Source organism: Gossypium hirsutum, chromosome D03 (assembly GCF_007990345.1).
Source record: "Gossypium hirsutum isolate 1008001.06 chromosome D03, Gossypium_hirsutum_v2.1, whole genome shotgun sequence".
Lineage (NCBI taxonomy): Eukaryota > Viridiplantae > Streptophyta > Magnoliopsida > Malvales > Malvaceae > Gossypium > Gossypium hirsutum.
The window spans coordinates 48319812-48386091 of NC_053439.1; the positions used below are offsets into that span (position 1 = coordinate 48319812).

At 34.5% G+C, this 66280-nt stretch overlaps 1 protein-coding gene and 1 long non-coding RNA gene across 2 annotated transcripts; one reads left to right on the plus strand and one right to left on the minus strand.

The window, feature by feature from the left end:
* Window positions 1–52103: 52103 nt before the first annotated feature.
* Window positions 52104–53829, plus strand: LOC121215554 (uncharacterized). The gene is made up of 3 exons (XR_005911478.1): window positions 52104–52370; window positions 52732–52769; window positions 52881–53829. It is a non-coding gene; the product is annotated as an uncharacterized lncRNA (long non-coding RNA).
* A 4164-nt stretch (window positions 53830–57993) lies between these two features.
* LOC107949968 (uncharacterized protein K02A2.6-like) lies at window positions 57994–59465 on the minus strand. The gene is made up of 2 exons (XM_016884723.1): window positions 58940–59465; window positions 57994–58220 (listed from the first exon to the last, which is right to left on the minus strand). Exons 1-2 carry the CDS (start codon window positions 59463–59465, stop codon window positions 57994–57996), a joined length of 753 nt encoding a protein of 250 aa, XP_016740212.1.
* Window positions 59466–66280: the final 6815 nt, after the last annotated feature.

A 66280-nucleotide genomic window follows, 5' to 3' on the forward strand; every position in this document is an offset into this window, starting at 1 on the left:
TAATAAAGCCTTATAAAACACATTACTAATTTAAAAATATTTTAAAAACCACATTTGGCTCGTAGATATTAAATAGTAAACATTTACAAGCTTATTTTTCGGATTTGGTGGTCTCGGTCCACTATTTTCGACATAATTAAAAATCGGGCTGTTACAACTCTCCCCTCTTAAAGAATTTTCATCATCGAAAATCTTACCAGTAAAGAGGTTTGGATATTGCTTGCTCATTGTTTCCTCTGGTTCCCAGGTAGCTACTTCTATTCCGTGTCGTTGCCAGAGGAATTTTACTACAGCTACATTTTTATTTCTTAGTTCTTTTGTCTCACATGCCAGAATTTTGATTAGTTCCTCATTATAAGTCATATCAGGCTGAATCTCCACATCTATTGGAGAGATAAGATGTTAAGGGTCTGACTGATACCGTCGTAACATAGACACGTGGAAAACATTATGAATTCTCTCGAGTTCTGGTAGTAGTGTCAATCGGTATGCAATAGGACCGATTCTTTCAATGATCTCATACGGCCCAATAAACCGTGGACTCAATTTGCCTTTACGACCGAACCAAAGAACTTTCTTCCAAGGTGAAACTTTTAAGAGTACCTTGTCGCCAACTTGAAATTCTTTTTTTTTTCTTTTAAGATTTGGATAGGATTTTTGTCGATCAGAAGCTGCTTTTAAGCTATCTCGGATCACTTTCACCTTTTCTTCAGTTTCTCGAATCAAATCAACTCCATGTATCTTTTCTCACTAAGCTCAGTCCAATACAATGGAGTTCTACATTTGCGTCCATACAAAGCTTCATACGGTGCCATCTTTATAATTGACTGATAACTATTATTATATGCGAATTCCACTAGTGGCAAATACTTTTCCCAATTGCCTTCGAATTTCAATATACAACACCAAAGTATATCTTCGAGAATCTGAATCACACGTTTTGACTGACCATCTGTCTGATGATGAAATGCAGTACTAAACTGTAGCCGCGTACCCAGAGCTTTTTGCAACTTGTTCCAGAATTGGGACGTAAACCGTATATCACTGTCTGAAATAATAGAGACTAACACTCCATGCAGCTTGACAATCTAAGAAATATACAATTCCGCTAATCTATCTAGGGAGAAGTCCATACGTACCGAAATAAAATGAGCAGACATTTTCAAACGATCAACGATTACCCAAATGACATCTTTCTTTTTCGGTGATAGGGGCAATCCCGACATAAAGTCGGCTAAACCACAGGTTATATAATGGCATGTATAGCTAGACCTTTATATTCTACATTAGTCCAAAATTCGGCTAAACCGCAACTTTGATACCAATAAAGTAACACCCTTAACCCATATTCGTCATCAGAACACGATTATGGAGTATTACTAGAATAAATAGATTAAAAACAGACATTTCATATTATTATTTAACATTCATGTCGGATATTATTCATAAAGTCCCTTATGAGAGCCCTCGAGGCTCAAATTTCACTTTAGAATCAAATCGGGACTAAATCAGAAACTCGGAGATTTTTTTACGAAATTTCAAAATTTTCCAAGGTGTAGGAGACACACGCCCCTGTGGCCCATGTCTTAGGCCGTGTGGTATTTGAAGTAAGGCACACGGCCGTGTCCCCAGCCCGTGTAACTCTTTGACTTATAATACATTTAAGTGTAGGGGTCACATGGCCAAGCCACACGCCCATGTGCCAGGTCGTGTGATCAATTCTGAGCATTCTGTTTTAAAATTTTAAGATGCAGGGGACACACGGCCAGAACACACGCTTATGTGCTAGGCCGTGTGTCACACACGATGGAGATACATTCCCATGTCTCTACCCGTGTGGACAAAATAAGGCCATTTCCAAGCCTTATTCTTCACCCAATTTCACCTTCCACCTATATAAACATTTAAACACATTCAAGAGCCAATTCAAGACATTTAAACATAGCCAAATTCAAGTCTTATGCATGACATATTAATACCTATGATCAAATGTCTAACTTACCAAGATAGCCTAATACTTATAAACGTGTTTTACCAAATACATTATCATAAACTAATATCCAATATACTTAGATGATTTTCCTTATTCACCCCTTTAAACATACTCATCAAGCATATTAAGACTATTTACATATCAAAACATATCCTTTAATAGCCATTCCATTGACTAATTTCAACCAACATTAAATTTCCATCAATGGTAACATTTAACCTATACATGTCATTATTACCAAAATTAGCTTACTATTTAAATATATACCGAAAAGTCCGGGGGATAGTGTGATGTAGCTCCGACCAGCTTCCAACCTTTACGAGCCTCTGAGTACTATAAGATAGAGGAAATAAGATAAAGTAAGCACTTAATGCTTAGTAAGTTCGTATAACGAGAAATTAACTTACCATTCATTTACTTATATAATAAACATGCATAATACATCCAAAGCAATTTGGAAATTAGCCTAACACATATAACCTCAACAAACACGTTAGTCATGTATTTCGTATGAATAACAAGAACAATGATGAGGTCATTAGGAATCGAGTTTCCAAGTATTTCATGCTTATACAGATAATAGTTTCATTTTGATTTTACATGTTCTAATGTCAGAATTTCACCCGTTGAATCATTTGAAATCTCGATGGATACTTGGGTAGTACACCCGAAGTGTACAATACTATAAATTCGTCAATTCATATCCGGGTCTGCTTTTATGAGCAATTAAACAGAAAGCTCTGTCTCAAGCACTATAATGGTAAGCTCATTGAGCCTTGTAACTGGAAGCTCATTGAGCCTTATAACGGGAAGCTTATCCTGGCAATATAACGGGAAGCTCATTGAGCCTTGTAACGGGAAGCTTATCCGGACAATATAACGGGAAGCTCACAAAGAGCCTATAACGGGTAGCTCCAAAAACTTTCAATAAAATAAAAAAACTAATGAAATGGTTAGTTGGACCTATTTGTAAAAGCCCCAAAACATAAAAATTTTAAGGAAAGAGTAGGAATTAATCTTACATGAAGTAAATATTCAAAAACCAGCTTAAACCCTCTTCAATGGCTATTTTAGAACTGAAAAATGATGATCAAAATGTCTAGAATTTCAATTTCCCTTTTATTTCACTTAAATTTGGTGAAATTTGTAATTTTGCCCTTATTTCACATCAATTCCTTAATTTTTCTATGCTTATGCCGCCTTAGCCATCCCATGTGGGTCCAACTGCACTTTTAGTCCTCCTTTATTCACTATTTAGGCTATTTAATTACTATTTCTTTAATTAACAAGTTTTACACCTTTTTCAATTTAGTCCTTTTTAATTAATTAACTACTAAAACGTTAAAATTTTGTAAAAAACTTTAATAGTACATTAATGACACCGAGTAAATATTTATAAAAATATTTACAGCTCGGTTTATAGGGCTGAGATCTCAATACCTCTTTTCTAAATCTCTTAACCTAATAAAGCCTTATAAAACACAAATTACTAATTCAAAAATATTTTAAAAACTACATTTGGCCCGGAAATGTTAAAGAATAAAAATTTATGAGCTTATTTGCCGAATTTGGTGGTATCGAATCACGTTTTTTGACATCACTGAAAATCAAACTGTTACACATACAATACAATAAAATACGTACATTTAAGATATGTGATATTCAAAGAACAAGAAATTTGATAGAGATGAAAGGAAGAAAAAAGTAGAGAGTTGAGAGAAAGAAGAGAAAATTCACAATCATTCCATAATCGTCCCTTTACACCTTTCCCACTAGAAGTAAGAATTTCATAACGGCTGAGAGGTTGGTTACCATGAGCTATTATTGACAACTGTAGCCCTTCCTTCAAACTGCACCATTTCACTAATCTAACTATGCTGCCCAAAATATAGCGTTTCTAGCTACTCCATAATATAAGAAAACCATATTGTTTTTGTAACACCCTTAACCCATATCCATCACCAAAATAGGGTTTCGAAGCATTACCAAAGTTTATCGATGAAACAGATAGAATTCACAAACATTTCATATCATCAAAGCATCATTTTAATCCAAATTATAAACATACCAAATCCAAATCAATTTGCCTAGTTCATGAGCACTTAAACATAGAATTAAATTAACATGCACCTATCTAGATTTAGTTCAATTTACCATGCCATAATATGACTTCAAAAACAAACACATAATTTAGACACCCTAGGTACATGCAGATACAAAATAGTAATCATCACCACGTTTGAGTTTGGGAGCGTTGTTGGATGCTGAATTGTCGATCAAAATTGAAGTACCTAATTTGCGCTTGGAAAACAAAATCGTACTCTGAGTAAAACTCAGTGGTATTTCTATAATCCGAATATTTAAAGACAAGATAATATAATATGCATGTCTTAATTATAAGCACATTTGAATGTTTAATACCGAATTTATTCATACAATGGCATTAGTCATTCAATATTCTATTCATAAATACATCATTTCATACCATTCTTAAATCTCATCACTTGCTATATAATAGCTTTTCATAATTTAATATATATATCATTTAAACAATAATATTATTCAATCCATATCCAATTCATGAATAAGTAATTCATGTGTCTCATTTTCATGTTTCAATTGACTATCCTATTTTCATTCACAAAAAATATCATCCAATATCAATCATTGTACTATTTTATTTAATTATCCCTATTAACACGACTTGGACTCAGACGGACAGAAAAATCCAACCAACACACCATTTTGGCACCCAGTGCCTCATCGGATAAATCCGAAGTAATAACTGTGCTCAGCATTATACAAATTTGACACCTAGCATCTTATCAGTTAAACCAAAATACATTGGCACCCAGTGCCTCATTGACTCGAAGTCAAACAAATTCATGAACTCTTCCAATCCTATATCAAGTCATCTATATTTGACTTAGCCGATACAGTTAATAGGGTTCCAATTCACTTTCCAAATACAACCAATATCCAATTATCATATTTGCACATATATATATTCATAATATATATCAATTCAATCCAATTCAATCAACTTAATTCAATTCAATATAAAAGTACCAAATATATTTTTCATATAATCCCATATACATTAAATCAAAATACAACAATTAACAACTAGGTTCAAATTATAAAAATATAAACTAGGAATTCCAAGCTATTCCACGTCAACTTTATCTTTCCCCTTTTTAGTTGAGGATTCCGGTACGACGTTAACTATAGAATTAAAACAATTAAAATTCATCAAAACAACATAGCTCAATTTCATATTAAATTTTTCAAATTTTATTCAATATTTACCTAAATTCCAATTTAGTCCCTAAACCAAGACTAATTTTTATTCTTCACAATTAATTCTATATTTTCATTAAATTTCCACATTAAACTAAATTTAACTTCCTATTTTCACTTAAATCCCTAAATTTCAAATTTTTCACAATTTAGTCCCAATTACTCAAAAATTACAATTATTTCATTTCTAACTTAAAAATATATCAATTTAATCCTTAATACTAAAATTATTTAAGCTTAAAAACTCAGTAATTGCTAAAATTTGGACTTGGGTCGGGTAATACTTAATACCGGGATTCCAAAAATATAAAGATTACAAGATAAATGGACTAAATTGACTAACCAATTGAACTTGGAACTTTGAAACCCCTAAGCCGTGGGTTCTTCTTTCTTTCTGTTTCATTTTGCTTTTGTCTTTCTTTATTTCTTTTATTACTATAATAAATATTTACTTAAATATTAAGTAAAACATGTTATAATATATATTTTAACTTTAATTTATTAATAATATATATAATAATTTTACACCTTATGCTGTCTCATTAAAGAACAATGACATAATTGCTTCTTTAGTCCCTTTAATTATTCTTTAATCTATAATTCAACTTTCACCCTAAATGCAATTTAGTTCTTATACCTAATTACTATAAATTCATGCAAATTCACTTAGCCAAAACCTAATTAACTACACAACTAACTTCGTAAATATTTTTAATAAATATTTACGAGTCCGATTATGAAAACGAAGTATCAAAAATGTACTTTCTGACACCCCTGACTATCAGATCGTTGCAATTCTCCCCCTAATTAAATTTCGTCCCCAAAATTTACCTAAAAAGAGGTGGGGGTATTGAGATCTCATAGTCTCTTCCGGTTCCCAAGTCACTTCTTCAACACTATGACTACGTCACAACACTTTCGCTAATGGAACTCGCTTATTACACAATTCTTTCACCTTTCGTGCCAAAATCTCACCCGGTTCTTCTTCGTATGACAAATAAGGTTGAATTTCAATATTTTTTTTCGAAATAACATGAGATAGATCCGATCGATAATTTCTAAGCATTGAAACGTGAAAAACATCATGAATTTTTTGTAGTTCCGCAGGGAAAGCTAAACGATACGTAACTAGTCCCACTCTTTCTATGGTCTTATACGGTCCAATAAAACGAGGACTCAGTTTTCTTTTTCGACAAAATTTCAAAATTTTCTTCCAAGGTGAAACTTTAAGAAATACTTTATCGCCAACAGAATGTTCAGTATCTCGACGTTTCAAATCTGCATATGATTTCTGTCTATCAAACGTTCTCTTCAATCTATCTCAAATTTTCTTAACAATGTCTTCTGTTTCTTGAATTAGTTTCAGCCTAGTCATTCTTCTTTCACTCAGTTCCATCCAAGAAACAGGTGATCGACACCTATGACCATATAAGGCTGCATATGGAGCTATTTGAATACTCGATTGAAAACTATTATTGTATACAAATTCAGCCAAAGGTAAGTAACGCTCCCAAGCTGATTCAAAATCAATAGCCCAAGTACGAAGCATGTCTTCCAAAATCTAAATAACATGCTCAGGTTGTTCGTCTGTCTGTGGGTGAAAAGCTGTGCTAAAATTAAGTCGCGTACCAAGAGATTTGTGGAACTGTTTCCATAATCTCAAAGTGAACCGTGGATCTAGATAAAAAATTATCGACATAGGGACACCGTGCAATCTTTCTATTTATTGAATATAAACTTCAGCAAGCATTTTTCTTTCTTGAGTACAATGAAATGAGCTAATTTCGTAAGTCGATCAACAATCACCCATACAACATTTTTCTTACTTGCCAATAAAGGTAACCCCGTTATAAAATCCGTTGTGATACAATCTCATTTCCATTCAGGAATAGAAATAGGCTGAAGTAATCCAGTGGGAACCTGATGTTCTGCCTTAACTCGCTGGCAAGTTAAGCATTTAGCCATATACTCGACCACATCTCTTTTCTTTCCTGGCCGCCAATAAGATTCTCGCAGATCGCAATACATTTTCGTTCCTCCAGGATGCAAAGAAAAATGAATATCATGAGCTTCGCGAAGTATCAACTCTTTTAATTTAGAAACATCCGGAATGCAAATTCGATGATAAAATCTCAAGTAACCACAATCATCAATGCTGAAATTTTCTAATATACCATTATGAACCATTTCTCTTTTCTTAGCCCACTTGTCATCTTCTAACTGCAATGACTTGATCCGATCAAACATCACCGGTTTGATTTTTAGTTCAGCCAATAGGCTTTCATCGTCATTGATATTGACCTGAGCAAACATTGCCTGCAATTCAATTGCTACTTTCCTACTCAACGCATCAACTACAACATTAGCTTTACCAATGTGGTAATCAATAACAGAATTAAAATTTTTGAGAAGCTCTATCTAACGACACTGTCTCAAATTCAACTCCTTGTGAAATAGAAGGTATCTGAGACTCTTATGGTCGGTATAAATATAATATTTTTCGCTGTACAGATAGTGTCTCCAGATCTGTAGAGCAAAAACCACAACAACTAGCTCTAAATCATGCGTCGGATAATTGTGTTCATGCATTTTTAACTGACGAGATGCATATGCAATCACTTTCCTATCTTACATTAAAATACAACCAAGAACACTCAAGGAAGCGTTACTATAAACGACAAAATCCTTTCCCAATTCTAGTAAGGTCAAAACTGGCGCTTCAGTTAACATCTGCTTCAATTTCTCAAAACTTTCTTGACACTGATCGTCCCAAAGGAACTGAACATTCTTATGCAACAACTTTGTCATCAGCAAGGCTATCTTCGAAAATCCATTTACAAATCTTCGGTAATAACCAACTAATCTAAGAAAACTATGAACCTTTTACACATTACTCGGTGCTTTCCACTGAACAATTACCTCTATCTTTTCAAATAAACTCTAAGTCCATCTGCTAAGATAACATTACCCAAAAATACAACCACTGATAACCAAAATTAACACTTACTAAGCTTCCCATGTAGATGTTTCTCTCGTAACACTTGCAAAAGAATGCTGAAGTGTTGCAGATGTTTGGATTCTAATTTCAAACAGAACAAAAGATCATCAATAAAAACGACCATAAAATGATCTAAATATGGTTCATGAGATCCATAAATGCTGCCGGAGCATTCGCCAATCCAAAAGGCATCACTAAAAATTTATAATGACCATTTTGTGTACGAAATGTCGTATTTGGGACATCACTTTCCTTCACTTTCAACTGATAGTAACCTGATCTCAAATTGATCTTTGAAAAAACAGAAGCTCCTTTCAGTTGATCAAATAAGTCATCAATACGGGGTAGAGGATATCGATTCTTAATCGTTAACTTATTCAATTGTTGATAGTCAATACAAAGCTGCATCGAACCATCTTTCTTTTTAATAAAAAGTACTGGAGCTCTCCAAGGCGATATATTAGGGTGTATAAGACCACAATCCATTAAGTCTTGCAATTGTACTTTTAATTCTTTTAACTCCGTTGGTGACATACGATAGGGGCCATTGACACTGGAGCCGTACCAGGAAACACTTCAATTGCAAACTCAACCTCTTGATCTGGTAGTAATCTCAGTAATTCATTGGGAAACACATCAGGGAATTGACAAACAGTTTGAATTTTATTGCACTGGCTATCAACAGAATTCGAATTGATAACATAGGCTAGAAAAGCTTCACAACCTTGATTAAGAAGTTTATTAGCTCGAATTGCTGAAATGATACAAGTTGAACCACTTGTCTGAATACCATTAACCTCAATCATAACACTGCTTTCACTCTTAACAATAAACTTCTTTTTATAGCAAGCCTAGAATCACCCCGTGCTCCTTAGGCCAATCCATACCCAAAATCATATCAAAATCCCCAAACGACATTATCAATAAATCAACAAAGAAGGTTATATTCTGTATCACTAACGGACATCTCCTACACACCTGATCCACTAGCACAGATTGTCCCAATGGACTAGACACTACTATCGATACTCTAGACATCTCAGATTTTAAACTTCCCGACTCAACCAATTTAGTATTAACATATGAATGTGAAGATCCAGGATCTATCAAAGCATAAATAGGTTCTAAATGTAATAAAAATATACCTGTTACAACATCATTAGCATCACCATCCTTACGAGTTCGTACAACATAAGCTCGAGCCGGCGTTTTGGCCTTCGACCGTTAAGTAACAACATCATTTTCCTTTCTAGCACCAGCTCTCGAAAATGAACCACTTCGACTTGACCCGCAACCCCTAGAAGCAGGCATAGATCTCTAAGAAGTAATAGGTGTAGCATTTTGATTCTTTGGACACTCTCTAACAAAATGTTTTATTGATTCACAGTAAAAACAACCTCGAGCTAACTTCCAACATTCACCATGCTACTTTTTCCCATAATGCTCACAATTCGGAATATCAGTAGCCTTGGATAGACCTCGTACACTACCCATAGACATAGTCGGTTGTCTATCACGATTTCTATCAGTTCTATCTGACTTAAAATTTGATCTCCAGCTACCATGAAATTCTTTTGATCTCTTCGTTGTGGATTTGAACTTACAGCTCCAGAATGCTTTCCAAGAGTAGGAGTATTCTCAGTCTTTTTGTCGAAACCCAGTACTTGCTCTACCATTCTTGCCTGTTCAACTACATCTGCAAACTCAGTAATTTTGTGCGATACAAACTGTACTCACAACTCATCGTGTAAACTACATAGAAATCACTTGCAATTGTCAATTTCAGTTGGCACAAATTCAATAGTATACCTACTAATTCTCTAAAAATCTCATTCATAATCAACCACAGACATTTCACATTGTTTGAGCATAAAAAACTCTTGTTTTATGTCTTCAATATACAATTCACCCACATAGTTCTTTTGAAATTCTTTTTGGAAGAATTATCAATTTACTTGATCTGCGGATACATGATGCGTCACTGATTGCCACCAGGTATATGCTTCTCCTTGCAGTAGAGAAACAACACATATTACACTTTCACGCGGGTTGCATTAAAGTTGTTGCAAGATGCGTTTAGTGGATTCAATCCAAAATTTAGCTGTGGAAGAATCAACTCCTTTCAATCTTAAAAATTCAGTTGCACCGTATTTATGCAATTCTTTAGTTAGACCTCGACGAACAGTAGGTGCAGATGTCGTATCGAATGTGGTTCCCGCCACTCACTGAAGAGCATCAACGATAGCTCTGAGTAACTGTGAATCATCTCTTTCCTTAATATTACCACATTCAATGTTAGGTTGTTTAGTACTAACTGGATTAACACTTGGTGTTACCGATTCGGTTCCATTTAACTCATTGGAGACATTATCTCTGATATACATCTCTTGATCAACATCAACATTATAATCATCCGACATTTTCAACTATATAACAAAAAAATATATCAGCATCCAAATCCTGACTCAATTCGACAAAATTATGGCATGTACCTTTAGACTCAATTTCGAGCTCGATTTAGTCCAAGAATTGGCTAAACCTGCAAAGCTTTGATACCACTAAATGTAACACCCCTAACCCATATCCGTCGCTAGATTAGGGTTTCAAAGCATTACAAAAGTTTATCGACCAAACATGTAGAATTCTCAAACATTTCATATCTTTAAAACAAGTCAGCAAAGCATAATTTTAATCCAAATTATAAACATACTGTAGAGGCCCAATTTAGTCAGGGCCTAAATAAGATAACAACCAAAATAAATAATAGTCCAATTTACAAAACATTCCCAAAGAATAAGCCCAAATACAAAGAGGCCCAGTGGCCAAACCTAAACTGTTTTCAAAAAAGTTAGAAACCCTAGGGTTCCTGCACGCCATCGCCTCCACTTCGCCAGTGGTTTCGTCGTCCGTGGTTTGACGCCTCATCTACCTTTTTCACCAAAATGGAAACCCCCGTTGTCGCTGTCAGCCAAGGACACTTACAAAAAGAAAGAACAATGACAGAAGCAAAAACACGTAAACAACATTAGAAAAAAATAAAAAACAATGTAATACATTCGACTATAAAAGCTAGAAAGAAAAACCATGTAATTTACAGAAAGAAGCAATCAAACACAAAAAAGAACAAAAAGCGTTAAAAGAAAAAGTAAAGGTGATTTCTCTTATTTTTGTTTTTCTATTTTAGAAAAAAATAATAAATAAAACAGAAAAATCAGTTTTTTACCTGAGTCGCTTCATCTCTCCCTATTGTCAGAGGCCTTTTCCAGCTTCGAATCCCGAAACCCATTAGGGTTTAGCCTAGGCTTCAACGGAGTAGGGCCTAAGTGGTATGAAATGATCTGAAGGTTCTTTTTTTATTTATTTTTTCACAGCTAGAAGGCCTTGCCTTCAGATCTGGGTTCAAAAGGGGTTAAAAGTTAAAAAAAAAAGGAAAAAGGAACGAGAAAGGTACTTTTCCAACCATCAGAGGTGACGGCCACCGTTGTCGATGACCGGTGGCCATGGTGGACCACGGCAGGGAGACGACAGCCCTATTGTCGGACCCTGGGAAGTGTTTTAGAGAAAACAATAGGGAAGGGGAGTTTTTTTTTTATTTTTTAAACACAGTTGAAATGATTTTTTTCTGAAATTTTTTACTTTTATAGGCCCCTAAAACGGTGCTGTTTTGGGATTGGCCTCAGACTCCCAAAACGGTGTCGTTTTGAAGCCGACCTGATTACCTAACAGGATCCACGTGTTTTCATTGAATGGTCCAATTACCGTCCTGGGCCTTCCACTTTTAAAATGTTTTTCAATCCAGTCCTGTTTCTTTTTTAAATTTATACCCTATGATTCTGGATTTTTTTTTTGTTTTGGTCCCTCTTGGAACGGTGTGTTTAAGGGTCTTGGAATAATTTCTCATTTGATCCCTGCTCTTTTTCGCACGTTCGGCTTTGGTCACTTATTCTATTTTTTTTATTTTTAATTTAGGCCCTTCATTTCTTTTAAATTTCGATTTAGTCTTTTATTTTTCAACCTTTTATAAACTATTTTCTTTTATATTTATTTATTATTATTTTTACTTTTTCTTACATATTTAAAAATTACATTTTACATTTCCTTTTATTTATGCATTTTATCCCTTTTACTATTATTGTCATTTTTATGTTGTTTTTTTTTATATTTATATTTATTATTTTATTTTTTCTTTTATCGCTTTCGTCACTTTCATGTTATTTATATATATTTTTAAATTACGCATCTTTCATTTTTATTTTTTATTTCGAGTTACCTTATTTATTTTATTATCTAACTTGGTATTATTATTATCCCTATCATTATTGATCAATGTTATTATCATTATTATTATGGTTATATTATGCATGGTGTATTATTATTGCTATCACTGCTATCATTTTATTTCTTATATTTTATTTATAATATTATTTGAACTTGTCTAGCGATTTTATTTTTGCTAAGTACTTTATCACATTACTTAGATAAATTAATGGCATATCGTGTTAAATATCATATTCATTTTTACCCAATGTATTGGAAACAATCAAAATCGAGGCAATGTTCATTATTTTTGGAATTAGAGGAGTTGTGCTCCTAACTTACGAATTATGATCTCTTTCTAAAACCGAAGTGATCAAATATCCTATTAAAAATGAAAAAGAAAGATTTAGGTAGCGATCAAATGACGATTATTCTGGTTTTTGAGAATTCGAAGTATCGTGGTCTAACTCACGGGGCATGGTCTTTCTTCTTGATTAACTTGAAATAAGGCCTTTTCCATTTAATTTAATTTACTTTAGCTAAGTAATATCTTAATAAAAAGAGGTATCGTGTTTTAAATTCGGTTCAAATTTTCAATTCTAGACACTAAGACATTAAGTAATCAACTAGGTACCAATTTTGGGTGTCACAAGGGTGCTAGTCCTTCCTCATGCGTAACCGACTCCCGAACCCATTTTTTGGATTTTGTAGACCAAAAATCATTATTTTAGTAAATCAAACCTTTTATTAAAATGATCAAATTACGAGGTGATTCGATCATACCTCATAAAAAAGATTGGTGGTAACTCCTATTTTAGTTCTTTTAAAATAAAAAGTCAATTTCAAAAAGGTTTCGACGGCTTGGCGACTCCACTGGGGACTTATATAAGAGAGTCAAGCCTCGAGTTGATTACTTTTGGTCTTTTTGTCGAAAATTGATAATTTGGTTTAAATTGACGATCCCATCCTTGCATTTTATCCTTCACATTTTATTTTGGTGGTAAATCACGTCTTCATCATTTAGTTACATAATGATATGTCTGCTTTATTGGTTCGAGTTTCTCTTAGTATATTTTCGCATATTGCATTGCATAATTTTTTGATTTTGCCCTTCTTAAGTGAGGGTGAGAAGCTATTCCTTCGTGAGGTCTTCACCTTCGTATAGGATAGTGGATCACTTTCGGGATACATCCGTACCTATGTCTTCGTCAGATCTTCATATCTGTATAGCCATAGGGAAATGTATTCCCCTGAACCAAACTCGATTCATATGAGCCTATAATGTGTGCGGATTGAGGAATCTGCTGGTTCAGGTACCCTTACTTTAGAACCGAACTGCAGATAATGGGCCCTAAGAACCTATCCTAGGTAGAACCATACCAAACCCCTAGTGTTTTCCCAAATAAATGTTCTATTTATTATTTGTTTCTTGGAATTTTAGCTTTGTATAAAATATACTGACTTGTTTCATTTTGTTTTGCCTGTGATAAAAAAGGGTGTTGATTCACGTTCAGTTGCTAAATAGAGAGCTTTTCATGGAAAATGGATTTCTTGATAAAGTGGAAGATAATGTGGCTGTACGAATATAGTTTGAGAAAATACAATAAGAGAGGGGCGATATATGTCAGAACTATGGGATTTCACTCTCATCAGTGTGACTCAGAATAACCTTCAAAAGTTGAAAGGAATATGGGACCAATAGGATGACGAAACTAAGCAATTATTCTACCGTGACTATGGTGATTTGCCTTATTTACTTGATGTCATGGTGGATAAGCACTTATTTCGAGCTCTGGCCCAATATTAGATGTAATGACCTAAACTTTTAAGAATTTAATTATGAGAATCTACAGTAATTAGATTTCTATATCTCTGGTTCTGTGCTTTGCTTCTGTGTTTAAGGTCTCAGGCTCGAGTTGCATTGTTAAAAGTTTTGTTGTTTTTGAAATCAACCCATAATCACACGTTACCCGATTAAGTTCAATTCAGTGTGAAACTGTGTCAAGAATGAACCTACTGGTTCACTGGTTAAGAATATGTCTGTATTCTGTTAGGTCCCATGTTCTAGTCTCGAAGGTTTCACTAACGAAAATTTTTGTCAACTGCTACAAATCTGCTTGGAAATTAGAAGATTAATTAACGATAGTTTATTCTTCATTTTTAATTTCTTTTTTCTCTTCTACATTTTTTGTTTTATTTATTTTGCTAATCGGATTCGTTGGGGAATACGGGACTAACAAAAATTTTGTTGTTAGTCATTGGTCAGAAGGTTATCAGGTAAGTATCTGTGATTGTTGCTGAATTTTCGGCTTTGATTGTTGCTGTGATTGTTGCTAAATTTTCGGCTTTGAGGATATTTTGTGTTGTTGTTTCTTAAAAATCTCTTCAGGTGTGTACTGAAAACCTTAAATTATGCAAGTTTCAGTATCCATAAATGGTGGCTGTCGATGCCACACGGGCAAGGCACACGGCCGTGTGTGGCCATATTCCCCAAAAGACCACATGGCCAAGGACACGGGCGTGTACCCAGACCGTGTAACTCAATGATTGTGGTCTAAGACCGTACGGCCAGGGACACAAGCATGTACCCAGGCCATGTAACTCACTATTTCTAGTCTAAGACCACACGGCCAGGGACACGAGCGTGTGCTCAGGCCGTGTAACTCACTATTTGTGGTCAAGACGACATGACTAAGGACACGGGCGTATACCCAGGCCGTGTGAGTTATACGGGCATGGATACGGATGTGTGTATAGGCCGTGTAACTCATTATTTATGCTTTGAAACCACATGAGCAAGTCACATGGGCATGTGACCAGGCCGTGTGTCATGTTTTGGGGTCTCGAAACCTGGCTTCTTTAGGCCATTAATGTTGTTTAACACTGTTACTTACTTCCGCATTGTACGAATGGCTGAATTTGATTGTATGAAAGTTATTTGGTATTTTGATATTGATGGGTGAACAACATAGTCGTATGTATACTATGATACTTATTCTGAGGATGAACTAGTTTATCTATTTGTGAAACAAAATAGAATGACTGAATAATCAATATGGGTACTTGTGCTCTACATTTGCATGGGTTGGGATATTGTGAAGAAGGAAGTGATCTATTCTAAATTAGTGGCTATGCCACAATGGCTATAATTTGGATTTGGTGCTTCGTCGCAATATGGTTTAGTAGCTAAGCTGCGTATTTATAAAGTGTCAAACGTACACTCTAAGGTGTGCAGGGTTGGTTGGGAATTGAATACCTTAATTGTGTGTTGGGATGGCTAAAGACGTTGTGTAGCGGATGGGGATAGGAGTATTGTATCTGAATCTGATTTATATAGTATATGAACTAAAATTACATACATATATGTATAACTGATCTGCTCTGAATCTAAACTGTAATTACTTCTGCATCGAACAGAATCTCTAAATTTGGAATTACTTCATAAGTGAAACCTAATTGAGTAAGCTTTTTTTACGCACTGGGTACACAACACATTTTGTTATTGATTGGATTTCAGGTGGCTCTCAGTCTTGAATGGGTCGGTGCCGTGGGAGCTTGGTCAAGCGTTTATCTCTTTAACTAGTACATTAGGAATTTTGGTACTATAACAGTATGACTTGGAATGATTATACACTTAATTAGTTTCGCGATGAATATGAAGTGAAGTATGGTTTTACTTTATTATGTTGATTGTGTGGTATTTGATAATCGAAGAGGTAACTCGCTAAACTTAGGCTAGACGTCTAGGCAGGGTTTAGAGTGTTAGATTTAGTGGTATCATGGCCAGGTTTGTCAACCTCGGACTGTGTTTGGGCCCATAATGTATGAGAAAAGTAGTTAGTGATAATTTAGTATCTGAATTAATATGGAAAACTAAAAATTTGGTACGATCGAGCCTCCAACGCTAACCTGTAAGTATTTTTGTTCTGTTATAACGATTGTGATATATAAACTATTGTTGGTGAATGTTTTGATGTGAACTGGTAAAATCATCCTGCTGGATGCCTGAAGTAATTTGTGTACTCTGACATTGTAGCTAGATCGTCATAATGAGTTCCTGCGGTAGTCGTGCACGTGGTATGCGGGGGCGTCGAGGACACCGGGGAGGAGCTCGAGCAGAGTCAACCTCTATGGGTAGTATGCCCAATCTGGAGACCAGTGAGACTGTTGGTACTCCCACTGCTGAAACGGAGTCTCAAACTCTGACGGCTGGGGACTACACACTGTCCTAAGCCATGATTCAAGCACTAGAGAGGGTTGTAGGGACTTCTTCAGGATTGGGAAATCGAGGGTCAGTTAGCGAACAACTCCAGCCCAATGGTGCTGAATTGTTTAGGGGCGTCATAGGAGTCACTCCCACTATTACTGAATATTTGCTCGACGTTACCGAGCATATTATGCCAGACCTTGACTGTACTCCCACTCAGAAATTAAGGGGTATTCTATCCCTACTCTGGGATGAAGCTTATTAGTGGTGGTTAATAGTTGAGCAAGGTGCTCAGCCTAAACAGGTGAATTAAGACTATTTCAAGAATGCCTTCTAGGGTAAGTATATAGGGGCGAGTTATGTTGAGGCTCACCGACGCGAGTTTATAAGCCTAGTTCAGGGAAACCGGCCTGTGTTTGAGTGTGAAGTCGAGTTTTTTCGACTGAGTAGGTATACACGGACTTTGGTAGCGTCTGACTACGCAAGTGCGTGAGGTTCGAGGAAGGACTGAGGTATGATTTGCGAGTTTTGATCACTTCTTAGATGGAACGATTTTTTACTGTTCTAGTTGACAAGGCAAAGATAGTCAAAGAAGTTAAGCGCACTGAGTGCGAGCAGCGTGATCGTAAGAAGGATCAGAATAAGGTTAAGAGGGAGTTGGGTCTCTCTGGTTTTGGTCAACGTCCTAAGAAGCGGGCGAGACTTGATAGGCCTTTGAACGCCGAAACGCCAACTATAGTGACAGAAATTCAATTGTGCAGTGATTGTGGAAAGCGCCATCCGGGTGAGTACTGGAAGAAGTTAGGAGCAAGCCTCCATTGCGGATCTATGGAGGCTCGAGTCAGGGATTGCCCCCATCGACCTGATTCAGTGCCAACTGCAGCATAGATTCTGACTCCAAATTCTATTTTGCCTCCGAGAGAGGTTTAGCAACAATTTAGAGGTCGTGGTACTGGTAGAGGTGGTAATTGATCCTGGACAGGACAGAGAGCACTTGGTAGAGGTACAGGTCAGGCTGAGGCCCGTTAGCCGATACTGGTTTATGCAGTTAGATGCCGCAAGGAGAGCGATGATACTGATGTCATTATATGTATCTTCTTTATTCACTCTGTTCCGTATTATGCTCTCATTCATGTTGGCTTTACTCACTCGTACATAGCTTGTTTTGTTTCTGTAAATCTAGGTTTAACCGCTGAGAATACCACTAGAGAGTTTTCTGTGATTAATCCCTTAGGTCAGTTCATTCGGGTTGATAAAGTATACATGCGGGTACCCCTAGAGCTCCAGGGTATCGTATTTTCAGTTGATTTAATGGATTTGCCCTTCAATGAGTTTGATTTAATTTTGGGAATGGATTGGCTTATTAAGTATCGGGTCAGTCTAGACTGTGCAACCAAGAGAGTTACTTTTAAATAGAATGAGAATGACGAGGTGGTCTTGGTTGCTAAGCATCGAGATTACCTTTCTAATGTAATATCCGCTCTTGTAGCAGTTAAGTCAGTGCGAGGCATACCTTTCTTACGTATCCAATTTTTTTCTCGCAAAAATTTTAGTGGGAGATATCCGCATTGTGTGGGAATTTTTGGACGTCTTTCCTAAGAAATTTCCTGTAGTACCTCCGGATAGGGAGGTGGAGTTTGGAATTGATCTATTACCAGGTACTGCTTCAGTGTCTAATTTGTCCTACCGCATGGCCCCAAAGGAGTTGACTGAGTTAAAAGCACTGCTTCAGGAACTCCTTGATTAGGGATTCATTCGACCGAGTGTGTCCCGGTGAGGGGCACCGGTGTTGTTGGTTAAGAGGAAAGATGGGTCGATAAGAATGTGCATAGATTACCGGCAGATAAACAAGTTGACAATTAAGAATAAATACCCATTACTGAGGATTGATGAATTGTTCGATCAATTTTGTGGAGAATCTATTTTCTCAAAAATCGATTTGCGCTCCGGTTACCATCAGCTCAATGTCAATGAGGCTAATGTATACAAAACTGCCTTTAGGACTCATTACGGATATTATAAGTTCCTTGTATTGCCTTTCGGTCTGACGAATACCCCGGCGACGTTTATGGATTTAATGAATCGAGTGTTTCAACCGCAGTTAGAACAATTTGTAGTGGTTTTTTCGATGATATCTTTATCTACTCTAAAACTGAGACTGAGCATGATGATCATATTCGCATTGGACTTTAGACACTTTAAGAAAAATAGTTGTATGCCAAGTTCAGTAAGTGCGAGTTTTGGTTGCAGAAGTCACTTTTCTGGGTCATGTGGTGTTGGGGGAAGGGATCCGAGTTGATCCCAAGAAAATAGAAGCTATTGTTGGATGGAAACAATCGAAGAATGTATCTGAGCTTCGTAGCTTCTTGGTTTTAGCCAATTACTACCGAAGATTTGTCAAAGGATTTTCTTTGATTGTGTCACCTCTGACGAAGATACTGCATAAGAATGCTCCATTCGTGTATCTGAGGCACAACAGTCTAGTTTCGATAAGCTCAAGTCCGTTCTGACACAAGCTCCTGTCTTAGTTCAACCGAAATCGAGTCTGGATTTTATGGTATACAGTGATGCTTCACATGTTTGATTAGGATGTGTGCTCATGCAAGATGGTAAGGTGGTCGCTTATGCGTCATGACAGCTTAAGAAGCATGAGGGTAACTACCCTGCGCACGATCTTGAGCTGGCTATAGTTGTGTTTGCTCTAAAGATCTGGGGACACTATTTGTATGGTGAAAGGTGTATTATTTATACCGATCACTAGAGTCTCAAATATTTGTTAACCCAAAAATAGTTAAATCTTCGGTAGCGCAGATGGGTGGAATTACTTAAAGAGTATGATTGCACGATAGAATATCATCCTGGTAAGGCTAATATGGTAGCTGATGCCCTTAGCCGTAGTGTAATAACTGATCTGAGAGCAATGATAGCTCGTCTAAGTTTAATTCAGGATGGAGGACTATTGGCAGAATTACAAGTTAAACTGATTTGGGTGGAGCAGATTCATGCTAATCAATTGAGCGATGAGTCCTTAGTTCAGTGATTGCAACATGTTGCTTGGAACGAGAATTTTGATTTTAGCTTGAATGGGGATAATATGCTATGCTTGAAAGGTAGGATTTGTGTACCAAATGGCAAGGAGTTAAGGTATTTGATTCTACAAGAGGCACAGAATAGTCCCTATGCTATACATCCTGGAGGGAATAAATGTACCGGGATCTTCGAGAGCTCTAATGGTAGCCTAGACTAAAATGGGAGGTAGTCACTTTTGTATCCCACTATCTAACGTGTCAAAAGGTTAAGGTCGAACATCAGTTGCCCTCCAGACTGCTTCAGCCAGTGAAGATTCCACAATGGAAATGGGAGCGGGTAACAATGGATTTTGTTACAGGCTTGCCTTTAATCTCCACTAAGAAAGATTCTGTTTAGGTAATTATTGATCAGTTGACCAAATCAGCCCACTTCATTCTTATCCGAATAGATTACTCCTTATAGAAGTTAGGTAAACTGTATATAGCCAAAATTGTGAGGTTATACGGAATTCCAATTTTAATCATCTCTGACAGAGATCCGTGATTTAAGTATCGATTCTGGAAGAAACTTCATGAGGCCTTAGGCACTCGACTTAATTTCAGTACTGTGTACCACCCTCATTCCGATGGATAGTTGGAACGGGTTATTCAGGTCCTAGAGGATATGCTTTGGGGTTGTGTGATAGACTTCAGGGGTAAATGGGAGGAGTACCTACCGTTGGCGGAGTTTGCATACAATAACATTTTTTAGCCTAGTATTCAGATTGCACCCTACGAAGCCTTGTATGGTCATAAGTGTCGTACTTCGTTATGTTGGACAAAATTAAGTGAACGCCGGATATTGGGTCCTGAGCTGGTTTCTGAAATTGAGAGCACAGTGAAAAGATTTTGTGATCTCTTGAAAGCAGCTTTTGACTGACAGAAGTCTTATGTGGATTTAGAAAGAAAGGATATTGAGTTTTCGGTGGTGATCAAGTGTTCCTAAAGGTATCACCCGCGAAAAAGTTTCTCTGGTTTGGACGCAAGGGTAAGCTGAGTCCAAGGTTCATTGGACCTTGCCGTATTTTGAAGCGTCTCAAGACTATTGCGTTTCAGTTGGAGTTACCCTCAGAGTTATAATGAATTCTTGATGAGTTTCATGTCTCGATGCTTAGATGGTATCGGTCGGATCTGTCGTATATTGTTACTGTCAATGAGATCGAATTGTAACCGGACTTAACATTCGAAGAAGAGCCAGTCCAGATCTTGAAGTGTGATGTTAAGATATTGAGGAAGAAAACTATTCCTCTAGTAAAGCTTCTATGGTAGAACCATGGTACTGAGGAAGCCACGTGGGAACATGAGGAATCAATCCATCGGCTGTATCCGTATCTGTTTAACTCTGGTAAAATTTTGAGGTCGAAATTTTTTTAGGGGGAGAAAGTTGTAACGCCCTAAAATTTTAAGAATTTTCTTGTAAGAATCTGTAGTAATTAGATTTATGTATCTCTGGTTCTGTGCTCTACATTTGTGTTTAAAGTCTCGGGTTCGAGCTATATCGTTAAAAGTTTTGTTGTTTTTGAAATCAACCCATAATCACTCGTTACCCGGTTAAGTTCAATTCAGTGTGAAACTGTGTCGAGAATGAACCTGCTGGTTCACTGGTTAAGCATTTGTCTGTATTCTATTAGGTCTCGTGTTCAAGTGCTGTAGGTTTTAATAAGGAAAATTTTTGTCAAATGCTAGAAATCTGCTTGGAAGTTAGGAAATTAATTAACAATAGTTTCTTCTTCATTTTTTTATTTCTTTCTTCTTTGTCGTTCCTATATTCTCTTATTAATTTTTCGTTTTATTTATTTTTGCTAATCGGAGTTGTGGGGGAATACGGGATTAACATAAATTATGTTTTTAGTCACTAGTCAGAAGGCTATCGGGTAATTATCTGTAAATGCGAGCGTCTTTGCATTTTTTCTTCGTCTCGTGAATTGCTTGGAATGGGGTATTTTTGTGTGTTACGAAAATCCTTAATTAACGAGCATTTGTTTACCTAGCAGGCAAGAATATTAACAATAAGGAATAGCAACAAGACAGTCTTTGTGATTGTTGCTAAGGTTTCGGGTTTGAGGATCTTTTACGTTGTTGTTTCTTCCAAATCTTTTCAGGTGCGTACCAGAAACCTTAAATGATGCATGTTTTGGTCGCTAAAAATAGTGGCTATCGGCACCACACGGGCAAGGCACATGACCTTTTTCTAGGCCGTGTGTGACCATATTAGCGAAAAGACCACACGACCAGGGACTTGGGTGTGTACCCAGGCCGTGTAACTTATTGTTTTTGGTCCAAGACCACACGGTCAGGGACACGAGCCTGTAAGCAGGCTGTGTAACTCACTGTTTGTGGTCCAAGACCACACAGCTAGGGACATGGACGTGTGCTCAGGTTGTGTAACTCACTGTTTGTGGTCCAATACCACACGACCAAGGACACAGGCGTGTAGCCAGGCCGTGTAAGTCATACCGGCATAGACACGGGCATTTTTCCAGGTCGTGTAACTCACTATTTATGCTTTGAAACCACACGGGCAAGTCACATGTGCATGTGACCAGGCTGTTTGTCATGTTTTAAGGTCCCAAAACTTGTCTTTTTGAGGTCGTTAATGTTATTTAACGCTGATACTAACTTCTGCATTGCACGAATGGCTGAATTTGATTGTATGAAAGCTATTTGATATTCTAAAACTAATGGGTGAACAACATATTCGTATGTATACTATGATACTTATTCTGAGGATGAACTATTTTATCTATTTGTGAAACAAAATAGAATGACTGAATACTCAATATGGGTACTTGTGCTTTGCATTTGCATGGGTGGGGCTATTGTGAAGAAGGAAGTGATCTGTTCTGAATTAGTGGCTATGCCACAATATGTATAATCTGGATTTGGCACTTCGTCGCAATCTGGTTTAGTAGCTAAGTTGCGAATCTGTAAAGTGTCAAACAGACACTCTAAGGTGTGCAGGGTTGGTTGAGCATTGAATGCCTTAATGATGTGTTGGGATGGCAGAAGAAGGACACTCAAACGGACACTGAAATTACATGTATATATTATAACTGATCTACTCGGAATCTAAACTGTAACTACTTTTGCATTGAATCGAATCTCTGAATTTGGAATTACTTCATCAGTGAACTCTAATTGAGTAAGCTTCTTTTAAGCACTGGGTACACAACTCATTTTTTTATTGATTGGATTTTAGGTGGTTCTCAGTCTTCAAAGAGTCGGTGCCACTAGAGATCAGTCAAGCGTTTATCTTTTTAAGTAGTACATTAGGAATTTCAGTACTATAACAATATGACTTCGAATGATTATACATTTAATTAGTTTCATGATGAATATGATGTGAAGTATGGTTTAGCTTTATTTTGTTGATTTTGTGGTAATTGATAATCGAATATGTATCTCACTAAACTTGGGCTAAACTTCTAAGCCGGGTTGAGGGTGTTACATTGGAACCCCGCCTATAGCTGCTTTCCTTTTCGGAAGGTAGATTTGGTGCCCACCGAAGAAGAATACACAACTCTGCTCCGTTGCCCGAGGATCCATGCCGATAAAGCTTATTCTAGAGCTGCCAACGTCCCGAATTTCTTAAAGAGGCTAATGAGCATAATTGAGATGAGCGAGCAATGGGTCGCGGCCAGGATTGAACAAAATGGAGATAGAAAATGCATCCATTGGAAAATTTTTTGGGATTTGATCTTGGCACATCCAGATACGAAGAAAAGAGTTGATGTCTTCGCTTTGAGCATTTACGGGTTGGTTATTTTCCCCAAAGCACTGGGGCATATAGATGAGGCAGTTTCAGATCTATCAGACTGATTTGACAAAAGGGTCACGCTTGTCCTAGCAATTGTGGCTCAAACTTTCAGATGTCTAAGTACATGTCGGAGAGTGGGTAAGGGAAGATTTATTGGGTGTGCGCAAATCTTACTAGCTTGGTTTCATAGCCACTTTTAGAAGGTAGAAAAGGTCTCTTATCGAGTATTTTCCGAGAACTACTCTCTATTGAACGGATTCGTGGCTACCCCCAGGCGAGATAACATTTCTGAAGAAAATTGGATGGCAATTCTCTAGAGTTTCAAAGACGAGGACGTTGAATGAAGGGCCCCTTGAATGATCCCTGATGAAATTTTGTACCAGTGTGGAGACTTCGATTGGGTTGCTCTACTCAAGATTTAGAGAGCTATAAGATATGCCCCTCTACTTGTATTGAGGCAGTATAGGTCGAGGCAATTTATACCGGTAACGCAAGGGTTGGCTCAGTGTGAGTTTGCTTACAAAGGTGATAATTACATGAAGAAGGTTCCCGAAATATCCAACGCTTGGAACCAAACTCAGAAAATGAAAAGATTGTCCACAAATCCCATGATGACCTCCGAATATGATTGGTGGTGGGGTAAAAGAGTCAATGACAATGTCCCTGTGTCAAGTAAAAAAACACTCGGCTAATAGAGGAACACCTACAAGTGATCCTGTCTAAGCTAGAGATCGTAAAAGAAGATTTTGAAAAGAGGAGTTTGGAGCTGGGGAAGAGACAGAACAGTTGGCAGAAGAAAAGATTCAGCCAGGATTAGACGTCGATGTCCAGAAGTTAGAAATTGAGAGAATGAGAAAAGAAAAAAACAATGTTGAGGAAGACTTGGACAATCTAAAAACAGATTTTAAAAATCTAAGTTTGTCGATGAGCACTGCTGGGTTGGGTAAAAAATCGGAACAATGGCAACAAGAAATCAAAGAAGAAAAGGATTGAGTTGGTCAGTGGGAAAAGAAATTCCAAGATGTTGGAGTTTGAGAAGATGCTGTAGAAAGGGATTTGTTAGAAAGTCGAAATGAAAAGGTTGGATTGAGAGCCTGGGTAGCAGAATTAGAAAGTTCACTGCATCAATATCGTAGTCGAACATTGCGATTGAGTTGAAAGCAAGTCTAAGTAAGATTGAAGAGTTGGAGGGAAAGATAGAAGAGCTCGACTCCGCACTACAAAATTGTAAACTTCGAGTTGAGCTTCTTGAAACAAAAAATGAACACTAGAATGAGCAACTGCAATGCTTGCAAGGTAAGATTAGGGATAGAGATCACATCATCAGTGAAGTTGTGACTTAAGTACGTGAATTAGCCGACCATTTGCAAACCCTAGCAGTTCAGGCTGACATGCTGAACTTGAGATACAAGTCAGAATCAGATTGAGGCAGAGAATTAGCTTGACTCTTTAGGAAAGTCAAGGTTTTGAGTGTTAGGGAAATGCCGTATATGTAAAATATATCCGTTTTATGTAAAGAGATTTATTTTCTAGTAAAGTTGTTCTAATAGAATTGAATCAGAATCAATACCGCTTTTTGCATTCAGTTCATTCATCAACATTACATTTCATCATATGTATTAAATTTCATAAAAAGACCCTAATTAATCTAAATTATAACAGTTACCTTTGAAACCAAGAAGAATCCGCCAACTGAATATCGTTACGATACTCGTAGCAAAACCAAAGCCATGGATCAAAGATTAGAGAGATTAGAACAAATTTAGAAAGACATGCAAGATCAGTTGCAAGTGTAGCTTCAAGAACAATTAGCTAAGGTGTAACAAGACATAAAGGATCAAATACAGGAATCCCAACGAAGTATGAGAAGCGAGTTGACCCAGTTGCTGGCCGGAGGTATTGAAAAAGGGAAAAGTATTGTGGTTAACTCTAGGGATAATAATGAAGACCGTACATACTCCCAGGCCAAGCCCAACCAGATACATATCCATGAAGGGTACCCATTACCATAAGACCACAACAATACCAGGCCGACACCTCAGCACCGGTGAACTATCCAACAGGTTTAGGTTCCAATCCCAAGCATAATTTGACCAACCCAGTTATTTCCAATTTGGGCGACATGGCTGTAATGGATAGATAGGGTAGAATTGCCAAAACAGCTGGAAGATCGGTGCAAGTGGTTGGAGGAGAAATTTAGAGCTACGAAGAATGTTGATTACCTTTACGGGATCGATGCTAAGGAATTGAGTTTAGTGCCAGACCTAATGCTCCCACCAAAATTCAAAACTCCAGAATTCGAAAAATATAATGGGACTAGTTATCCTAAAGCCCACATCACAATGTTCTACCAAAGAATGACGGGATACGGCAATAACGACCAATTATTAATCCACTACTTCCAGGATAGTTTAATCGAGTCAGCTGCCAAGTGATACAACCAGCAAAGCTGTGCCAAAATCAACTCATGGAAAGACTTGGCATAGACTTTCATGAAACAATGCAGCCATGTGATCGACATGACACCCTATAGAATTACGCTGTAAAACATAGAGAAGAAGCAAAGTGAAAGCTTTAGGCAATACGCTCAGAGATGGAGAGAGGTAGCAATGTAAGTTCAACCACCTCTTCTGGAGAAGGAGACAACAATGCTTTTCATAAACACTCTGAAATCCCCCTTTATTAACCATATGTTGAGAAGTGCTACCATTAGATTCTCATATATATTAATGTCTGGAGAAATGATTGAAAATGAAATAAAGAGTGGGAAAATAGACGCGGGGGAAAACGCTAAAAGATTAGCTCCGAGAAAGAAGGAAAATGAAGTGAACATCGTGACTGTACATAATAACAGTTATTCAAAACTGGCCACTGTAGGCCAACCAAGAACAATAAGAACCATCCATCAAGGCCTATTGAGGCAAAAATCTAACTCAAAGCCAAACACGGAAAAATAATAATTCACACCCATACTGATGACATACAGAGAGTTATATCAAAATTTGTTCGACGTGCATGTGGTATCCCAGGTTTACTTAAAACTGATGCAACCTCCGTTCCCAAAATGGTATAATGTGAATGCTCAATACGAGTACCACGCAGGAATAATGGGGCACTCAATTGAGAACTGCATTGCATTTACAAAGTTGATTGAAAGTTTCATCAAGATAGGGATTGTAAGGTTCGATGATCCATTGGAACCTAATGTGGCAGGAAATTTGTTACCTAGTCATTTAGACCAAGGGGTAAACGTGATAATTAAGAGTGGAGGAAAGAGAACCAAAATCGATGTCATGGAAGTAAAAACCCCACTAAAATGAGTTGGAAAAAAATGATAGATGTGGGATTAATCGTTCAAGATTCGAAGGAAGTACCCAAAGGAGTAAATAGCTACTGTGAGTTCCACGCTGAAAAAGGTCATGAGATCCAGGAGTGCACTAAATTCAGAGCTTTGGTGCAGAATCTGATAGATAACAAGGAGTTGGAATTGTTTGAAGATATCAAAGGCTCGAAAGGAGGAGATGTTTGCGCTTTAGAGGAAGGATGAAAAAATAAGGTCTACAAGGTCAACCACTCGATGGTGATTATTTCATGGCCGAGAAATAATGAAGCAGGAACACAAGCTGTAACACCCGAAACCCGTATTCGTCACCAGATTAGGGTTACGAGGTATTACCAAACAAGACATAGTTTATCACAATCATTTATTAAAATTCATTTATGAAATTATAATAACTTCTTTACAATAGTTATCAAATTCAGACAGCAACCATTAACTCATTCATATATGTCAAATTCATATATATATAAAGCACAAAACCAATTAATTCAAACAGGCCTTATTAATCATATCACAAATATGAACCATGCTTCAATTTCCATCAACTCAATATACTCCATTTAGTCAAAATTTTCGAACCGTATAAACATCACATTCTTGGTATTTGACTATCCAATTTAAACAAAACAAATTTGATTCCATATAACAATCACATATATCACCTTATTCGTTAGTATACATCTATTTCAATGACTAATTATTATATGAACCATTTTATATACCTATGCATTTTCACATAACAAGTTAAAACTAATTATATTATATCATTTATTAGTTAACCAAATATGATTCATTAGCAAACATTAACAAATGATTAAATATAATCTTTATACATTACCAATTATCAAAATTTCATTCTTATCAAAATGAACCAAATACTATAGCCAAATAATTTATATCACCTAATGATCAAAGAAAAATTTCATCATTTACAAAACAACTTACAAAGCAATTTACACATCAAAACATAAGTAATTAACAAGAATTTACACTAGGTAATCATAGGAAACATGTCCTGTTTTGAACGGCTTTGGTTCGCAACATACATACATTATTAATTCACAAATATTTGGACAGCAGTAAAAACATTTGGACAGCATTGACTTGTACGAAAAATGGACAACATTTAAGCACTAATTTGGATAGCATTAATAACATTCGGACAGCATAGATTTGTACCAAAAATAGATAGCATTTAAGCACTAATTTGGAAAGCATTAATAACATTCAGACAACATAGATTTGTACAAAAAATGGACAGCATTTAAGCACTAATTTGGACAGCATGAATAACATACGGATAGCATGAATTTGTATAAAAAATGGATAGCATTTAAGCACTAATTTGGACAACATTAATATGCTAAAAAATGGACAGCATTTATACATGCAAAACAACCACATTTGGACAACATTATAACATGTAAAAACAACCACATTTGGATATTATTTTAATATGCAAAACAACCACACTTTAATACCTTTGAAACACATTTATAGCACAATTGAGCAGCCCTATTCAGTCACAATTAAGACAATTATAAACAAGCATTTGAACACATTCAAGCATAACTTAATAACCATATCCGAACATTAAGAAGCAAAATCTGCAAACATATTTGGACATCCTTATTATCACATAAGATATACCATATAACATACTTCCAAAATGAACTAATTACATGGCCTAATAAACACAAACATTGACATCATTATCAAGCCATTTTCGCATGGCTACATATATACCAATCAAAATGAACCATATTGAAACTAGCCTATACATGCCATAAGTCGAAAGTACAAACTTATAAGGTACCGAAATAGCGATCGATAATGTGACGATGTTCCTGGACAATCCCCGAACTTGAACTAGCTTTCAAAATCTATATAACAATGAACAGAAACACAAAGTAAACTTTGAAAGCTTAGTAAGTCATAAGCTATTAATTCATCGCAAGAACATATAAAATTCAATTCGAATAGGCCAAAATTTAGCTAATCTCATACACATATACGGTCATTCATCTCAAACAATCCAAATTACTATATTAAGTAACTTCACTTACCTTATTTTTCAATGAACATGTAAACCTCGTACGTACCTGACTCATTTAACTCAGATTCACATTCGGACTCGTATCAACATTGCCTATTGAACCATTCGGAATCGTTAAGGATACTCAGAAACACATATATCACATTCAATGGCATATCCTAGATATGGTCTTACATGCTATCACATCTCGATGCCACTATCCTTGACAGGGTCTTACATGTAATCTCATATCGATGCCAATGTCCCAGACATGGTCTTACATGAAATTATACCTCGAAAGTCCTAATGTCATGACATATGTATCCTATACTATTCCTATGGTTCGTACGGGGTTTCAGACATCGTAATTCAATCGATTCAAGCTTAAACAAGTTATCCCATGCTAAGATTAATTCGGCAATACATATATATATCCATACATAAAATTCAATTCGGTTACATATAATATATATACATTTAGATTTAAAAACATTAAATTACTTATGAACTTACCTCGTTCGGAAACGATTGGATTGGAACGACTATTCGACAACTTTCGACTTTCCCCGATCTAACACCGATTTCTTTTTTTCGTGATCTAAATCAAGTCAAATTTAACTTATTTAAAGAAATATTCATTCAATTTCATCCAAAAACACATAAATGGTCATTTTACACTTTAGCCCCTAACATTTCACATTTTTACAATTTAGTCCCTATTTCACAAAATCAGAAAGTACAAAAAATTTCAATACACCCATGCTTAGCTGAATTTACTAGAGCTCCCTAGCAGCCCAAAACCTGCATTTATTTCACATTTCAACCACTCAATTTACACTTTTCTCAATTTAATCCCTATTTGACATTTTTGTAAAAAATTACTTTATAAAACATGTAAAACTATCATCAAACTTTCATATTTCAACATTAAACATCAAAGAACACGTATATTCAACAATGGAAACTCTCAAAATCTTTAAAAATTTCAAAATTAAAGGTACGGGCTAGCTTGATTGAGTTGCAACGATTACTAAAACATAGAAATCATCAAAAACCGAGCAAAAAATACATACCATGCATAAGGAACTATGGTTGAACCTTTTAAAGCTCAAAAATGGTGTATTCCTTTCTTATTTCGGTTAAGAAAGAAGATGAACACCAAATTTTAGCTTTTTTATTTAACTTATGTTATTTATCATTTTACTAAATTAACCTTAATGAAAAACCATCAAATTTCATGATATTATGCCTATTAATTTCCAATCAATTTAATTATGGTCTAATTAAAACATAAAGACCTCTAATTTAAAATTCCATAGCTATTTAATACCTTTAACAAGTAGAATGCAACTTTTTCATTTTACGCGATTAAGTTCTTTTTTTTCAAATTAACTAACCAATCGGTAAAATTAAATCACGAAATTTTCACACATATTAAATAACATACTGTAACTACCAAAAATAATATTAAAATAATTTTACAACCTTAGATTTGTGGTTCCAAAACCACTGTTTTGACTTAGCTAAAACCGGACTGTTATCACTCTCCCCTTCAGGGATTTTCGTCCCTAAAAATCTTACCAGTGAGTAGATTTGAATATTGCTCTCTCATAGCATCCTAAGGCTCCGACGTAGCTTCTTCAACCCCATGTCGATTCCATAAGAATTTCACAAATGAAATTTTCTTCTTATGTCACATCAGACTGAATCTCAATCTCAGACTGAACCTCACGATCTAAAACTCGGATCAGTTCTTCTTCTTATGTCACATCAGACTGAATCTCAATCTCAGACGGTGAAATCACATATGAGGGTTCAGATCGATATCGTTGAGGCATCGATATATGAAATACATTATGAATCTTTTCTAATCCAGGTGGCAACAGCAATCTATAAGCAACCGGTCTGATACGCTCAATAATTTCATACGGCCCAATGAATCTCGGACTTAACTAGCCTTTCCTGCCAAATCTAAGTATTTTCTTCCACGGAGATACTTTCAAAAACGCTTGATCCCTAATCTGAAACTCAAAATCTTTTTGTTTCAAGTATGCGTACGATTTCTGACGATCTGACGCTGCTTTCAGACTATCACGAATCACTTTCACCTTCTGTTCAGTCTCTTTAATCAAATCGACCTCGTGAATCTTATTTTCACTAAGTTCAGTCCAATACGAAGGTGTTCAGCATTTGCGATCGTATAAATCTTCGTACGGTGCCATTTTTCTACTTGATTGATAGCTTTTATTATATGCAAATTCAATAAATGATAAATATTTTTCCGACGTACCTTCAAACTCAAGAATGTAACATCGTTACATATCCTCGAGTATCTGTATAACTCACTCAGATTGACCATCTGTCTGCAGATGAAAAGCAGTACTAAAGTGCAGCTTTGTACGTACTGCATCTTGCAGCTTTTTCCAAAACTGCGATGTGAACCTCGGATCTCTATCTGAAATAATAGAAACAGGTACTTCGTGTAATCTCACAATCTCGGAAATATATAACTCAGCTAACTTATCAAGCGAATAGTTCGTTTGTACTGGAATGAAATGAGCTGATTTCGTTAATCTGTCAAATATAACCCAGATCGCAGCTTTCTTTCTCGGAGATAAGGGATATCTCAACAGAAAATCAATAGTCACCCTATCTCATTTCCACTCAGGAATCATCATCGGCTACAATAAACCAGACGGTACCTGATGCTCAGCTTTAACTTGCTGACGGATCAAACATTTAGAAACGAACTCTGAGATGTCACGTTTCATACCAAACCACTAGTAAAGCTGTTTCAGATCATTATACATTTTCGTACTTCACGGATGAACAGATAAACGATTACTATGAGCTTCATTTAAAATCATCTGAATCAACTCTTAATTTCTCGGTATACACATTCGGCCTCTGAATCTTAAACAATCGTTAGCATCAACTCAAAAATCTGAATCAGAATTCAAATCACATTGAGCTCGTTTTGCTAACAATTCATTATCAACTTTCTGAGCTTCACAAATCTGCTGCATAAATAACAGTTTTGCTTTCAACTCAACTATAATTGAGCCATCATCAGATAGAGCTAACTAAGTATTTATTACATGCAGAGTAAACAAAGATTTCCTACTTAAAGCATCAGCAATAGCATTGGCCTTTCTCAGATGGTAGTCAATCACTAGCTTGTAATCTTTTAATAATTCCAACCATCTTCGCTGTCATAGATTTAGATCTTTCTAAGTAATCAAATATTTTAAACTCTTGTGATCAAAATAAACATGACATTTCTCACTGAACAGATAATGAAGCCAAATCTTCAATGCGAACACGATAGCTGCTAATTCCAAATTGTGAGTCGGGTAATTTTCTTCATGCAATCGAGGCATAAGCTATGACTTTGCCTTCCTGCATCAAAACACAGCCTAAACCATTCAACGATGTATCACTATAGATTATGAATTCTTTAACCGATTCTGGCTGTACTAACACTAGAGCTTCAGTCAATAGAGCTTTTAGTTGATCAAAATTTTTCTGGCACTTGTCCTACCACTCGAACTTAACATCTTTCTGAAGTAGTCTCGTCAACAGAGTTGTAATCATTGAGAAAAATTTTACGAATCGTCTGTAATAACCAGTGAATCCCGAAAAACTTCAGACTTCGGATACATTTTTCGGATGCTTCCAATCCAATATTGCCGAAATCTTACTCGGATCAACTCGAATACCCGATGCTGACACAATATGCCCCAGAAAACCAACTTCTCGTAACCAGAACGCACATTTACTGAACTTTTCAAATAGCTATTTATCTCGCAAAGTCTGTAGTACTATTCTCAAATGTTCAGCATGCTCAGATTCACCATGAGAATAGATCAAGATGTCATTTACAAACACAACAAAAAATCTATCCAAACACGATCTGAAGATCCGATTCATTAGGTCCATAAAAACGGTAGGTGCATTCGTTAGTTCGAAAGGCATAACTAGAAACTCATAATGACTGTACCTCGTTCGAAAAGCAGTTTTTGGCACATCAGAGTCTTTAAGTCGCAACTGGTAGTAAGCTGATCTCAAATCTATCTTTGAAAACACTGTAGCCCCTTTCAGCTAATCAAACAAATCGTCTATTCGTGGCAGAGGATATTTATTTTTGATGGTCACTTTATTGAGCTGTCGATAATCAATACACATTCTCATAGTTCCGTCTTTCTTTTTCAAAAATAATACCAGAACACCCTAGAGAGAGAAACTCGGTCGTGCAAATCCTTTATCGGTCAACTGTTGCAATTGAGATTTCAATTCTTTTAACTTGGTCGGAGCCATTCTATATAGAGCTATTGATATCGGAGTAGTTCCTGACACTAACTCAATGCCAAATTCAACTTCGTTGATCGATGGCAAAGCCAAAAACTCTTCAGGAAACACATCTAGGTATTTACACACAACTGATATTGATTCAATCTTCTTTTCGGTCACTTTAGAGTCGAGTACATAGGCAAAGTAAGCTTCACAACCTTTTCTCGCATATTTTCGAGCTAGCATCAAAGAAATCACTGCCGGTAAACCATTCAAATCATCTATTCAATCCGAATAATCTCATTATTCCGACATCTCAAATCGATCGTTTTTCATTTTAGAAATAACTTAGTACCAAATTGAAATTCTATGTCATTTCTTTTAAGATCTGCATAGGATTTCTGACGATCAGAAGCTGCTTTTAGACTATCGCGGATTACTTTCACTTTCTCTTCGGTTTCATGGATCAGATTAACTCCATGTATCTTTTTCTCACTAAGCTCGGTCCAATACAGTGGAGTTCTACATTTACGGCCATACAAAGCTTTATACGGTGCCATCTTAATGCTCGACTGATAACCGTTATTATATGCAAATTCGATTAGCAGCAAATACTTTTCCCAATTGCCTTCGAATTCTAATACACAACACCGAAGCATGTTTTCAAGAATTTGAATCATACGTTCTGACTGACCATCTGCCTGAGGATGAAATACAGTACTGAAATGTAATTGCGTACCCAAAGCCTCTTGCAACTTGATCCAGAATTAGGAGGTGAACTGTGGATCTCTGTATGAAATAATGGAGACTGACACTCCATGTAGCCTGACAATCTTAGAAACATACAACTCTACTAATCTATCCAGGGAGAAATCCATACGTACCAGAATAAAATGGGCAGACTTTGTCAAACGGTCAATGATTACCTAAATGAAATCATTCTTTTTCGGAGATAGGGGCAATCCCAACACAAAGTCCATAGTAACTCTTTCCTATTTCCATTCCGATATCGTAACTAACTGTGGCAAACCCAAAGGTACTTGATGTTCAGCCTTAACTTACCCAAATGACATCTAGATACGAATTCAAAGATATCACGCTTCATTCCTGACCACCAATACATATTTTTCAAGTCATTATACATTTTATTACTCCCCAGATGTACGGGCATAGTACCACTATGAGCTTAGTACAAAATCTTCTGTATAAGTTTTGAATTCTTCGGTACACATACTTTGCCTCTAAATAATAGACAGTCATCAGGTCCAATCTAAAATTCTGAATCAGAAACTGATTCACACTTAGCTTGCAACTCATTATCACTTTTCTGAGCTTCAAAAATTTGTTGTAGAAATGTCAATTAAGCTTTTAGCTCAACTAAAATTGAACCATCATCAAACAATAACAATCGAGTATTTATTGCTCGTAAGGTAAACAGAGTCTTTCTGCTCAGAGCATCAGCAACCACATTTGCTGTCCCCGAATGATAATCATTAACCAGATCATAATCTTTTAACAATTCAAGCCACCTCTGTTGTCTCAAATTCAAATATTTTTGCGACATCAGGCATTTCAAACTTTTAAGATTGGTGAATATATGACACTTTTCACTGAACAAATAGTGTTGCCAAATTTTCAGCACAAACACAATAACTACTAACTTAAGATCGTGTATCGGGTAATTCTTTTCATGTGGTTTAAGCTGTCTAAAAGCATAGGTTATTACTTTACCTTCTTGTATCAAAAAACAGCTTAAACCATTCAATGATGCATCACTATAAATCACAAATTCCTTACTCGATTCAGGCTATACCAGAACTAGTGCTTCAGTCAACAGGGATTTCAACCGATCAAAGCTTTGCTGGCACTTATCAAACCATTCAAATGTCACATCTTTTTGCAATAATTGTGTCATCGGAGAAGCTATCATTGAGAATCGTTGTACGAATCTCTAATAATACCCGGCTAATCCAAGAAAACTTCTGACTTCAAACACATTTTTCGGAGGTTTCCAATTAACAATAGCTAAAATTTTATTCAGATCCACTCTAATGCCTTCTACCGACAATATATGTTCCAGAAAACCAACTTCCAGAAGCCAGAATTCACATTTACTGAATTTAGCATATAGTTGTTTCTCACAAAGAGTTTGCAATACAATTCTCAAATGATCAACATGTTCATTTTCATATCAGGAATATACCAAAATATCATCAATGAGTACCACTACAAATCTATCCAGCTACGGTCTAAAAATTTTATTCATGAAATCCATAAATATCGTAGGTGCATTTTTCAAGCCAAATGACATTATAAGAAATTCATAATGTTTGTACATGGTTCTAAAGGTTGCTTACGGTACATCTAACTCTTTCACCCACAGCTGATAGTAGCCAGAACGCAAGTCTATCTTCAAAAATATTGTAGCATCTTTCAGTTGGTTAAATAAATCATCAATGCGAGGCAGTGGATACTTGTTCCTAATCGTGACTTTATTGAGCTATCAGTAATTAATACACAACCTCAACAATCCATCCTTCTTCTTAACAAACAGAACCAGTGACCCCAAGGTGAAGAACTAGGTTGAGCAAAACCACTGTCAGTTAATTCTTGCAACTGTGCTTTTAGATCTTTTAGTTATGTAGGAGCCATTCTGTAAGGTGCTATAGATATCGGTGTTGTCCTCAGAACAAGATCTATAGAAAATTCCACCTCTTTAAACGGCGGTAATCCGAGTAATTCCTCTAGAAATACATCAGAAAACTCACAAACAATCGGCACTGACTTAATCTTTGATTTAGACACTTTAGTATCCAATACATAAGCAAGATAGACATCACATCCTTTTCTGATATATTTTTGTGCTAATATAGCTGAAATCATATTAGACAACCCATCTAGTTTATCAGATTCAACACGGAGCAATTCACCATTCTGACATTTTAGCACAATGTACTTTTGTTTACAATTTACCACTGCATCATGTTGAGTTAACCAGTCCATGCCCAAAATTACATCAAATTCATCAAATAGCAGTAACATCAAATTAGCTGAGAAACATAACCCCGTACCATCAAATTATCCACCATTACATATTGGCCCAAGGGGTTTGAAACTTTAACCACGAATTTAGTAGACTCAACAGGTAAGTTTTTAACAGACACTAAATTCATGCATATGTATAAATGTGTTCAACTAGGATCAATCAAGCAGTAATATTTGTATCAAGAAGAGAAAAAGTACCAGTGATAACATCGGGGGTGTAGAGGCATCCTCACGTGCACGAATAGCATATGTCATGGCTGGTGCTCGTGCTTTAAGTTTGCCATTTGAATCTTTTGTTGTACCTCGACTACTACTCATATTACTAGGGTTTGAAGCTGGTCTACCTCTCGAAGCGGGGTTGCTCAGCCTTGAAGTGTGTACAGTATCGTTCTCAGGCTTTTCCAAGCAGTTTCTGAGATAGTGACCAAAAGAACCACATCGAAAACATGCTCCACTTTTCATGCGTCACTCTCCAAAATGAAATTTATTATAGTGTTTGCACCAGGGTTTGGGATTTCCCAGAGTACACTGCAGAGGTAGTAAAAAGATCAAAGTTTTTCTTTGATTTCTTTGAGGCCAATGGATATAACTTTCCCGTATATCTTTTCCTTGAAGTTCTGGTTTCCATCTCGGCTTGTCTCTTTTCTTTACTCAGCTCTTCAGCTTTATGAGCTTGATCGACCAATATGAAATTTTTTTTAATTCCAGAATCTCAACTAACAATTTGATATGTTCATTTAAACCTTCTTCAAAACGATTACACATTGCAATTTCAGTTGGGAAACATTCTCTGGCATATTTGCTTAACTGAACAAATTCTCGTTCATATTCAGATATAGTCATGTGGCCCTGTTTAAGTTCTTGAAAGTCCTTCCATTTCTGATTAAGAAACCTCTAACTAATAAATTTCTTTCTGAATTCTATCTAGAAAAATTCTCATATGACCTTCTCATTCGGTACAACAGAAATCAGTGTATTCCACCATTGGTAAGCTGAGTCTTTTAACAAAGATACATAACATTTTAAACATTCATCTAGTGTACAAGATAGTTCATCCAGAACTCTGCTAGTATTTTCTAACCAAAGTTCATCCCTTTTCAGGTCATCATCAGCAGTAGCTCGAAATTCTTCTGCCCCATATTTATGGATTTTATCAACAGGAGGCTTACCAATTCTGACAAGTTCTGTACCTTATGGCATGTCAGTAACCCGTTGAGAAATAGGAGGGGGAGGGTGTTGTACAACCGGATTTGTTCTCACAAATTTTGTAAACCATTCATTCATCATTTGGAAGAAGACTTCTTTAGCCTCTCTTCCTCTACTCTCAGATAAGGGCCTTCTACTACTCGAGGTTGCTCTTTGTATTGAAGCTTGAGCATTGCTCTCAACTTCCTCGGATTCAGCTCAGTTGAATGACATTACTATATGAAAAACATGTTTAAAATGATCAGGAGATATCACACTATCACAGATTATATAATGGCATGTATAGCTAGACTCGTATACACCACGTTAGTCCGATAATCGACTAAATCGTAGCTCTGATACCAATAAAACATGCATTAGAAACAAGTCAAAACATTAGAATCTCAAAGAAGTATTTTGCAAAATTTTAAATTTTTTCAAAGTGCAGGGGACACACGCCCGTGTGGTCAGGCCGTGTGGTATTTGACGTAGGGCACACGACCATGGCCCCAACGTGTGTAACCCTTTGACTTGCAATACATTTAAGTGCAGGGGTCACATGGCCAAGCCACACGCTCGTGTGCCAGGCCGTGTGATTAATTCTGAGCATTCTGTTTTGAAATTTTAAGATGTAGGGGACACACGCCCATGTACTAGGCCGTATGTCACACACGGATGAGACAAACGCCCGTGTCTCTACCCGTGTGGAGAAAATAAAGTCATTTCTAAGCCCTACTGCTCACCCAATCTTGTCTTCCACCTACAATAACACTTAAACACATTCCCAATCTGATAAAAGACATTTAAACCAAGCCAAAACCAAGTTATATGCATGATATTTTCATCACATGTATTCATATCCTCAATCTTACCTAATTGATCAAATTTACATATATGCATATTTTACCAAATATACTATCTTAATTCATTCATCCATGTACTTACCATCATTTGACCATTTCAAGCATACATCAAGTATATTAAGATTATTTACACATAAAAACATACCAAACATAAGCCATTCAAATGGCTATTTACAACCAAAACATTTAAATGCCAACAAATGCTAAGTTAACCTATACATGCCATTATAACCAAAATTAGTTTCACAATTGTACCGAAATAGGTCAGTGGATAGTGTGAGTGATCTCCGCCAAGCTTTCAACCCAATGAGCCTCCGAGAACTATAAAACAGATGAAATACAACTGAGTAAGCACTTAGTGCTTAGTAAGTCTGTATAACGGAAATTAACTTACCATACATTTATACACAAATTAAGCATACAAAATGCATCCAAAGCAATTTGGCCATTTGCCTAACACATAACTTCACCAAGCATGTTAGCCATTCGTTTCATGTAAATATCAACAATAAGGATGAGCTCATCAAATATCAAAATCTAGTCTCATGTAATTCATGTTTATATGAGTATTGATTCATCTTGATTTCATATGTCTCATATCAGAATTTCACCCGTTGAATCATTTGAAATCTTAATGGATACTTGGGTAGTACACCTGAAGTGTAAAATACTATAAATCCGTTAATTCATATCTGGGAATGCTTTTATGAGCACTTAAATAGAAAGCTCTCTTTCAAGCAATATAACGGGAAGCTCAATGAGCCTTGTAATGGGAAGCTTATCCGGGAAATATAGGGAGAAGCTCTTAAAGAGCCTATAACGGGTAGCTCCAAAGAGCAATTAGGTAGCTCCGAAGAGCAATTAACGGGAAGCACCGGATAGCCATATAACGGGAAGTTCAAGTGAGCACTAACGAGAAACTCACAAAGAGCCTTTAACCGAGAAGCTCACGAAGAACCAAATAACAGGACGCTCATAAGAGCTGCACTGTGCCCACAACGCATATAGGGTCACAACCGATCAAGATGCTCCAAAGAGCATTTAACGGCTCAAGAACATTAAAAAGGTAAGCTTGAGAGGGCTTGTAACAGGATGCTCTTTTAAGCTAGGGTACGTCCGCAACATATGCAGGAACACTACCATTTCAGGAAACAAAACCCTGTATCCATCGAATCTCATTATCCAAACGAAACTTATTTATTTATCAAGGATTTTCAGTTATGAGATCAATTACATACACATATATGACATTTACACAATTTACATATTCAATGCTCAATATAAACATGTAAATTTACGCAATTAAATTACACGAACTTACCTTGACAAATGTTTGTGAATCGTAATCTACTAATCCGATATTTTTTCCTTTCCTCGAACCAATTTCGTATTTTTTCTTTCCAGATCTAGACGAGTAAATTTAACTTAATTTAATATAATTCATAATAAATTCAATCCATTTCACATCTTAGAAAAAAATACCATTTTGCCTCTATACTTTTAATTAATGTCGATTTCGTCCGTAGGCTCAGAAAAATAAAATTTATTCAATTTAGTCCTTATTCCAAGCCTAGCCAATTTTTAAATATAAAAATAACAGTCCATGAATTTCTCAAAAATTAGAATATTTCCATGAATTTTACAACTTATCAATTTAGTCCCTAAATCATGTTTTCATGAAAATTCTCTTAACAAAAGTTGTTTATCTATCAACAACCTTTCATTTTCTACCATAAAACTTCATAATTCAACTATATTCATCCATGGAAAAATCCTAGAACTTTGATAACTTTGCAAATTAATCCCCAAAATAGCTTAATTAAGCTATTACGATATCGAAAACATAAAAATTACTAAAAATGGGACGAGAATTAATACCTAATCAAGCCAAGAAAGCTTGCTTGAGCTCTTTTCTCTTAGCTACGGTTTCCATAAAAAAATTGGGAAAGATGATGATAAATGATGATATTTTTGGTTATTTAATTATTTATCACCTTTTCATCTTTTTCTTTCCAATTTCACCCTTTTCTTTAATTAAATTTTCATGGATGAATCATCATCCTTATCTACTAACTTCTCTTAATGGTCTATTTGCCATATAAGGACCCCAAACTTTGAATTCCATAGCTATTTGACACATATAGCTATTAATTTAACTTTTGCATTTCATGCAATTTGGTTCTTTTCATCTTATTAAGCATCAAATCGGTAAAATTTTCTGAATGAAATTTTCATAAGATTTTCCTATCATAATTCAGACCATGAAATAATATTAAATTAATTTTTTTCGGATTCAAATTTGTGGTCTCAAAATGATTGTTTCGATTTCATTGAAAATGGGTTGTTACAAGAACATTCAAATTAAGATGGTGTTCAAAATGTTGTCAAAGGATTTTGTTGGTTTTCGAGTCGTATATAACATTGGCAACAAAAACCTAAAGCTTACACAACTCATGAAGGAGTTATAATTTTATGAGTTGATGTTGAATGGTGGTCAGTCGATCCGAGTAGAAGTAAATATAGTCACCGCTTTTTCCTCAAAAGGGAATGGAAGCCATGCTAAGAAATGCAAGGCTAAGGTCTCTGGGCCACCACAAGTGGAAAGGAAGAGAATCAAAAAGCCTAAAGACTTATCTAAGTCTAAATGCTTCTTCTATAGTAAGAAAATGCACTTCAAGGCAAACTGTAAAGAGTGGAAGGAATATCTAGCTATCAAAGGCAAAGTATGGAACTTTTGATGATAGAAGTTTGTTTATTGGAAGACTCAATAGGCCATTGGGCCATTGATTCGGGAGCCACTAATCATGTTTTTGTTTCTCTACCAGGGATCGATGAGACGAAAGATCTCTGAGATAAGAGCTTATTGTTGCGAACTAGGAACGGGACAAGTGTGGAAATTGAAGTAGTAAGAGATGTACATATTTATTTTGATAATTTTAGAAAGATTATTTTAAAATACGTTTTCTATGTACCAAGTTTCAAAAGAAACTTAATTTTCATTGCATGTTTACATAAAGAAGGCTTGACAATGACTTTTAATAATAAAATTGAAATATTTAGAAATCACAATCTTATCTATAATGGATGAATGTCAAATAATATCTATTTTATCAAACTAAAGATGTACACACTTCTTGAGACTAAAATATCAAATAAAAGACTTAAAACTTCTCACTCTAATGAGACATGCCTTTAGCATTTGAGACTTGGTCATATTAACCAAGAAAGAATCTCTAGACTTGTGATAGATGGCATATTAAGTTCACTTAAAGAATTTAATCTTCCACAATGCAAATCTTGCTTGAAAGGTAAGATAACTAAGCGATCTTTTAATGCAAAAGGAATGAGGGCCGAAAAATCCCTAGAACTTGTGCACACTGACGTATGTGGCCCCATGAACATTAGTGAGGTGGTTACAAATATTATGTAACCTTTTTTTATAACTATTCCAGATATGAGTATGTATACCTAATGTACTACAAGAGTGAAACCTTTGATAAATTCAAAGAGTTTCGTGCGAAAGTAGAGAAACAACTAGGTTTACCCATAAAGAAACTTCATAAAGAATGATATTCTATCCCAGTTAACCACATCAAACATTCCACAACAGAATAATGTGGCAGAAAGAAGAAATTGAACATTGTTAGAAATAGTATGTTCGGTGTTAAATTATTCGAAGTTTCCAATATCTTTTTAGGGAGACATTGTACATGTAACACCCCCTACCCATTTCCGTCGCCGGAATAGGATACGAGGCATTACCAGATTTTATTAATTTTTTTAACCCCTTTATAAATATCAAATCTTCCCTGCAAATTTTAAACCGAGACCAATCTGACACAACCAATCCATTTCAATATATTTTCAAGATAGATTTATAATATTCATAAGATAATCTCATCACATACCAAAACCAAAGTTTGTTAGCCATACCAATAGCTAACCATACATTCATTTCACATTAACATCTACTTTACTAGCTTATACATGCCATTGATTTTCAAAATAAAGTTTCTTTATATACCGAGATCTTGAGGTTGATAGTGTGATACGTCTCCGACCAAATCCGACCTCCGAGCTCTTAACTCTACAAACAGGGGAAAAAGAACAGGGTAAGCACTTTGTGCTTAGTAAGCTCATGTAACAGGATTTATACTTACCTAATATTTTTTTTATACAATGCAATAAACATTCATACATTCATTCAATACATTATTCCCCTATCATGCACAAACTCAACATTCAAATTAGTCCAATAATTTCCACTTATCAATTATATATATATCATGATTGATGAGCTCATCAATTCCATGATTTCCATTTCCTTGTTATTTTTCCATATTTATCCGGTTGAACTACTTGGAATTTCGATGGATTTTCAGGGGTACACCTAAGTGTACAAATTCCGGGTCCGTCAATTCATATTCATGTGCGCACATTTCCATTTCAAAGAGCACACTCCCGCGAACCTCATCCTTACAGCGGTATTACCAGTCCAGGCTAAATCCTCTGTAATATAAACTCATAGAGTATTGTCGGGATTACCAGTCCAGGCTAAATCCCTTGCAACGACAATTACTCTAATAAGCTTGGATCTGAATTACCAGTCCAGGTTAAATTCAGATCCTAATTCGGATTACCTGTCCGGGTTAAATCCATTTTCCATATATTCTTCGGGAGGGCTATATCAGGATAGGATCACCCGTCCGGGCTAGATCCTTTTTACCGTCAATTCCTTTTCAGAGATCCATCGAATTTTCCTTCCATTCAACCGAGATTTATTTCCTCTTTTCATCAAGAATATCAATACTTCATCAATTATCATACAATAAACATCCAACTCATTTTCACATCAATAACAAACATTTCAAGCATTTAAGAATATAATTCAAGTTACACGAACTTACCTCGATACTTGTTCGTAAACAAAAAATCTACTAATCCCAAACTTTTTCTTTTCCTCGATCTAGCTTTGTATTTGAAATTTCTGGATTTAAATAAATAAAATTAATCATTAATCTAATACATTTCATGTTCATGTGTAAGATTCTCTATAATTCCATTATTATTTATAGTGCATTCAAAGCTGTCTCACTGAGTCACAGTAACTAAATTATTTATATCTTGAGCTAAAGAACTCCAAATCAAGATCTGTTAATCTTCCCTGAAACTAGACTCATATATCTTCTTACCATAAAATTTTCAAAATTTTTGGTGTAGCCAATAAGTACAGTTTATTCTTTAAAGTTCCCCTATTTCTCTGTTTGACAGTTCCGACCCCTCTTCACTAAAAATTAATTATCTCATTGTACAGAATTTAGATGATGTTTTTGTTTGTTTCATATGAAAATAGACTCATTAAGGATTCTAAAAATATAAATTATAACTCATAATCATTTTTGTACAATTTTTAATGATTTTCCAAAGTCAGAACAGGGGAACCCGAATTCATTCTGACCTTGTCTCACAAAATCTATTATATCTCATGATTTACAATTCCATTGATTAAACCATTTCTTCTATGAGAAACTAGACTCAACAAGCTTTAATTTCATATTTTATTTATCCTCTAATTTAATCTATACAATTTTTTTGTGATTTTCCAAAGTTAGACTACTGCTGCTGTCCAAAACAGTTTTAGTGCATGATGTTAATTACCATTTTTCCCTAAACTTTCAATAAATGATAATTTCATCCCTACTCAATTAACCTTTCAATTGAGCTGATTTTTCTCAATTAAAACTATATTACATCACTTTAAACTACTTTATAACCTTTGGAAATCAGAATTTTAGCACTAGACTTTAATTCCAAACCTTTTCACAATTAGGTCCTATAAATCAATTTCTATTGAAATTACCTAATAAAATCATCTCAAAAACAAATTAAAGCTTCAATTTCATGCTATTTCATCATAAAATTCCAGCACATATTCATAGAAACTTTCAACTTCATCCATAAAATCAAAAACTAATGAATTTAGTAATAGGACCTAGTTGTAAAAGTCTTAGAAACACAAAAATTACAAGAAAAAGGCAAGGATTAACTCACTTGGTGCAAAAATTATGAAAAACCAGCTTGAAGAAACCCTTAAGACATTTTTGGCTGATGAGAATGCAGAAAAATAAAGAGGAATCTAGATAATTCCACTTTAGTCCTAACTTTTAAAGCAAATTTTGCAATATTCCAATTTTACCCTTAATTCTTCAAATTCTCCTGATTTTTCTCAGCGTATGCCGCCCAAAATATCTCCTTTTGGGGTTATTTTCAACTTATGTCCCTCTTCATTTAACAATTGAGCTATTTAATCCTTCTAGTAAACTTTACACCTTTTTCAATTTAGTTCTTTTCACTTAATTGACTACCCAAGCATTAAAATTTTCTAATGAAATTTTAATACCATATTACTAACACTTCATAAATATTTATAAAATTATTTTTGACTCGGTTTTACGAGATCGAAGTCTCGATACCTTGTTTTTACTCAATTTCTTCTATAATTTCTTTTTCTAACTAACCACTAAATCGATAAAATTTTTCTATCGATATTTTCATACGATTTTCCTATCATACCAATATTCATGCAAAAATATTAAAATAAATTTCTCTTTAAATCGGATTTGTGATTACGAAACCACTATTCCGATAGCCTTGAATTTGGGTCGTTACAGTACAAACGGTTTGCTATATTTTGAATGATGTGCAAACTAAGGTAGCATCAAAAACCCCATGTGAATTCTGGCATGGCAGTAAGTCGAATCATAATCATTTTAGGATTTGGGGATGCCCAACCCACGTATTGGATAAAGATGCAAGGAAGTTGGACTCACGAAAAAAATTGTGCATGTTTGTAGGATATCCAAAGGGAACAAAGGGTGATTTTGTAACCTCTCAAACTTAGCCTAAACGTTATGGCTAGATCGTGAAAGTCAGATTGGACACCCAAGAGTCGAACTTACTCTAACGATAGTTAAAAACCTTTAAGTACTCTCATTTTCTAAAAATGTTGTTTCTATTGTTAAGTTTTTTAGAAAAACATTCATTTTATTAATCCAACCATGTTTAAATCAAATTAGCGAATTAGGCATAATTTTTTTGTAAAAATGTAGTACTTGACATTGCCTTTGGAAAACATTTTGATCAATTTCTTCATAGCAAAAAATTACCATTACTAACCAAATTATTAAAAACTTAGCCCAATAACATGCATAGTCCAATTTCAATGTATATAGATCCGTCAGCCCATCCTAAGGATGAAAATCATGCATGTATGAAAATAACTACAATAAAAACAATCCTTAACCACATTTTCAATAATTTTACAGTCCAAAATCGAATAATAATGAGAAAATAAACTAATAATAAGATAAAAATAAAAATAAAAGTAAAATGAAGAAATTGAGTCCGAAGTCCATTCTACGTCTGCATGCCAATTTCGATCCTAAGTTCGTTCATTACCTAAGAAGTTAAGGTCATAGGGTGAGCTTAACAAGCTCAGTGTGAGACTAAACAAACAAGAATTAATCATTCATACAAATAATTTCACATGAAATCCAATAACACAATCAAACATCAATAGTAGAAGTTTTAGTGAACATGATCATGAAAAAATGCACATGTGAGATCTTACCCATACCATCCGCTACACACCATGTGTTCCCCAAAACCTGTCTGCCAAACTCCAATGAATGTGAGCATAGCTCGATGTGGTAAAACCAAAAATAATCAATAATACAGTAAAACTGTCGAACAATAAATATTACAATATAATAACCAATCCCCTCGGTACTCCAAATTCAGTGCACTGAATACAAATAAATACAGACGTAATATGCCGCTAGTACTCCACGAAACTCCTTCATCATCCACAAAAATATCTCATCCCAATGCATATGCAATATGTCATGCAAACTCATACATAGTCATACTTTAATACTTTTCAAATATAATTGACATGTCTAGCACGTCCTCAATAATTGAATATTTTCAGTAAATGGAAACAATGTTCCAACTTTCAAATTACCATTATGATGGTTTCTATCAATATCATTCAATTTCACATACTTTATGAATTTCATTGTGCATGAATAGTAACCTTTTCAATATACATCATAGCAAATATCTCATGCAATTATATCATGCATAAACTTAATATTTTAGCAAAACATGCTATTCAAACAACCAATCCCATACCATATAACACAATCATGCATCACTATCCAATCAACAACTTTCGTAACACATCAATCTTTTAGGGCTTGAAACGTACATGGTTTGGCCACTTACAAAATTAATTATTTGGATATTAAGCCAATACAATCAGCAAGCTAATTCATCAAATATAACATGATAATTATCAATTTCAAACAACCTTATGAGTTTAGGACCCACACCTTATCTTTCGCTTTTCCGCAACACTCTAGTCAATCTTGCGGTTTCTTTAATAAGTCTTAAAACAAGCCTAAATTAGATATAATTATAATTTCAATTAATTCACCTATAAAATATCCCCTAAACCCCCACTTAAGGGTTCAAACCAATCATCAAAATTTCAACTATTTTACGATTCCAAACTAATTAGAATTCTTGCACTACTTTGATGTGAATTGAACACGCGAACGTCTTTCAGCTTGACGGTTGATTTGGGGGATTTGGGTTAGCACCTAATACATTTACATACTTAAAAATCAGTAGCCAATATTGATTAAAATTTCAAATTTAAACAATCCATAACCTTTTCCCAATAACTATGCTGAAACAATAAACTAGTTAACAATTAATCGCACTTACACTTCCCGATTTGTGAGATCCGAATAGCCAATTAATCAAGAATGTTTTTCCTAATTGACATGTGACTAAAGTATGATTAGGTGGGTTCAAGAACTCAATTTAATTCTGGAAAAATATGGGCAAGAACCAAGAAACAAAACAACCCCCTTCTTGCACCTAGGCACACGTACCACCACCCGTGGTGGCCAAATTTAGGGCTGATTTAAAAAATATTAAAAGATCCATTAAAAATATGGAAAAATATCTTTAAAATAATAAAATTTCCCCAAAATAAAGACCTAGAAATTTAGGTTTTTAATTGGTAAGATTAATCAAGAAATTGAAGAAAGAAGACATCTTACCCAAGCTAGTTGAGAGAAACGAAAATCACACTTTCTTGGAAATGTTTGGGATTGATATTGGGGTTAAAGATTTTAGATTAGGGGCTGATTTAGTTGGGGAAAAATTAAAAAAATATAGTAAAGGATATGGTGCATAATCTTGATGCAAAAAGAATAAGAAAGAAATGGTAAAAATGGAGGTGTAGGTGATGGCAACAATGGAGGAAAGGAAAAGAAAACTACAATTAAAGAGAGGGAGAGGAAGAGAGGAATCGATAGGGAAATGAGGAGGATTAAAGGCTGATTATTTGTGAAAAATTAATACTTATACCTTGGTTTACTAGGCTTGGATGACACACACATTAAAACAAAGGGTTTGGTCAAAAAATTAAATTATTTACATGGGAAGGGAATTGAACTTAGGGCTTCAAGTTAAATTCCGTGCCTTCACATTTAACCACTAACCACAATTCATTATTTTTTTATAATCCCAAATTTTAATTAAGCTAAATTTTGGGATGTTAGAGCTCTACACCCGTTAAATAAATTTCTTCCTCAAAATTATCTGATTCGAAGAGATGAGGATACTGAAGCCGAATCGAATCCTCTGGCACCCAAGTAGCCTCTTCGATGCCATGATTTGTCCATAGCACTTTAACTAACAGAATTTGCTTTCGCCTTAGCAATTTGATTTCACGATTGAATATCTGAACTGGCTCCTCTTCATATGTCAAATCTTGTCTAACCTTAATCTCCTCAATCGGTACAACATGCAAGGGATATGATCGATACCGCATGAGCATTGAGATGTGAACCACATCATGAATACGATCTAACTCAGGTGGCAACTCGAGTTGGTAAGCCACGGGGCCAACCCTTTTAACCACTCGATACGAACCAATGAATCTAGGGCTTAATTTTCCCTTTTGACCAAATCTCAAAACTTTCTTCTATGGAGTAAGTTTAAGGAAAACCAAATCTTTCATATTAAACTCAATGTCCTTGCGCTTCTAATTCAGATATGAATTCTGTCTATCAAAAGCTGCCATCAATCTTTCTTGAATTAACTGAAGTTTATCCTTGATTACAGTAACTAATTATGGACCAATCAACTTCCTTTCACCCACTTCAATCCAACATAAAGGCGAGCAGCACTTACGACCATAAAGAGCTTCGTAAAGTGCCATTTCAATACTTGACTAAAAAGTGTTATTATAGGCAAATTCTACCATCAACAAATGCTCCTCCCATCTGCCTTGGAAGTTGATTACACAAATCCTCAACATATCTTCCAATATATGAATAACCCTTTTCGGCTGACCATCGGATTGTGGATGAAAAGTCGTACTGAAATCCAACCGAGTACCCAAGGTTTTGTGCAACTTCTTCTAGAACCTAGACGTGAGTTTAGGATCTCGATCTAAAATAATTGACATTGGTAGACCATGCAATGTCACTATCTTGGAAATATAAAACTTAGCTCACCTCTAAATAGAATAATCGGTGTGAACAGAAACAAAATGGGTGGGACTTAGTTAATCTATCCACCACAATCCATATCGAATTAGTAGGTTTCAAAGGCAACCCACTAACAAAGTCCATTGTCATTCTCTCCCATTTCCACTGTGGAATCTGAATCGCTTGGAGTAACCCTGATGGAAATTGGTGCTCAGCTTTAACTTGCTAGCAAGTGGATATGAATTCTGCTACTCCGCGTTCAAGACCCGACCACTAATACACTTCCCTCAAGTCACGATACATTTCATTACTACCAGGATGCATAGCATGAGGGCTGCTATGTGCATCCTGCAGTATGGAATGTCTCAAATTCTGATCGTTAGGCACAAAATACCTCCCTTTAAAGCATAAAATTCCTTCTAAATTAACCCCAAAGTCCTCAGTTGATCCATCCTCAACCTGTTTAAATCGAGGTGTTAGAGTTTTGTCCAAACTCTACTTATCTTTGATTTCCTGAACCCAAGCAGGCTTTACTTGCAATTCAGCTAATATACCCCCACCATCATATAGACTCAAACGAGTGTACATAGCTCTCATATCAAACATTACCTTTCTGCTTAAGGCATCGACCACAACATTGGCTTTTTCAGGGTGATACTCGATCGTACGGTCATAATATTTTAACAACTCAATCCATATTCGTTGTCTCGAATTAAGTTCTTTCTGAGTAAGGAGATATTCGAGACTCTTATGATCGGTGTAAATAATACACTTCTCACCATACAAGTAATGTCTCTAAATTTTGAGAGCAAACACAACAGTTGCTAACTCAAAATCATGAGATCCCTTAAATTTATTTTCTGCTACATTTTCCAAACTTGTTTTTCCAACACTATGATGGCATAAAAAACTGCTCGATACGTGACATGGAAACCTTCGTCTTTTTGCATAGGGTCGTCATGAGACGAGGGAAATACATTCTCCATTTCTGCTCACTGATACATGTTAGCATCGACTAATAGATCCAATGGCCCACACAAACCTATTTATTTTGCAAAATAGAGTCAAGTAGAACCACTATAAAAGAGATGACGTGAGACGCGTTTTTTGTCGGGGAGATGTGAGTGCAAATAAAAAGCATTCACATCTTAGCCATTGAGAACATAATGACTTGATTAAATTGAACAGGTTTGTTGGTATTGGCTCCCTGTGTCAAATATCGTAAAATTGCATCGATTCCCTATATAGTTAAATCAAAAGAATCTATAAAATCAGAGGCATAATATGTTGCATCATAAAGAGAACAAATTTCCCGGGGTGTTACCAGGACCTGTTTACTCTGAACAGTTTCATAGTGCAGATTGTCACTCGAGAGTTTACGAATTTCCTGATCCGTTAACCATCCATTATATAACTAAAAAGGTATATTTACCATTTTAGACCTTGAATTAATTACTTTATAAGTCCTTAAGCCTTTAGCCTAGTTATAATTCTATAGAGTTGTGAACTTTTACAATTTAGCCCATTTACCATAATTAACTATCAATTTGATGAAATTAAAGGATCAAACCTTAATATATTTTTATACTGACCTCATAAATATTAAAGGCCCAATTAGTATTGACTTCTAAGTGATACTTCCCTATGGCATATTTAGCCAACTCAGGTCTCAAAAATAGCATAAAGTTAATAAAAACAATTTATTAATTTATTAACAGTAAAACTAAAAATCAACAAAAACATATAAAAAAACATAAATTTCTCAAGAATAAGTTGTTCAAATGTAGTGGAGAACGTAATTTAATGTATCAAATTATGGTAAATCATAAAGCGATTTCTTTTTTCTTTTTTTTTTTAAGCTATGTTCAACATGTTTTATAAAGAAATTATACTTTTAAAAGTAGTTTGTAAAATATGGTATTGTTTTTTAATAAAAATAAAAATCAATTTGAAAAAAATTAAAAGAAAAATAAAGAAAGATGTTTTTTTTTAAATTTTCATATGTGGGGATTAGTTTGTTTTATATAAAATTGTGTTATGATTTTTAGAAGTAATTTTGTTCTTGATTTTCATGTAAGAGTAGTGTGAATTCTTTTTTCATCTTTCAATTTGTCAATGATTATTTATTGGAAGGTTGATTAGATTCATTACCTGAATTTGTTGGGGTTTATATGTCAAAAGGTTTAATTGGACACTTATCCATCTATCCATTATATCATCGATTTTCGATCCATCTTCCACATTTTAATCTATTATTATTTTAATCTATTTATTGTTTTGAATATTTATCTTTTGTTCTTAAATTTCTTCTTTTAGTTATTTTTTGTTTTCTTTGTTTTTCTAAATCTATTTGGTTTTTTCTTTTTAGGTAAGATCCAAAAAAAAATTTCTCGAGGCAAATAATTTGAATACGATTTTGATATGCTTTCCTATCAATTAATTTAAAATCATTAATCTCATTATTTATTTTATATTATTTTTAAACATAAATAATTTTCACACGCATACAATTTCTATTTTCTATAAATACACCACACCCGTTTACATTCAATTATCTATAAATATACTTTGGTTACATTTAACATAAATAAATGTGTATGTTACATTTAACATAAATAAATGGCATTCTTATAAAATTTTGTTTTGATTGTTTGTATTAATTTAATATTTTTATATATTTCAATAAATTTATATTTAAATAATTAAATTTTTAGCACTATTTATTTAAAAAAATCATTTAGTTAAGGAGTTTAAATCTCTAACATAATAACATTATCTAAATTGTATTTTTAGGGTTAAATTAATCAATTATGTATTAAAAAAACATATGTTGAAAGCGATTTCTGTTGTTTTTTTAAAAGCTAAGTTGAATTTTTTTATAAAGAAATTATACTTTTAAAAATATTTTTTTTAAATATTGTATTTTATTTTAATAAAAATACAAATAAACTTTTTAAAGAACTATATTTGAAAAAAAAAACAGATTTTTAAAAGAAAAATAAAGGAAGAAGCTTTTTTTTAATTTTTTAAAAGATTTTTGGATCTAATTTAGTTTTTTTTTGTTATAAATAGATGATTTTTCTTAAAAAACTATAAATATAAATATAAATAAAATGTAAATATAAATATAAAAACATTAATTATAAAAGAATATTAAATAATTTCATATAAAAACGTAATTTATAAAAGCAGAACCGATCTATCTGCTTTCTTGTTGTTTGTATAAAACCATGAACTAAAACCATTCCCATTTCTCCTTTCAGAAAATTGAAGGTCACATCCAAGAACCCTTTTGTTGCTTTCTTCTCCCTCTGAAATCTGGACTTTATAATATAGCAATGGGTGTTTCTTGGATTCCAATCGCCACAAACCTCGTCAGATATGGATTGAATACTCGAAATCGTTTCTTCTTATGCCGCAATTGCAGAAACCACCTCCTCACCTTGGACAACGTCATCATTACTGTAATAACTCTCTTTCACTCTTATGAATATATAAAGATTTTTCTTTTACTACTGGAACTGCAGTTCTTGGTTTTGTTACTCATGGGATTGCTTGTTCTTGATTTTTGTGTTTTACAAGCCAAGAATGATTGGGAGGAAGCAAATCACTTAAAAGATTTTTATCTTGAAACCTTATAAAGATTCAAAATGTTCGTGTGAGGTTTATTTACAGAATCATTGCATGAGCAGAGGTTGCTTTGTTCCAATCCTTTGTTTTTTCTTCTTCCTACAGATACAACTAAAGAGATAGATACAGCTATACGTACATTATATATATATTATCTTGATAAGTTGTCATCTTACTTTGAAACAAACTTTTCAGGTAGCAGCGAAGGTGAATAGATTTCTCTGCCACAATGCGTAAGATACTTGTCTCATTTCATTCCATCGTGTAATAAAGTAGAATAAACACTATCTGATTATGCTGTTCTTTAATAAGATTAACTTATTTATTTGTCTGGTTGTTTTCAGTTTACGCTTGATGGTGATAGGCGTCTCCATCGATTAATGGAAAGAAGTACTTCATGTATATTGGCTTTGAAACGCTGAATCATATTCCGAAATTAGAATGAGAATGGGGTGGTTGCATGTAGGGACCGGTTACTGTATTGGGATGGAACCAGGTGATTAATGCACCACTCCTCGCAGAAAGGCGACTGAATTATCCAACTCTTGGTTCACTAAGGATGCAAACTTTTCTACGGGTCTGGTTTTGTTTTTCATTTGAGGATGCATGGTTGGTTTTGTACTTTATTTGGTTCCTTGAATACTCATCAAAATATTATACTGGTATTATAATTGTTGTCCACTTAGGTGGTTTTCAAGGATTTTGTTGCCAAAGCCAATATTTTGGGCAGGGAAGCTGATTCAAGTGAGCATATTTGATGTGCTTTAAAAACATTGTGTTACATTTGTTTAGTATATAAATTGCATGCAGGGTTTTTTTTTTTTCGTAGTGGCATTAATCAACCTAGCCCTCTTCATACATATTTACTAAACAAAATAAACCAGAAAAAAAATGAACAATTTATATACTAAACAAATGTAAAACAATGTTTTTAAAGCACATTAAAGATGCTCACTTGAATCAGTTTCCCTCCACAAAATGTTGGCTTTGGCTGCAAAATCAATGAAAACTACAAGCTGACAACAATTATAATACCAATCTAATATTTTGATGAGTATTCAACGAACCAAATAAAGTACAAAACCAGACGCAGTAGAAAAGTTTGCATCCTTAGTGAACTTAAGGATTGGCTCGACTATTAGTTAAAGTAGTTAGTTAGGAAGAATTCAGTTAAGTTGTTGTCAATGTAAACTGTTTACTTTCTGTTAATGCATCAGTTGGAAGTTAGTAAGGATCAAGTTGTTAGGCTAAGTTCTTGGCTGATACGTTATCCAAACTCTTGTGTAAATAACTGAGCTCGGTCCTATTGGGATTATTAGAGTTCAAATTAATAAAAGAAGTAGATCCTGTTTTCTTTAGATGAGTTTTGTTTGTGGTAGATTTAAACATGGTATCAGTGCCAACTCTTTTTTGGCTAAGTAGAGAGGTTTTCTTTGTTTCTGGTGTGGTGACCATCTTTCTTGGTTCAATATTTTGAAGACCAGCCTTAATGGTTCCAGAAGTAGATTCTGGTCATGGTGGACATTCTTCCTCGAATGCAAGTGATCGACTTCACTCTCCTAATTCAGATCCAGTGGCAAGTTCATGTCGATTGGTCAAAAAAACTCAGAAATTTCTCAAAAATATACTAGTCAAATTGTAATATATTATTTGTGCGACGGGTACCAGAAATACACCGAGAATCGTACCTAAAAGAGGTTGAATTAAATATAAAATTATTTCTACAGTAATAGGTTTAAACATTAACCACCAAAAATCATATTACAATAAATCAAAATATTGAAATTATTACTACGAAATAAAATAAAATAACTAAAAGAAAATAAATCAACGAAGAAAATCTCAATTAACAGGCAGAAGATTAACTTCGTTCAGGGGTTGTAAATAACTTCAGACTTCCGGTTTATTTTAGCGATTTAGTTATTAACTAACCAGTATTACCTCTTGGCCTCTACTAATTAATTAATCGACCAGTGCTCACTTATCTCACGATCTCACTTTCCTGATCGGGATAAACTACTTTTTACTTGACAAACCTATCTATTGACCTCGTTTAACCTAGATTACTTCCAAGGGACGTCAATCCTAGGATTTAAACACACATAAATTTATATCAACTAATTCTATTAGGAAAATCTCGTTCTTTCGTTAATCATTCCCACATCCGCTCGTTAATCTCCCTAAAAGACCTAGCCACTCGTCGCTCAATAACCATATTTTTCACAATTGAATTAATCATGCAAAACAAAAATTAAAGTAAAACAAAAAGAGATAGAAAATTGTCTGTTTGATGAACTGGATGTGCTCAGATCTGCCAAATCCTTTAATAGTGATTGAGATCTCATTGTTTGCAAACAAAAAGTGAAAAAAATTACTAAAATAATTAATAACGAAGACTTGGACTTAAATAGAATCCAAGTCAAATAACAAGAAATAAAATTGTTTTTAAAAAGAAAATAAAACTAAACAAAAATCCTAATCTACTAACTAAAACCCTAAAAATAGCTTGGCGAAAGCTCCTCAACTTTAACCTATGCTTAACTATTTATAGGAAATATTAGCATCCCAATTACATCGAGTTAATGTGACAATAGGGATTTTAATTAGAAAGAGATTTCAATTAATCAACCTAGAGTCAGTTGCTCTTACTCTCGAAAGAGATATTAGCATAATTTAGTGATTTCTACGGATCAAGTCATCAAGTGAATAAGTCGTTTAAATTAGATTAATAATAATAGAAGAAGTCTAGGTGAATTCTTTCCTGGGTATTGTCTCTCTATTTGGTTATCTTTAGATTATTTCTTGATTTTTTCTCTGTTGCGTTCTTAGTTAAATTAGTTTAGTAATTTTAGATTAAAACTCATCACTCCAAATTTTTTGCTAAATAATAAGAAAACAGTGATTACTAATACTTTTAATCCTCATGGATACGATATCTCTACTCACCATAGCTATACTATTGTTCGATAGGTGCGCTTGTCTTAGTCATAGTTTTTGTTAGTACGGAAAACACATATCAAGCTTAAGCCTCAGAGCATCTTCAAGAACACCGTGTTATCTAAATGAGTTACAGACTTCTAGAAAAAGTATTATATGTAGTTTTGGATCTTCAATAGGTAGTCGACCGAACTATCCTACTGTTTGCAACATCTGGAACATTACTGGTTTTAGTTTAAACTGTTGAGCCTATATGGTTGGTTTAACTATCCCTCGATTCAAATCATCCAAAATGGGAACAATATGCTATCAAATTGGTATTTCTCGATCATCTATCATATGTCCAATGGGAGGATTAGCATATCAACCATTTTGATTTTTGTTAAGATCATGACCATTTGGATTGTCATTGGGACCAAGATCATTCCTATTTCTAGCCATATTCCTCAGTTCTTTTCACCTTCTTTGCAAAGTTCTATCAATCTGTGGATCAAAAAGATATTTTTTGTTATCAGGAATGCCTATTCTCATACACTAATGGCAAACCTATAAAAATTAAATTAGACTAAATTAAATAAAACTAATAAGTAAATAACCAAACCAAATTTCACCAAATTGCCGATCCCTAACAACGACTCCAAAAGCTTGTCGCATGTAAAATGATATGCGATTTGTGCAAGTATAAACATCGGTTCAAGTAATAAAGTGATGAGTGAGTATTGTTCCCACGAGGATCAGATTGAGGCACAAAGTTGGTCAAGTTATTTTACTAAAGTCGGGTTAATGATATGGCAAGACGATTGAATGAAATGTTATGGCAAAACTAAGGTAAATATGCAGTAATAAGTAATATATGGAATTAGTAAATAACTGGAAATGTTATGGAAAAGGTGATAGTAGGAATGTAATGGAAAATATGAGAGTGATATGCAAATATTTTATAAATAAATAACTACTAAATATGTTGTGGCAAAGATACTTCGAGAAAGAGTAAAGATATAGTGTCTACGATATTTATGCAGTAGGTTGAGATTATTCAGAATCAACCTTCACTATCGATAATACCATGGAAAAATATTGATTAACTTACTGTGTAGAAGAGTCCTAAAGTGGTTTGTTTCTTTTGGTGCAAAACCTTAAGTTACGGTCCCTGCTCATACAGGGTCTTACTATAGCAGCCTGTGTAATTCTTTCTGTATGACACAAGCATCATTCGAATACTTGCTCATGCCATCCAATATTAGTTAAATTAATCTAACATTTTCCTTATTAAATTAACTTAACAAGAATAATATGCCATCGACTATTCCTAAGGATTGCACTTAAACAATTGAATTTGCAGCAATATACTCAGATTTATACCATGAAAATTAAAAACAGTTAAGTGTCATCAAAATAATCTCAACCTGATGAGATTTAACTCATTAGTTGGAAAATAAAATTCCAAACCATCACCATCATTTACAACCAAATCAATTCACAAGAGAACACGATGGAAATAATGGAAAAACATCGGGAGAACAGCTTCTGCTAGTCCACACTTCAGTAGCACAATGCCCTGTGTTAGCCGAGAGGATGACTTCCTCTTTCAATCAAACCCTCTTCTTGCCTTAGGATCTCCCCGTCTTGTTTTTCTCTGTCCTCTTGAAGTCTCATTCATTGGCCTTTTATAAGCAAGTGTATTGGGGTTTAGTCAATAGCCCAAGATTATCTTCTCTTTTTAAATTATTTTTTGGTTTAAAAATCCCTTCCTTTTGGGTAGGTAGTTATTAGCTCATTATCTCATGATTTTTTTCCTCTTTTTAAATTTCTTTTCTCTAAGATAAGACCACCAACTCAAGATTTATCTCATCCTCCTTTTAGGCAAATTGCTCTAGCACAAGTAGAGTTGGCTGAAACTGGTATGCGTTGACTGTTGACTCGGTCATCTTCCAAGAATCGCAAATTGCAAAGGCATACAAGTCTGCAAAATGTCCACTCTTTTTCCCTGACAAACCTTTACTCATTTATTTCTTGTTCCTCATCCTACACCTGCAAATCCACCAATCACAACCCTTCTACAAGCAATTAAAAGTAACAAATAACATTTAAACACAGTCCAAGCTCCTAATGCAATGATTAAGGAAAAATACTAATGAAATGTCCTAAAGTACAACTAAATGTACTTAAGTACAGGCAATTAACTAGGTCTAAAGGCATGAAACATATCTCTTTTCAAGAGTTATCAACAATACACCTCTAGACCTAAGGGATGGATTGTTCTCAACGCATGTACAGATATGTAACAAAAAAACAAAAATATAGATATGTACAGAAAATGTAATGGAAAAAGAAATAAAATACAAGAGGTAGGGAAAAAACTTCTATGGCTTGGACTGAAATGTTGTTACTTCATTTGGCCCTGCGAGCAGATTTACGAGCATTGACTTTATACAACAACTTCCTCTTTATGGAGGTCATTTCATTCCCTTCCTTATTAGTTTTCGTGAGCTCATCAATAAGATGATTGATGTCATAGTCTTATGCAGTCGTGGAAGCTGGTTGGGTGGGTGGTATAGGGTCCTTACCTTTTGTGGTGGTAGGAGTGGTAGTGGTTGTTTCATCTTTCTCTTCCACTTCATGATTTTCAAGATTTAATGATGTCGTCTTTTCAGGCTCCTTAGCAATAGTTTCCCCTTTAGCAGAAGGGGTTCCCAAATTTGAGGATTCGCCTTTGGCAACAGGAGTTTGAGCTGGCTCCTCTGTAACTTCAAGAATTGGGATCAAAGAGGTAAGAAAGGTAGGGAATTTTGTCTCCGAAAATCTAGAAAAACTACTAATTAATCAAAGATAAAAATACAAATGAAAAAACATTAAATAATTAATGATAACAGATAATAGAAGTGAAATGAAAGTAAAGCAATTAAAAAAAGGAAAAATAAAAATAAAACAGCTAACTCAAACATCTCAGAGGTCAATGGATTGCTTGTCACGATCCATATGAGCACCCTATTAATGCTTCAAGCGTTGTCCGTTAACTTTGAATGTGACCCTCGTTTTCAGGTCTTTGATACTAACAGCTCCATGCGAGTATACTTGAACTACTTCAAAGAGACCTGACCAGTGAGATTTTAATTTACCAGGGAACAATCTGAGCCTCGAGTTGAACAACAATACCTGTTGCCCTAGTTTAAATTGCCTTAGCATAATTCTATTATCATGCCAATGCTTGGTCTTCTCCTTATACAGTTTAGCATTTTCATATGCTTGTGCCCTGAATTTTTCAATTTCATTCAGTTTTAGCAATTTTTTTATGGCCAGCAGCGACCCAATCCATGTTTAGATTTTTAATCGCCCAAAATGCTTTCTACTCGAGCTTAATAGGTAGGTTACATGGCTTTCCATAAACAAGCTTGAAAGGTGACATCCCCAACAGTGTTTTAAATGTATTACGATAGGCCCACAAAGCTTATCCACTCTAAAGGACCAATCGTTCGAGTAGGGTTCACCACTTTTTCCAGCATTTTCTTAATTTCTTTGTTAAAAACCTCAACTTGTCCATTTTTTGGGGGATGATATGTCATGGCAATCTTATGTTTCACCCCATACCGATACAAGGCATTTGCCACTAGCTTGCAATCAAAATGAGATCCTTCATCACTAATAATGACTCTAGGCGTACTGAATCTTGTGAAAATGTTCTTGTGCAAGAACTTCATTACTGACTTTGCATCATTAGTAGGAAGCATAACAGATTCAACCCAATTAGAGACATAGTCCATTACTAACAAAATGTACAAGTTTCCCACTGACGGTAGAAATGGACCGATAAAGTCTATTCCCCATACATCAAACAACTTAATCACTAGAATATTTTGCAATGGCATTTCGTGTCTCCCAGATAGATTTCCTGTCCTATGACAATGGTTAGATGACTGATAGAACTCATGAGTATCCTTGAATAGACTTGACCAATAAAATCTTGACTGAAGAACTTTGGCAACTGGTCTCATTCCTCCAAAGTGTCCTCCGTAATGAGCTGAATGACAATCCTACAGAATGTTATATAGTTCGTCATCAGGGGCACACTTCCTAATTATCTAATCAGCATAATGCTTAAATAGAAAGGGTTCATCCCAATAATAATGCTTGGCATCATTAAGAAATTTCCGTCTACATTGGCTGTTGAGATGAGGTGGCATCAAACCACTTACTAAAAAGTTCACTATATTGGCATACCAAGGTAATGCCATGCCAACCAACAACTACTCATATGAGAAGTCTTCTTTAATAAGTTTTACATTTTTATCTTCATTTCCAGATTCTAACCTTAACAAGTGATCAGCCACTTGATTTTCAGTCCCCTTTCGATCTCTAATTTTCAACTCGAACTCTTGTAACAAGAGTATCCACCAAATCAATCTTGGCATGGAATCTTTCTTACTTACCAAATACTTAATAGCCAAGTGATTTGTGTAGACTGTGACCTTGGTATGAACTAGAAAAGAGCAAAATTTATTGAATGCGAAAACCACAGCTAATAACTCACTTTCAGTGGTAGTGTAGTTAAGTTGCGCATCCGTCAAGGTTCTGCTTGCATAATATATTGCACGTAGTACTTTGTCTTTTCTTTGCCCTAACACTGCTCCCAGAGCATAATGTTGGCATCACACATGAGTTCAAAGGAAAAGTCCACTCGGGAGCTATTACAATTGGTGCTACTACCAATCGTTTCTTTAACTCTTCGAAAGTGGTCAAACAAGGTTCATCAAAACTGAAAGGTCTATTTTGCTCCAATAAGGTGCACAAGGGTTTGGATATCTTCGAGAAATCAGTAATGAACCTTCTCTAAAATCCCGCATGACCTAAAAAACTTCTAATACCTTTGACACTAGTAGGAGGTGGCAATTTTCTATAACTTCAATTTTTTCTTTGTCCACTTCAATCCCTTACTGCGATATCCTATGCCGTAGAATAATTCCTTTACAAACCATGAAGTGGCATTTTTGCCTGTTTAAAACAAGATTTTCTTATTCACAACAGCACAGAACCAATTAGAGATTTTTAAGAAATCCTCAAAATCATTGCCAAACACAGAGAAATCGTCCATGAAGAGTTCAAGGAAGTTTTCCACCAAGTTCGATAATATGGTCATCATACAATGTTGAAAAGTTGTCGGGGCATTACATAACGCGAATGGCATCCGTCTAAATGCAAAAGTTCCATATGGACACGTGAAGGTGGTTTTCTATTTGTCATTAGGAGTTATGGCAAAGACCCTTCCCAAGAGGATAAAAAACCACAGACAAAGATAATTTTACTAAAATGGCAAAAACGAAGAGTACAAAAGAAAGAGATAAAAATAAACCCCAAAACCCAAAATAAGAACCCTCAAAACGTAAACACAAAATTTTATAAAAGCTTGTAAAAGCTAACACCTAAATGTGTTATGGGTTATCTTTCTAAGGTGGAAAAATATCTATTTATAGGTTAAATCTGTAGGTAAAATAATATTAAAATAACCTATACTAATTAGAGTTTAAGTGGGAAACTAATATTAAAATAACCTACACTAATTAGAGTTTAAGTGGTAAACTAAAAATAGAGTTTAACTAGGAAAAGAAAAGCTGAAAAATGTGAGGAATAACTCCATATCATTCAGTCATAAACCAAGCTACCATTTCTACCTCAATCTATGTCATTCTACGTGCCAAACATATAATTATATATCATTTCTTACTCTAGCATAAAATTCAACGAAAACCAAGTATGTACCAAATCATAAAGGCAACACATCACACAAAATGGCTATGTCATACTTGCCAAGTAGAAGATACTTTCACATGCTAAGGTACACACCAAGACACTTATATACATGCCACAACCTTAGACTTCAATGATAGCATAACTATCGATTTGGTGATAGTGTGAGTTTTGGGACGATTTGACTTGACAAGATCTGCAAGGTAACAATCTACAATGAAAGGAAAATAAACAAGTTAAGCATATATGATTCTTAGTAAGTTGACATGTATAGAGCAAGACTTGCCTTATTTTTATCTAAACATTATAAGCTACCTTAGCATGGCATAATGTTGGCTAGACATGACAAATCAAAACACCGACAAAATGAGCATTAACTTACAATTCATGTCATTTTTATATACTTGTCTTATAAACACATTCAATTAAGGAATAATGCAATTACATACCTATCAAATCCATTACTTCAATTGATTTCTCATGATCAATTCATTTAATGGTTTTCAATTTGGATATCAAGTTTATTCCATTCAAATTCAATTTCACAATTTCCTATAAATCGTTTCTCCTGATGAACCCTATTAAACAAACTTGGATACTCAGGTAACTATGCCACACCAGTTGCTAATTTGAGCTAAGTACATTTATACATATGGTTACCTATTCAGGCTAAACTATTAACACAACGCATCAGACTACTTGTCCGAGTTAAACCTGGTTCACATAAACACCGAAAATCTGTAATAAATATTGGATTTCATAAACACCAGTAATAAATCTCATACAAGTGCACACAACACCATATTGACAAGTCAATCGTATCCTAATCCTTTACTAAGTTCGCACTAGCATCTTTTACACATATAACATCACATTTCAATTCAGTCCAATTCTAGCCTTGCATATCAATCCACAACTAATAAATCTATAATCAAATATATATATCAAATCAAATACATAAAATCCTAAAATAATAAATACCATATGAACTTACCTGTTCAAAACACCAAACAAGTTGATTCTTCAAAGACTAATAAACAATTTTAGCTTTTCCTCGATTACTTTCGCTTTGATCCAATTCTTGATCTATACAATTATTTTATACAATCCATCAATACCAAATTTTTTCATATTATGTCATGACATGAATAAACCTATATGACCTCATTTTTATACCCCTAAAATGTTACATTTATTTTAATTTAGTCATTGAATTCAAAAATAGTCATAACTTCAAAATTTGAACCTGAATTTAAAATCAGATTTCACATATATACATTAGGGACTCTCTACTTCCTATTCCCACCAAAATTTCATAAAAGAATTTCATTTTATTTCATTTGGTCCCTATATATGAAACTAACAATTTTAACAATTTTACAAGCTTAAAATCTAGTCCTTTTTATAATCTAAACTTAAAATCTATCAATTTCAAGCCTAATTATTCAAGAAATCAACAATTACAACTTTCAAAAACTTTAACAGTTTTACAAATTGGTACATGAGCTAACTAAATCAAGTTCTCATGACCTCAAATCTATAAAAATTACAAAAAAAACTTGAATTTGCTTACTTATTAGATGGTTGAATGTTTTAGCTTCAAAAATGAATTTTCCTTAGGTTTTCTATTTTTGGACGATTGGGAGAAAATGAAGAAGATGGAATAGTCCACTAACATATGTCTTATATACTTTGATTAGACATTAATTAATCTAAATTAATTAAGTTAACTTAACTTAATTAACATAATAAGCTTTTAAATTTCCAATAGTGGAGAAAACCATCATCAAACACTATATCCTAATAAAAATGGTTTATTTATCATTTTGAACCTTCGATTAATTGTAATTTAAGTCCCTAAGTCGTTGGTCAATTAAAAATCTATAGCGATTAGAATTTTACAATTTAGTCCCAGTACCTAAATTAAGTATCTAATTGAAAATTTTGATAAACCAAACATCAATATTATTTTATACCAATTCCAGAAATATTCATATTTAATACTTACGGACTTGGTTTACAAAAATGAGATTTCGAAATCGCATTTTCTGATACCATTAAAAATCAGAATGTTACAGATAATTAATATTATTATATGAGTACTTTCATCCTTTCATTTTTTATATAATCTTCAAATAAAATGATAGAAAAACATTATTTGGGAATCAAATAAGTTCATACAAAAAACCCTTTCCACCCCACTACTTATAATTTGTTGATATATTTTTATAAATATTTTTTTAAACATAAAATATTTTTGTTTGCCCAAAATCTAGCCTTAATAATATTGTTAATTGAGTTAGTATTGCAGGTCAGCTCGACACTAACTCATGATTGATGATAACACCATGATAAACACTCGTAGTGTATTTAGTATTGTTAATATGATATATTTTTGTCAACGTCACGGCTTACCTCTATTGAATTCTTGACATTATACTTTTTCCCTTAGTGGTGCGATATGAATCCCTCAATGTCGCGTCTTCACTCTTGAATTATGTAAATGGTACGTTTTAGTCCCTCATTCGTCGTTGTATTAGTATGGGAGCTTTCATAAGCTTATTCAAACATAAAATTGAATAAATATTGTATTTTAATTAAGTTTTGGAAACCTATTTGCTTGTACGAATTGTCGATTAGATATTTAAATGAAATCAAAGTTGCTTTAGCAACAAATGTGACATCTCATATTTTAGATTTGGCAACCGAATCAGGTGTGAGATATTACATTTTTTGTTAATAAATTTTGTTTTTACAAATTCTTCGAATGGAAATTGATTAATATACTTTTAATGAATTGCAACAAAAAAGTTATTTTCTTAAAAATTATATTAACCAACCTATAATCATATAATTATCTTATCTTACTTTTATAATAAACTGGCATGAATTCTTCGCTTCGCATTAGGTTGATTACTTGTTTGTGTCATTATAGATTACAAATTTGAAGGTTAAATTATACTTTAATCCTACTTTTAGTTTCAGAAAATTTGACTTTCTGCTATTTAGATTTAAAAATTTAGGTCAAATTGTTACCACAATAAAATTCTTCTATTAAATTCATAGATGTGATATTTTAAAAATAAAAAAAATAACATTGAAAATGTTCATATGAATTTTTTTTCTTGAAAACATTCATTTGAGCTCATCATGATAAAAAATATATATATTTTTTTGAAATGTTGCTCCTAAGAAAAATTGTCATCAACATTTTGATTGAAATAAATAATAATATTAAATATTTAGACTTACTAATGACATAAAAGTAGAAATATAAAATCATGCCAAAAAATAAAGTACGTTGATTAAATATAAACTTTCAGCATAGTATAAGGCTATGTTAAGTGTGACTCCTATTTCAGTCAAATTTGAGAAATAATCTTCTAGTTAAATTTTGTCTATTTGTTTCAATCAAACACTGATTAGTTTAGATTATTTTATTATTATTTGACATATGAATTTAACCTATAAATAGGCTATTTTACAACCTTAGAAAATACACCCATTAGAGATTAGAACTCATAACACATTTAGAGAATTTCGCGTTTACGTTTTGAAGGTTCTTTATTTTCGAGTTTTCAGGGTTTAGTTTTTATCTCCATCTTTTATACTCTTCGTTATTTTGCCATTATAATAAAATTATCTTTGCCCATGGTTTTTTATCCTATTTGGAGGAGTTTTTCCATGTTAAATTTGTGTGTTCAATTTCTCAATTTCTTTTGCTATTTTTACTTGTTCCTTGCTTAATCGGGTCGATCTCTAACAAGTGGTATCAGAGCTAGTTCAATTTTCATAGATTAGCCCATTCAAATATGGCAGCAACAAGGTTTGAAATTGAGAAGTTCGGTGATGAGACAAATTTCAATCTGTGGCAAGTTCAGATGATGATAATTCTAGTTCAATCCGGTTTGAAAAAGGTTGTTATCGGGAAAAAGCCTAAGAATATAAATAAAACAGAATGGGAAGAGCTTGATGAAAAGGCTTTGTCTACAATCCAGTTGTGCCTCACGAATACGGTATTGCAAGAGGTATTGATGGAGAAGACCTCATCCGCCTTATGGAAAAGGTTAGAAACTCTTTATGCGACTAAGTCTTTGGCTAATCATTTAGTGTTGAAACAATGTCTATTTACGTTTCGTATGAACAAAGGCGAGCTTCTTAGAGATCACATCAGTCAATTCATTACTCTTTTAAATGATTTAAAGAACGTTGACGTTCATATTGATGATAAAGATCAAACTATGCTATTATTGTGCTCTTTACCCCCTTCATACAAGTCTTTCAGGAAGACCCTAATTTATGGCAGAGACAAACTCTTGTTCGAAGATGTGAAGGGTCATTTGTTGAGTAGATACAAGCTCGACAATGAGCTTCATTTGGATAGCAAGGCAGATAGGCAAGCTTCCGTTTTGATAGCATAAAAGAAACGAGACAAAAGGTGTCGCTATTGTAAAAAGTTATGTCATGTCAAAGCAGATTGTTATAAACTGCGAAATAAAAGAGCTGCTGAGAGTAACGAGGAAGATGTAGCTAGTACTAATTTGGCCGATGAAAGCGGTGATGGTTTCTTGTTAGTGTCAATGAGTGAAAACTCGAAGCTCACGTCTTAGTGGATCCTAGATTCGGGATGTTTTTTCCACTTGTGTCCCAATAGAGAATGGTTCTCCATATACAGTTCGGTTGAAGGTGGAGTTGTGTTCATGGGAAATGATTCATATAGTAAGGTAATTGGTATTGGTACTGTTAAAATTAGGATACACGATGGGACGATTAGGACACTCTCAGATGCCAGGTATGTACCTCATTTACGAAAGAATCTCATCTCCTTGAGTATTTTAGACTTGAAAGGATGTAGAATCAACATCGAGTCGAGCAGCATTAAATTATCTCGTGGAGCTCTCGTTTTGTTAAAAGGTAAAAGAACTGGCAGTCTTTATATTCTGGAAGGTTCTATAGTGACCGGTGAAATCAGATGTCCCTCATCCATTACAAAGTCAAAGTCAACTCGTTTGGAGCAGAGGCAACTTGGTCATAGGAGGGAAAAATGTATGACCGTTTCATTGAA

Coding starts and splice junctions, on each gene's coding strand:
- LOC107949968 (XM_016884723.1), bottom strand. CDS start 59,465: ATGAGACCAGTTGCCAAAGTTCTTCAGTCAAGATTTTATTGGTCAAGT. Junction 58,221..58,939: donor GAACCCTACTCGAACGATTG/GTCCTTTAGAGT, acceptor CAATTCTTGAAG/TTACAGAGGAGCCAGCTCAA.